At 46.2% G+C, this 68,643-nt stretch overlaps 4 protein-coding genes and 5 non-coding genes across 12 annotated transcripts in view; 1 reads left to right on the top strand and 8 right to left on the bottom strand.

Moving 5' to 3' along the window:
- The window catches only part of LOC115401569 (serine/threonine-protein kinase D3), a 31,472-nt gene extending 1,927 nt beyond the window's left edge, over positions 1–29,545 (bottom strand). For 2 of the 3 annotated variants that reach the window (XR_003932962.1, XM_030109837.1), the window contains exons 1-17: positions 29,243–29,545; positions 27,902–28,340; positions 13,725–13,863; positions 10,966–11,097; positions 10,674–10,831; positions 8,664–8,853; positions 8,340–8,417; positions 7,299–7,494; positions 6,918–7,041; positions 6,703–6,780; positions 4,531–4,795; positions 2,116–2,168; positions 1,897–1,969; positions 1,697–1,803; positions 1,428–1,589; positions 1,249–1,347; positions 903–1,170 (exon numbers count right to left, since the gene is read on the bottom strand). Coding sequence is in view for 2 of the 3 variants with exons in the window: in XM_030109837.1 (XP_029965697.1) it covers positions 903–1,170; positions 1,249–1,347; positions 1,428–1,589; positions 1,697–1,803; positions 1,897–1,969; positions 2,116–2,168; positions 4,531–4,795; positions 6,703–6,780; positions 6,918–7,041; positions 7,299–7,494; positions 8,340–8,417; positions 8,664–8,853; positions 10,674–10,831; positions 10,966–11,097; positions 13,725–13,863; positions 27,902–28,156 (2,377 nt within the window). In the remaining variant the exon portion in view is untranslated. The remainder of the gene's footprint in view (positions 1–902; positions 1,171–1,248; positions 1,348–1,427; positions 1,590–1,696; positions 1,804–1,896; positions 1,970–2,115; positions 2,169–4,530; positions 4,796–6,702; positions 6,781–6,917; positions 7,042–7,298; positions 7,495–8,339; positions 8,418–8,663; positions 8,854–10,673; positions 10,832–10,965; positions 11,098–13,724; positions 13,864–27,901; positions 28,341–29,242) is intronic. The other variant, XM_030109838.1, reaches the window with a different exon arrangement.
- A 3,869-nt stretch (positions 29,546–33,414) lies between these two features.
- LOC115401572 (connector enhancer of kinase suppressor of ras 3-like) lies at positions 33,415–55,343 on the bottom strand. Of its 2 annotated transcripts, none has more exons than XM_030109840.1 (13): positions 55,151–55,343; positions 45,711–45,874; positions 42,800–43,002; positions 42,464–42,551; positions 40,481–40,522; positions 39,299–39,418; positions 39,147–39,206; positions 38,943–39,011; positions 38,629–38,778; positions 36,880–37,010; positions 36,589–36,770; positions 35,666–35,752; positions 33,415–35,221 (listed from the first exon to the last, which is right to left on the bottom strand). In XM_030109840.1, the coding sequence occupies exons 1-13, from the start codon at positions 55,200–55,202 to the stop codon at positions 34,893–34,895; spliced, it is 1,677 nt and encodes a 558-aa protein (XP_029965700.1). In that variant the 5' UTR covers positions 55,203–55,343; the 3' UTR covers positions 33,415–34,892. The 2 variants fall into 2 exon arrangements, with proteins under 2 accessions (XP_029965700.1, XP_029965701.1); XM_030109841.1 differs by having other exon boundaries at positions 33,415–35,218.
- Positions 55,344–56,417: 1,074 nt separating this feature from the next.
- Positions 56,418–61,797, bottom strand: rps7 (ribosomal protein S7). The gene is made up of 7 exons (XM_030109850.1): positions 61,749–61,797; positions 61,040–61,125; positions 60,446–60,517; positions 59,919–60,062; positions 59,031–59,095; positions 56,916–57,066; positions 56,418–56,530 (listed from the first exon to the last, which is right to left on the bottom strand). Exons 1-7 carry the CDS (start codon positions 61,783–61,785, stop codon positions 56,453–56,455), a joined length of 633 nt encoding a protein of 210 aa, XP_029965710.1. The 5' UTR covers positions 61,786–61,797; the 3' UTR covers positions 56,418–56,452.
- LOC115402545 (small nucleolar RNA SNORA73 family) lies at positions 56,661–56,875 on the bottom strand. Its single transcript, XR_003933141.1, has one exon. It is a non-coding gene; the product is annotated as a small nucleolar RNA SNORA73 family (small nucleolar RNA).
- Positions 58,161–58,375, bottom strand: LOC115402544 (small nucleolar RNA SNORA73 family). The gene has a single exon (XR_003933140.1). It is a non-coding gene; the product is annotated as a small nucleolar RNA SNORA73 family (small nucleolar RNA).
- LOC115402546 (small nucleolar RNA SNORA73 family) lies at positions 59,253–59,467 on the bottom strand. Its single transcript, XR_003933142.1, has one exon. It is a non-coding gene; the product is annotated as a small nucleolar RNA SNORA73 family (small nucleolar RNA).
- LOC115402555 (small nucleolar RNA SNORA73 family) lies at positions 60,132–60,346 on the bottom strand. The gene has a single exon (XR_003933150.1). It is a non-coding gene; the product is annotated as a small nucleolar RNA SNORA73 family (small nucleolar RNA).
- A 302-nt stretch (positions 61,798–62,099) lies between the features above and the next one.
- Positions 62,100–64,947, top strand: rnaseh1 (ribonuclease H1). The gene is made up of 9 exons (XM_030109848.1): positions 62,100–62,242; positions 62,368–62,593; positions 62,973–63,094; positions 63,186–63,368; positions 63,476–63,575; positions 63,654–63,708; positions 64,039–64,123; positions 64,422–64,546; positions 64,670–64,947. Exons 2-9 carry the CDS (start codon positions 62,400–62,402, stop codon positions 64,790–64,792), a joined length of 987 nt encoding a protein of 328 aa, XP_029965708.1. The 5' UTR covers positions 62,100–62,242; positions 62,368–62,399; the 3' UTR covers positions 64,793–64,947.
- A 2,112-nt stretch (positions 64,948–67,059) lies between these two features.
- LOC115402554 (U1 spliceosomal RNA) lies at positions 67,060–67,222 on the bottom strand. The gene has a single exon (XR_003933149.1). It is a non-coding gene; the product is annotated as a U1 spliceosomal RNA (small nuclear RNA).
- Positions 67,223–68,643: the final 1,421 nt, after the last annotated feature.

The raw sequence follows: 68,643 nt of genomic DNA, 5'->3' as shown, positions 1-68,643 counted from the left end.
TAAAATGCAAAGATTCAACATCATCTGATGGACATCTCTATTTTTATGTTGACGATCTGCAACCTTCATGACCAAAAGAGCCATTTCTGTGACTTCCCACCAAGTCAAGCTTGTTCTGGAGCCGTAAAGCACATTTAACTTTTGAAATGAGGCGAATGCAGCTTGTGAGGTTTCATATATGGTTGTGATGCACAAAGAAAAACTATATCTTAAGACACATTCATGAAGTTTTCTGAATAGTGAACAGAATAGTGAACATTGTAACATATTCAAACTATTTTTGCACCTGATTTTAACAGTTTTGCTCCTCTGTTCGAGCTTTTTTGGTGACAATTTTGATATTTTCACTGTTCTATCCATTTTACCTCTTCTTAAACAGTTTTTCATGCTTTTCACCAACCATGTTTAATTTTTTTCTTTTAGAAATTCTAGATATTTTAGGTTTTTTTAAGCCATTCTATCTTCTTTTTCCCCCATTTCTTGTGGTTTTAGCTATTATTCCCTATTTTACTTCAACCTTTTTTGAACCAGAAGTGAGGAATCATTCTGAACAGTACTGTGGTGTCACTGGAATAAAATAACTTGAATCTTTATTCACGTTTCATGTTGTGAAGGTTTCATGGAGCCACTACAGTGGGACTAAAGGGCCACATCTGGCTCCAGAGCCACAGGTTGAACACCCCTGGTGTAGAATACCGAAATATATCGTGATATATCGTGATACGCATCGTATCGTGAGGTTCTTACCAACACTTAGCCCTATTCTGCTTATTGTGCTACGTCACAACAGATGCTTTTTAAAAGTACAACCATATATTTTAGAAATCCTCACAGTGAAGAAACCAATTGGCTCGTCAATGAACGTTCTCTCAGCGGGACGGCGGGGGCGGCGGCGGCCTCACCATCCTCTGAGATCTCCTTCCAGGGGTTGGGCGGGTACATGAAGGCGGCGTTCTGGATCTGGTCGTTGATGTCCTCGTCCTCGTTGAAGGGGAAGGTCCCGCTCAGGCTGACGTAGACGATGACGCCCACCGACCACATGTCCAGCGAGCGGTTGTAGCCCTTGCTGCGCAGCACCTCGGGCGCCAGGTAGGCCGGCGTGCCCACCACCGAGCGGCGGAACGACTTCTCGCCGATGATTCGGGCGAAGCCGAAGTCGCAGAGCTTCACCTGCCGGGCGGAGGCGGGGTTGGGGTCAGAGCGGGCGGGAGCGGGGGAGGGGAGGGTTCACCGGGAGGCGACGGGTACCTGAGGGAACGGCTCGGCCGACGCCAGCAGGACGTTCTCCGGCTTCAGGTCGCAGTGGACGATGTCTTTGAAGTGGAGGTGTTTGAGCGCCACCAGGATCTGCAGACGCAGCGTGGTCAGGGCTTTACAACACACACACACACACACACACACACACTCTCTCACACTCACACACGGACCTGCGTGACCAGGAACTTGGTGAGGCGCTCCGGCAGCCGGCTCTTCTCGCTGGACAGGATCATCTCCAGCATGTCGCCGTGAAGCTTCTCCATGACCACGAAGACCTGCTCGGGGGTCTCGAACATGCACTCCAGGTTGACGATGCCCGGGTGGTGCAGGTTCTGCCGGGAACCAGGCAGAGGAGAGTCACAAGCGGAACGTTTTCGGACCGACTCCTCGGCCGCAGGTCGGTCCGGAGCGCTGGGTTTGTTCATCCGGCTCTGGGTACCTGCAGGATGGCCACCTCGTTCCTCAGCTGGCTCTCCTGCTTGGTGGGAAACCGCATCTTGTCGATGATTTTAATCGCCACGTCTCTGCCTGTTTTTCTGTGTTTGCCTGCAAAAAGAAAGAAAAAAAAAAAACATCTTCTGACGGATTGTTCTGGAGGGCTCAGCTGGTGGAGGTCGGAGGTGACGAGGCGCCGCTCACCTCCGTAAACGATCCCGAACTGCCCCGAGCCAAGGACCTCGTCCGCGAAGATCTGATAGACGGAGCTGATGTCCTGGAGGAGGAGGAGGAGGAGGAGGAGGAGGAGGAGGAGGAGGAGGAGGAGGAGGAGCGGTGCGTTACAGTCTGCTACCAGCACGGTGAAGGTCAGCGCTAAGGTCACAGAGCGGTGGCGGCGGCGGCAGCAGCGGCGGCACTCACCACGTTCTCCTGGATCTGGGAGTTGGACACTGATATGCTGATGCTGAGTTCTTCTGAGGAGAGACGGAAACACATGAAAGAGCTGCAGAGAATCCTCAAATATTAGAATTACACTAACTTTTCCTTGAGTCCACAAGTCTTAACTTCTTTTATAAAACATTACAGATCTGTAAAAGCAGATAAAAGTCTTCTTTACTCAGGTCAGAGGAATAAAACTGGCTCGGTCTGCCTGTCCTGCTGCTGCCCGGAGCCGATTCCTCAGATCAACAGCTGTATTCCTCTTCGGAGCTGGTACTGATAGTTTCAGATCACAGAAAGTGTGTTTCTCACTACACATCGCCTCCGTCCATCTATTCCCTCCTCCTGCGAGCGTCTCATGTGTTCATCCGTCTCATGTGTTCATCCAGTCCGACCCCGCAGAGCCGAGGCCGTGCAGCCAGCAAACTGATGAGCTGCCATCGATTTCAGATCACAGGCCGGGATTTCATCTGGTCGCCCCCCCTCTGTGATCAATACCTGCAGTCTGATGTGGGGAGGCGGCCCGCCGATATTCAGGTCAGCAGTCAGCTCGTCAATCACGCAGTTTACGTAACCTCGGGGACGTCGGGACGTCCAGAAACGCCACCGATGCCGTGATTCTCAAATATCTGCGTCTGATCGGCGGACGCCGGCTTCTCTAACCGCTCAGGATCTCAGAATCAGGATGTCTAAACACACCTGCTGCCCAGAGAAACAACATGGAGCCACTTCACCGACATAAAGCACAAAACAGCCAGTCGGCAGCTCATTCAACTGAGCAGATTTAGTCATTCTAAAATGTGCATTTTCTGGTTTTCTTTCACAAATCAAATTTTTGACCTCTGAACCTCAGGTACAATAATTATTACTAAATTCTATGGCAAATAACAGGATTAATAATGAACTTTTCCTGGATCCGTATTCCTAAAATCTTCCTGCAGGATGATAACATGAGTTCACCGTTGCAATAAAAGACTTTAAAATGACAGACGGCCTCTTGTCAGGATCTGATTCTCCATCAAATACAGGTTTCTACTTGACCTCGTACCGACAAAACGAGTTAAACTTAAGACTGATTACTGTTGATCTCTCTGAATTTGATCCCTGTCAGCTGGAGCGTTCGCACGTCTGCAGCTCCAGTTTTATATAACGACTCCATCCTTCATCATCATCATCATCATTTAGCGGTCTGATTCTGCCTCCTTGGTGATGTTTCGTGGGAGCCGCGCCGTTTCCGTTTGTCACAGAGACGGTCAGAATAAGTCCCGTTACGTCAGCCGTGCATTAACTTATTGATGCTGGAATTTGATTGCAGAGCAAAGCGTGCGGGTTTTGTTTTTTTTTTGTTTTTTTTGGGAAGTGGAGCATTAATTACTCAGCCGGTGGGAAACGTGGACGACGGCGTTCTGTCAGGAGACGCCTCGTCTCCATTAACGGCTGATGAGGGACTTAGCGCTTTAATACCTGGAGGCGCGTTCAGGTGTTCAGATCAGCCCGAAAAGTCATCACAGACACACACACACACACACACACACACACACACACACACACACACACACACACACACACACACACACACACACACACACACACACACACACACACACACACACACACACACACACACACACACACACACACACACACACACACACACACACACACACACACACACACACACACACACACTTTTAACCCAAAATGAACCGCAGCGGAAAATCCTTTGAAATCCCTTCAATCAAGTTAAAATGTCAGCGTGTGTGTGTGTGTGTGTGTGTGTGTGTGTGTGTGTGTGTGTGTGTGTGTGTGTGTGTGTGTGTGGCGTACTTCAGAGTGTGTGCATATTTTTCTGTTTTCTCTGTTTGTGGGAGTGCATTCTATGTGAGTGTTTGTTCTTGTGTGTACTTGGAGGGTCTGTGTGTGTGTCCATGGTGGTGTGTGTGTGTGTGTGTGTGTGTGTGTGTGTGTGTGTCCTTGGTGGTGTGTCTGTGTGCTTTCATACGTGTGTGTTGTGTAACAGTTGTTTCCTAAAGCAATGTTCAGGAGCTCTTCAAAGACAAAACCTCGGAGCTTTCTGAACCGAGTCCAAGGGCAAGGGAGAGAGAGAGTGTGTGTGGTGCGTGTGTGTGTGTGTGTGTGTGTGTGTTTGCCCTCCAAATACACGCTTTTGAGGTTAACTGCTGACTCTAAACTGCCTTTAGATGTGAAATGTGTGTGTGCGCAGACGTGTGTGTGTGTGTGTGTGTATGTGTGTGTGTGTGTGTGTGTGTGTGTGTGTGTGTGTGTGTGTGTGTGAGAGAGTCCTGGCGGAGCGGTGACCTGTGCAGGATGTGCTCTGCCGCCGGCCCCGCTGTGTTTCCTGCAGCCGGACCGGCGCTGCCGCCGCTGTTCACTCACTGTGGTCCTTGCCGTGTGCCGGGCCGACGCCCACGCTGGCCTTGGGCGTGACGGGCATCAGCGCCTGGCGGATGGCCTTCTCCCAGCCCCGGCCCGCGTCGCGGCCCGCGCCGGGGGCCCCCGGCGCCCCGGGGCCGTGGTCCTCGCCCACGTAGTAGACCACGCTGGCCGTCACCACCTCGAAGCAGTGCGGGCTGCTGCCCGGAGGCAGGCGGCCCAAGTCCTGCGCCGGCTCCACCTGCAGGATCTCCGACAGCGGGATCTCCTGAGACCAGAGACGGGGTTCAGCGCACTCACAGCCGCAGGCTGACACGCCGCTGGGTTTCCACTGTTTAAACCCAAGCTCCACAGCCTGCCACTGCACCTCCACAGCCTGCCACTGCACCTCCTCACCCTGTGATTAAAAGGCAGGACGTGCCGGGGAAGCTCGGGTCGCTCGGCATCGTGGGCCGTGAGCCAGAGGGGCCCCCACCATCACCCCCACCCGTGACCCCTCCACCCACCCTCCACGCTCTTTCCTCTTCAAAGGATGGTGTGTTGCACTTTCAGACAAAGGTCAACCACATGAAAGGACGTGGAGGGTGTGTGTGTGTGTGTGTGTGTGTGTGTGTGCGCGCGCACATGCCCATCAGGCAGTTCAACAACACCAAATTCTCAAAACTGATCAAACAAAAATGGGAAAATCTGAGAGAATTTGGCTGATTATCGAAGAAAAAAGCAAAAATTCTAATAATAAATCAAGAGATGATGGTAGTGAGTAGGATTCCGACACTTTTCACAAACAAAAGAAACACTCAAATATCTGTTGAACTTCCATAATAAGATTGTGAGGGTAAAAAGTTTGATTTCCAGTATTTATCAGAATAATCATTTGATTTCTATCTGACTGAATCCTCACTGCGGGGGTGAAATGATGCTTCAAGTGACTATTTGAAGTATTTTAAGTTGATTTTACTAAAAATCAGCTAGAATGAGATTGCAAAAATTGGAGTGTTTGCAGTATTTTGAATGAAAACCCTTCATTGATGGGATCCCTGTAAACAGGAAGAGCATCCAGCCTTAAAGCGATACTTCAACATTTTGGCAAATTGGTCCATTTAGCGCAATTCCTTAGTCATTTCGAACAGCATACTTACTTTTTTGTGAGGGCGAGCTGTTGTTTATTCAGAGGCGAGTCGGGGAAGGTTTTCGGGACGGACACAATGGAAGTGGGCGGTATTTTTGTTCCCCCTCGTCAAACTCATCAAATACACAATCCAACTACCCCAAAACACTTTGGTGGACACGTTATAATCCGCACATTCACTACGCTGTGAAATATTAATGCAAAATTACCAGATTGAGTTGTTTATGCGAAGATTGCTAAGACGGAACTACTTACTAAACATGGCGTCTGGGCGTAGTGATTTTAAAAGAAAAAGTAGTTCCCAGTATTTGCTTCAGTGTCGTAACACTACAATGTTATTTGTTGGTGTTCCACAGCGTAGTGAATGTGCGGATTATAACGTGTCCACCAAAGTGTTTTGGGGTTGTTGGATTGTGTATTTGATGAGTTTGACGAGGGGGAACAAAAATACCGCCCACTTCCATTGTGTCCGTCCCGAAAACCTTCCCCGACTCACCTCTGGATAAACAACAGCTCGCCCTCACAAAAAAAGTAAGTATGCTGTTCGAAATGACTAAGGAATTGCGCTAAATGGGCCAATTTGCCAAAATGTTGAAGTATCCCTTTAAAGCCTGACGTTCTGCTGGTGAAATGATCCAAATCAGAAGAAGATGAGATGCTCTTTGAAACAGACAGAGATCTTCTAGTTGATTAAGAAATCGTACAGAATGTTGATGTTTCCACATTTGAATCAGATCATCAGGATCTCTTTCAGCAACATGATTTTCATATTTGCACCTAAAACCTGCTAACTTTGTTTACTGTGTGTATATTTTGTGTTTGTGCGTGTAAAGGCGTGCACTCCAGACTGTAATCACTCTATTCTCTGTGAGGCTGACAGTTTTTAATCAGTTTAGTGACAGACGGTGATGTGCGAGCGCCTCATAAGCCGTGCATTGTGTTTGTGTACAGACCCCCCACCTCCACCCCCCCCCCCCAACCACCACCACCGCCGCTTTGTTGGTCCGAGTGTCTGAAACCAGATCCGCCCAGACCGGGCCTCCTACCTTGTAATACTTGGCTCCACTTTCATTCTGAAACAGAGTCAGACTCTTACAGTCCAGCCTCCAGTAATGCCGCTTCCTCTGCCAAACATGAGAGAGAGAAAAAAAAAGAAGCACGAAATCCATCTTTTAATCACATTAACAGACTCTACGGATGTGAGCTTTGGGTCTCCGCTCGGGGAACGGCGCTCGGGGCCCAGAAACAGAGGAAACCTCACCAGGTTGTCCCGGCTGGTGTAGTGCACCATCCAGCCCTCCTTCACCACCGTGGAGCTTTTCCTCTTGGTGTGCTTGATGGACTGAACCACCCTCATCAGGGGGATGTTGCTGCTGGTCGACGGGCTGCAGCGGGGAACAACGGCTGAATATATGACTAATGAGTCATTTTCGAGATGAATAAAACTGTTAAAACGCTTTGATAAGGACAATTTGTTGTGTAGCTGCAGGAAAAACTAAGATTTCTCCTGCATTCTGGGTGTTTTCACAACCTTTTGAAGAAGTGGTGGTAAAAACCTTCTTCATTCAAAGACTTGACTGCTTCACGTCTTCTCCATAAACTCCAGTGTCGTCTGCAAACAGGTGAATTATAAGAAGTTCACCTGATGGCCCGGACCGTCTCGTCGTCTCGCTCGCTGTCTCGCTCGCCGTCCGTCCCGGGGCCCTCGGCGAAGAAGAGCTTGTCGTCGGCGGCCGACGACTCGTCCTGCTCGTCCATGCTTTGGCCTCCGTCGCTGTTCACGTCGCAGTTGTCCACCTCCATGGTGGCATCAGATTCCAGGCTGGGACTGGCCGGCTCTGCAGGGACAACAGGAAAACAGGTCGGACCATTTTTACTTCTTCATGTTACGACGCTGCAGTTCATCTGATGGCCACCAGGGGCTGACTCGAGAAAATAAATAGAATATTGAAATGAATAGTAAAACACTTGTATTGTGTCTCAATGACACCGACTCTAAATCACATTCAAAGCTGTTTTATAGCACAGGTTTGGTTTCTCTCTGAAAGAAAAACACCTTTTCAGGAGAGGCTTTTCAAGTTAATCTTACACAGTTTAAAAAAAACAAGAAAAAATTATTTTAAAAAATGGGGAAAAAAAGTGAAATTAAGTAAAAAAAATAAATCAGAAAGTGAACCAGTCCATCATGGTATACATTAAAACATCAAAAACTTAAATAAACTACAACAAAATGAAAACTTCACAAAAACTAAGCTCATTGCTTTTACAATCAAAGTGTACTTTTCTGGCAAGTGAAAATAAAAATCTTTGTTATAAAGATTTTGTAAATTGAGCACAAAAGACTAAATTTTTGAATCATTCTAAAATGTTTTGGAAAGATGGATGATTGACAACTGAAATAAAACTTATTTTTTTAATAAAAATATATTTTTTTATGAAATAATAAAATAAAAATGGAATATTCTTGATATTCTTGGTTTCATTTTAAAATCTTTTCCAACTAAAATCATTTTTATATTTTATTTGTATCCTGTTTAATTGTATTCTATTCCACAATCATTTTCTGTTCACTGTCTTGTTTGATTTTCAGAACGATATCCTCAAACTCTATTTGCTTTAACATTCTGGAAACAGTTTTGAAACAATCTTAGTAAAACATAAATGATCATGGTGATCGACTCACCTCCGTTGAAGTCGACCTCTCCGAGGCAGTCTCGCGGTACTTTGGCTGCGCACCGCTTATGGCAGTTAAATTTACAATCTGAAGGAGAAACAGAAAATTCAGAAAGTTTAATGTTTCATGTCGCAATTAAAGCTGTAAAATAATTTTTTTTATGAAACAAAAACACAAAAATGATGCATTTTCACTAATAGAGTTGTGTAATCGGTGCCTAAAACAGCCACTTCCAGGAAAATAAACCCACATCTTGACCCAAAACAAGAAACCCAAACATGCGTCTGACCCGGTCCCCTCGGTTTATTTTCGGACGCCGCCCGGCGCCGTCACCTTTGCACTGCAGCCCCTGGCGGAAGAGGCCCTTCAGCAGGCGCTTGCAGTACTGGCAGATGGTGGGTCGAGTGTACGTGTGCACGGAGAAGGTGTGCGGGACTTTGACCCGGCCCAGGACCATCTTCTCCATCCAGATGGGCCGGCCGCTCAGCAGGGAGTTACGTTTACCGGCGCCCAGGAGGGGGCGCTGCACAGGACAGAAAGACAGAAAGGTCCACTTAAAGCTCTTTTATCATCACTTTTTAATTTCACGATTGAACAAAGTTTGCCCTCGTGGCACAATAAGGATTCAAATGGACGCTGAGGACTCATTGACAATAAAAGGTATCGTTTTTGGATTTTCATTCGGAAAATTTATGCGACAACATTTTGAAAACGATGTACGCTGACGAGGAAAAAATAATGATAAAGAAAAGCATGTTGGATGCTGTTGGTTGTTTTGATAATGAAGGCGAATGCACGCACACACACACGCACACACAAGCCCGTCTTCTAGACTGGATTTAAACCCGTTTAGGACCCCGTCAAATGCGCACATATAGAAAAATACACAAATTAACAAAGGGAGCACAAAAAAGTTTCATTTTCCCCGTTTCCATTGAGACGAATTTGGACCGTCGGACTGTGGAATAAGCGGCGACCTTTTGAATACACCATCGTCCTGTAAACACACACCTAAAACACAACATAAGCTCTGCGTTTTCACCTGAGAACATCGTGTAAACGATGGCTTTAGAGTGAAGCTTTAACCCGACAACCCATCCCAGTTTGCTCTCTTTCATTGTGAAATCTAATGTTTGAACCCGATGGTGATTCAAAGCGAGTTTGAAATCAGCTGTAACTGTACTTCTTCACAGCACATCTTGAAACAAAAAGCTAATTTATGAAGTTTGAATGAGAAAAGCAGCAATTAAAAGCATTTGAAAATGAAAGGAAGCTAATTTTTTATTAAGACTGCTAATGCTAAATACAGCTACCATTCATACAGGCTAATGCTAATGCTAGTTGTTCCTCCTCCAGTACACAGGAGGTTAGTGAAGCTAACAATAAAACTAAATAGTTATCATTTACATTGAAAACATGACCTAAAACCAGGGCCGATATTACGGGATTTATCACTACATTTCCAACACAGCCTGGCTGGTCTGGATACTTTGGACTGAAAACCTTCCATGCAGGTAGATTATCCAACCGTTGGGAGTTAATTCAGATGGATTATGTCACATTTCCTGCAGCTTTACGGCGTGCCGCACATAAAGCTGCACTCTGCACAAGGACACTTATTGTTCTCATGAAGAGAGCAGATTCCGTCTGTGCCGTTTTCATGACGAGGGAACAAATCTGTGAATTTGACGTCTCAGCTGAACCTCCTGAACCCAGACTGCTCACTTGACCAACTTTAATAAGCCCATGATGTAAAATACAGATTATACTCGTTTATATATAAGGCCATGTAGTTAATCTATTTCCTTAAAGGAGGCGAAATAAATTTCTATTGAAGTTTTTTCTAATCAAATTTCCTTCTTTTCTCGTAAAACAGTGATAATTCCTAATGCACTGGAGGGCGTCGCAACATCCTGGAACTGGAACAAGCTCTGCCCCTCACCACATTTAACCTCATTGTTTGTTAGTTATGTATACAGTACAGCACACACACACACACACACACACACACACACACACACACAGTTTGTGATGATGCAAGCAGAAGTGTGTTTGTCCCAGTTCCAGTGAATCCCACTGTGACTGTACTGTGGTCAGGATGGAAAATCCAGTGGTTTGCCTGAAGCTATCAGAGGGAGTGTGTGTGTGTGTGTGTGTGTGTGTGTGTGTGTGTGTGTGGGGGTGTGTGTGTGTGTGTGTGTGTGTGTGGGTGTGTGTGTGTGTGGCTGGTCTGAAACATTTTTCCTCACTAACGCCGTGTGTGTGTGTGTGTGTTTACATTGACCGGTTAATGTCTAAACCATCAGGTGACCCGGCCTCCTGTGTGTTCAGACGTAACCTCACCTCCTCCTGCGGCGTCGGGACGAACTCCATGGACGGGGGACGGGCGACCGCCATGACGGCGCCGGGCAGCGAGACGTTGGACAGGCGTCTCTTCCTCACCCCGCTGCAGTTGTTGGGGATCTTGAACGCGCAGCGTTTGTGGTAGTTCAGCCCGCATCCTGCAGGGGGAGACACACAGGAAAATTATTTCGTCTGATATAGTTCAATCTACTCTTAGCAAAGAAAGCTAACGTTTATCTGTGTACTGTGGCTACAGGCTAATGCTAACACCTCCTCCATGGCGCCACCTTACCTTCACATTTGAGGCCTTGTCGAACGAGCCCCCACAGCATCTCGCCGCAGTCGTCGCAGAAGGCCGGCGCCTTGTAGGAGTGGACGTACAGAGTGTGAGGTCGGATCTGGAAGTCCTCCTCTGTGGCCAGAGCTGACGGAAACACACATACAGAGGCGTGCTCTGGTTCGTCAACTGGGCTGAAGACGTTTCGCCCGTCTTCCATGATGGATGATCAGCTCATGCTGCTCTCTTGACCAGGCTGGTCGGTCGAGCTGCACGGTGGAGCTCAGCCATGTCAACGGTTTGGCGTTTCACCCAAACTATGCTAATGGTATCAGATGTGTTATACAGCAAACTACAAGGGTCCCAATGACAAACCCTGAGGAACACCCGCCAATATTTGTAACTTTAATAACATAAAAGAGGTTACTCTGCAGTTATGTCTTTAGTTCGTGAAAATAAGTATGTCAACGTTATCTTTTGTTTGTTTTAAATTTGATTTTATTTATCCAATTATATTCTTCTCATAGATTTGTTTTAACTTTCAACGAATTCGGTTATCTTAGTTTCAATAGATTTCACTGACGAAAACCTAAACCTCACTCGGAGTTTGCAGATCCGTGTCATTTTGAAAAAGTCAGCTCATCGTCACACTTGTGTCGATCTGAAGAGCTTCCAAACAGAAAGAGAGAAAGCTGCAGAGCTCTGCAGGGTTCGAGCGGTACAGTCAGACGGAGCAGCGGGAGGAGGAGGAGGAGGAAGTGGTCGTGGGTTCGTACGCGACGCGGTTCGGCTTGTTTTCATATTCCCCTCCTGAGTAATTTAAACCTGTCGCTGCATCTGTTTGAGGCTTCGGTTGGAGTTTTTACAGCCCGGACCTGCAGATGAGATGCAGGAAATGACAATCCCACACAAAATATTATGGTTTCGGGGGGGCAAGTCGGAGGTGACCCGGAGTGAATCCCTCATGGAGGAAACCAGGTCTGAGCCAACGTCTGAGAACTGAGACTCACAAAACCAATCAACACTGATCGGAACAATAAACGAAACTCTGATACGAAGCCTCATGAACTCCTCCATCTGCTTCTCAGTGGTTCGGTCTGTGGATCAGTGGAAGTGTGTCAGCTAAGAGCGATTCACTTCCAACAGGAGATGTGTGTGAAAACTTCACTGTACGCAACTTTTCTACTATTACAAACGATCAAACGTGTGAATACTGGAACCAGCCTAACTCCATGACAGCCTCAGGCCAGTGTGGGCCACTGCCAGACGTGTTTCAGGCTAATTCCAGCCACTTTTAGATGGTTTGTGATTGAATTTAGACACTATTTTGAGACGTTTAAGCTCGTTCTATTTACCTTTTGACAGATTTCAGGCGAATTTCAGCAACTATATGAAGGAGTTTGACTAATATCAAGCCAATTTTAGCTATATTTATTAGCCACTTTTCAAAGTGTCTCTTCTAACTTTTGTGTCATATTTTTGATGGGTTTCAGGCAATTTTAGTTGCTTATGAGTGGGTTTCAGACAAAGTTTAGCTACTCTTAAATAGATTTGAACTAATTTAGGCTACTTTTAGAAGGTTTTGATTAATTTTAGCTACTTGTAGATAACACTTGGTTAAATTTAGCTACTTTTGACAAGTTTAAGCAAGTTTTAGTTACTTTTAGAAAGATTTCAGACCAGTTTTGGCTACTTTTAAGAGTCTAACTAACATCAGCTACTTGTTTTGATGGGTTCCATATTACTTTTATCTAGTTTTTGATGAGTTTCACGTTAGTTTATCTACTTTTAGATGGTTTGTGATTAAGTGTAGCTACCTTTTGACAAGTTTGACAAGGCCATTGTAACTACTTTTAGAAGCAGTGTGACTAACATTAGCTACTTACCAGTGGATTCCATCTTCATTTCATCTTTCATCAAACATTTTTTTTAACCTGTCTTTTATTTTATTGAGTTTTTGATTAGAGATGCGCGGATGGCTCATTTTTCCATCCACAACCGCTTCTTAAAATCTCCACCCGCCCGCTGTCCGCCCACACGAAAGATTTTTTAGCAATTTTCAAAACCGAACCCGCCCGCCATCCGCAGAATAGTGTTTTGACTATTAAAATGTTGCTTTTATTTATTTGAGTGCTTCAACCGCAACCCGCCCAAATGTAATTAAAATCTTAATTTTCCGACACGTCATCCGCCCGATCCGCGGTTATCCGCGGGCTCCGCGGGTGCAACCGCAATCCGCGCATCTCTATTTTTGATGGGTTTCAGGCTAGTTTAGCTACTTCTGAATGGGGTTCAAGCTAATTTTAGCAACTTTTAGATGCGTTTTGACTAATTATATGCATGTTTTGACAGGTTGCAGGCCTATTTTATCTACTTTAAGGGGGATTTTGAAAAATTAAGCAATTTCTTGGTTTCAGGTGAATTTTAACTATCTTTGGACAGGCTTCATGTCAGTTTTAGCTACTTTTCAACAAATTTCAGACCAATTTTAGCAACTTTTTGATGGTTTTCAGGCTAGTTTTACTTCTTCTAATGGGCCCCAGACTAATTCCAGCTACTTTTAGATATATTTTGACCGATTTTAGTCACTTTTAGATATATTTTGGGGTAGTTATAGGCTACCTTTTGACAGGTTTAAGGCCAGTTTTAGGTTAATTTTAGACCACTTTTGGAAATCATTTAGGAACTTTTTATTTTTTTAACGCTGCTTATTATTCTGCACTTTTCTATCATCACACAGAACAAATATATTTAAAATAAAAGTAAAGCCTCACCGGACAGCACCACCTCCACCAGGTCGCCCTCGTGAATCTCCTCCGCCGACGTCAGCCGCTGCAGGATGTTGTCCGAGTTCAGATCGTGACGGAACAGAAGGATCTTTTCGTACATCCCGAAAAATCCACATTCAGGGAACTGAGGAAGAAGAAAATAAGGAGTTTTTAACTAATGTCAAATTAAAGCACATTTACAATCACACAAGAAGGGAGAATAATGCCGAAGTCTATTATTAAAGAAATATAATTTTATTCTGTTGCAAAATTTTTTTTCCTCATCATACAAGTCCACAAGGAAGGCTCTAAATTTACAAGTATCTTCATGTTCATATCTAAAATCCTTTTTCTCTGCAGGTACTTCTTCGTACACGTGCAAAACGTATATGTGAAACTCTCTGTCATTTTTTTTTCAGCTTCATGTATGAAATGTTTGAACTCTTTGTCACTTCTGTGAAATATCTGCAGAAAAAAAAAAGAGAAAAAAGATCTCAAAAACTTCTCAGCAGTGAAAATGTCATTTCTTCTCTGTGAAGACCCCCTACTATCCTGCGGCGGGTCCAAGTCAGGGTCACCGGCGTCGCCTGGAGGTTGTTTCTGTCAGTCTGAGGCGGCTGTGGTCTGATCTGAACCCACAGGGGGGGAAAAGCTCAAACACCAGGTGAAACTGACACAAACAGGCTTTTACTGAAAATCTAACCATCTCTACACAACGTAAAGGGCTGTTTTTATCAGGTTTTTTTGGGACGTAACTGTGAATATTTTGCATGTTTTAGTCGTCAATTTTGCACCGGTTTGTAAGTTTGTGGAAATGTTCATCAGATCTTTATCAGAACAATCATGAAAAAAAAAATCAGGAGAGGAATTCAACAGTATGTGAATACAGTTCATGTACGTTCGTAATTTAATTTTCACATTGACATTTGAGATGTGGTGGCTGTGTTTTTCATGAATCGTGGTCAAACTATGGCTAACAGTTAAATCAACCAAAACGGCCACAGATGAAACATTAAACAGAAGTGAGGGATGTAAAGGAAGGGGAGGATTAAATTAGCCATTACCGGGGGTTACTTTGTATTCCAGTGTGTGTTTCAGCACTTCAACGTGTGTGTGTGTGTGTGTGTGTGTGTGTGTGTGTGTGTGTGTGTGTGTGTGTGTGTGTGTGTGTGTGTGTGTGTGTGTGTGTGTGTATCAGGACATGGGTACATATTAACACATAAACTATGAACTGTGTATTTATAAGGAGAGGCGACGGAGGCCGAGTTCGCAGAGCAGTCCGCCTCTCAGTGAGAGGGTTGCTGGTTCGATACCCCCATATCGTCCACATGTCAGGCCCGACCACGGGTTGGTGTGTGTGTGTGTGTGTGTGTGGCAGACTCGGTGCTTCTGCAGCCTGCTGACATGCAGGTGGAGCTGCTTCCTGTCTCATGCTAGCAGGATGTTAGCAGGATGTTCGCAGCCCCGACGGCAGGAAACCCGCCGACAGGCAGGTGACGGGGCAGGAGCTGCAAGGATCGCACTCGACCCACCACACACACACACACACACACGATGAAGTCATGAATTTTGTTTGAGGTTAGGTCATTGACACCCTGCAGTCATTACCCACATGGTCGCACACACACACACACACACACACACACACACACTGGAGTTGACTTTGCTCAGACTCTGCTTTAAACTGATGCATGATGAGATTCCAGACCTCGGGGCCCCGGACGGAGACCGCCGTGCCCTCGCTCTGCTGGTGCTGGGGGGCTTCAGTCCTGCATGTTCCACAGGATTTAAAATGAACGCATGAACGTCGGACGGCGCTGCCGGTGCTGAAGCAGGAACACGTGTGAAGCCCCCGCTGCAGCAGGAGAGCCTCACCGCCGCCTAACAACCGCACAGCAGAGGCTCGTTCACTTTCTGCAGCCACGCTTTTACCGTCATTTTGAAGTTTTGTATCTCTTCCGTCAGTTTTTCATCTTTTCTCCGGCTGTATTTGTCTCCTTTCAGTGAGTGTTTCCACACCGAACGTCATTCCTGCACATAAAAGCTACAAGAACATATCCTCCACCGCGTGTTCACCGGAACGATTTAGGATAACGGCGGTTTGTCGATCTAACGTCAAACTTCTCACGCTGCTCGTGTCCTTTTCCAGCGGTTTTAATATCGTCCTGAATCTCTGGCTCTGTCTCTTCCGGTTGCCGTGACGACACAGCTGGGCTCTCATCCGCCCGTCATTTTCTGAGGTGAGCGTTAAAACACACTAAGAGCACTGTTAATGGACAAGAGTGTGTGTGTGTGTGTGTGTGTGTGTGTGTGTGTGTGTGTGTGTGTGTGTGTGTGTGTGATACACACTGATCCTCTCTTTGTGGATAATCCTCCATTAACCAGACTAAACGACTGCCACACACACACACACACACACACACACACACACACACACACAAACACAAACACACACTCTGACTCTTCAGCGAGGCCTGCACAAAACAGACTCCTTCGCTGCCTCCTTCTGTTCGTCGAGGTCAGACAGCCTGCAGGGCCTCCTCATGACCTCTGACCCCGACCCTCGACCCTGAGGTGTTTCCACGGCGGCCGGCTGAAGCAGGGGGTGGGGGGTAAATCTCAACAGCGTCTTACTCAGCAAGGCATTCACTACATTATCCGAAGGACTCGGTGCTCATGAACTCAATAATCCCGATTCTAATCCCGAAAACGCAAACACACACCCCGGCGCTCCGACCCGCCGCCACACATCTGCAGCCTGTCCGGAGAATAATTTCGTCAGGGAAACGTCAAGGAGGCCACAGGGTTAAATACACACCGGTGCATCATCAAGCGTCGGCGATAAAACCGAGCTCCGCAGTGAAGCTCTGAATATGGAACCGACTGAAAAGTGAAAATCCGGCGGTAATCTGACGATCCGATGACAGTTATGATGCTCACTGATCACACTCGTCAATGTGAATGGGTAACTGGCAACTCACTGAAAAGCACAGAAGTTAAGATGTCAGTTAAAAAGCAAGTAGTTATCTGAGAAGTAGCTCTTGAACAGCGCCATCATTTCTAATTAGTCCATGTCTATTCGAGAAGAGTCTCGTTTCCACGGCAACGTTTTGAAAACGATGTCCGTTTCCACGGAAATGGCAGAAACGCTGAAAACGAAGGCGAAAACTGCCAAGTCCAGGAGAATGGCCTGCAGCAGTGCTCCAGAAGAGCTGCGTTTCCATGGAGACGGAGACAGAGCGGTTTGAAAATGTCGCGTTTTTACGAACACCGTCGTCGTCTCAATGGATTCAAAACGCAGTGGGAGACGCCGCTGAGACTCTTCACTTTGGAGGCAGGCGCTCGGCAGCTCGTCACGCCGCGCCGTCTTCACGCATCTGGCAGAGCTTTATGAAAACATCTGGACCGGCAGCGGCATGAAGAGCGCAAACAGATAAAGGCCCGTCGTCTTCCGCTCAGAGCCTTTCAGCTCCAATAAAACTCTTCAGGCCTGGAGGGACGGGTGTCAGAGCAGAGGCATGATGGGAAAGGAGCAGGCCGACAGCTGCCGGGGAAGCCTCATCCGCCCTGCGCCTCCGTCACGCCGCGCAGGGAACAACAGGAAGCGGCGCCGAGAGCAGGTCAAGGCTGGCAGAGGGCAGACTCAGTCTTTGTTTTTCTCTCTTATTTTGCTCCACTGTTTGCTGTTTTCATTCTAATAAATGAACTTATCAAGTTCAGCAGGAAGACGTCACTGGTCTCATTTGGGCTGTCAATTTTAATTGTAGTAATCGTGATTAATTAATGTGGAGCTCTCAAAAGATTAATTTTTCAAATTGTGATTAATCACAGAAGTAGGATAAGGGCTCAAAGAAAAGAAATACGGAAAACTCAGAACAGTGGCATTATTGTTGCATTGTCTTTAAATATATTTCTGTTTTGTAAATGTTATTGATGTTTTGGGGTGTAATAGACTGCGCTTCCATTGAGCACCTCAACTTTCAAACGTCGGATGGATCAGATCCCACATTTGAAACTTTCCATGTGAAACTGTTTCCAGTAAAAACAGTCTCTGCTTGAGTTAAAAGATTCAGAAGAAGCCATTTTTAAATTGGTGATTTTATGTGTTGATTACATGTTCATAAATTATGCAGTTAATCGTGATTAATTACAGTCGGGTATGAGATTAATTAGTTAAACATTTTTAATGGATTGACCCCACTGGTTTAAAGGCATTCTGTCCAAACTGAGGTGAAGCACAGTGTGGTTTTTATCGTGGGGTACAGTGTGGTCTGATTTAGTTAAATATGTATAGCATTGTGTATAGTAAGGTATAGTATGGTTCAATTTGAATATTAAGGTATAGTATGATATAGAAAAGTTAAATACGTTTTCATATATAGTATAGCTTAGTATAGTAGAGAACAGTCTGGTACAGTGCAGCTGAATGTGTTTTCGTACAGTAGAGCATCGGCCTTTTATATCATTGCATAGTAGCATATGGTATAGTTTAGTTAACTGTGATTTTATTCTCTATTTATGTCTTTGCAGAATCATTTTGTCAAATCAAATCTTTTTGTTTTTATTCTCGACCCCTCGGGAGAATCTTCAGATCCTCAGTTCAGACTTTGAGGGGAACATGCGACAGTGGCCGCTGACATGTTTTTACACATCTTCACAGAACAGCACAATGACTTGAAAAGACACAAGCAGAACTGTAACCTTCACCCTGACCTGGGAAACACACACACGCACACACACACACACACACGCACACACACACACACATCCTTCCTCCTTAGATGCCTCTGTGAGTGTTAGAGCGTTTCCTCTGGATCTGTTCCACTCAAACTCATTTTACTGACATGCTTCATCATTTCATCCACGCCGATATTCGGCGCGTGGCGGCTCCGCGGCGGCCGACGGCAGCTGAACCGGATCTGGGAAATCGAAGCGAAAACACACCTGCTACACTGAAACCACAGAAGAAGAAGAAGAAGAAAACATGGTTTCTGAGGGAGCGACGACCTGCATCTCTGTTCAACCGTGAGGTTTAGTGAAACAAGATCTGGTTTTGAAGGGGGTTTTGAACTGCTCTCAGTCTGGCCCGTCACCCAGGACCTGTTTGCCATGGGAGACCCTACTAGGGGGCATAAAGCCCCCCGGCAACATAGCTCCTGGGATCATGCGGGCTCTCAAACTCCCCCACCACGTTAAGGTGGCAGTCAAAACCCCCTATGAGAAGAAAAAGAACAAAGGTCGTTACGTCGCCCGGTATGGCGCAGCCGGGGCCCCACCCTGGAGCCAGGCCTGGGGTTGGGGCTCGTAAGCGAGCGCCTGGTGGCCGGGTCTTTGCCCACGGGGCCCGGCCGGGCTCAGCCCGAAGGGACGACGTGGGCCTGACCTCCGGTGGGCTCACCACCCACCGAGGGAACCGTAGGGGCCGGGTGCAGTGTGGATTGGGTGGCAGCCGACGGCAGGGTGCCCGGCGACCCGATCCCCGGACACAGAGACTGGCTCTAGGGACATGGAATGTCACCTCGTTGGCGGGGAAGGAGCCCGAGCTTGTGAGGGAGGTTGAGAGGTACCGGCTAGATATAGTCGGGCTCACCTCCACACATAGCCTGGGCTCTGGAACCCAACCTCTCGAGAAGGGCTGGACTCTCCACTTCTCTGGCGTTGCCCGCAGTGAGAGGCGGCGGGCTGGTGTGGGTTTGCTTGTAGCCCCACAGCTCAGCCGCCATGTGTTGGAGTTCACCCCAGTGAACGAGAGGGTTGCATCCCTGCGCCTTCGGGTCGGGGATAGGTGCCTCACTGTTGTCTCGGCTTACGGGCCGAACAGTAGTGCAGAGTACCCGGCCTTCTTGGAGTCCCTGGGAGGGGTGCTGGACAGTGCTCCGACTGGGGACTCCATTGTTCTACTGGGGGACTTCAACGCCCACGTGGGCAGCGACAGTGAGACCTGGAAGGGGGTGATTGGATCGCACGGCCTCCCCGATCTGAACCCGAGTGGTGTTCTGTTATTGGACTTCTGTGCTAGTCACAGTTTGTCCATAACGAACACCATGTTCGAGCACAGGGGTGTCCATAAGTGCACTTGGCACCAGGACACCCTAGGTCGGAGGTCGATGATCGACTTTGTTGTCGTGTCATCTGACCTCCGGCCGCGTGTTTTGGACACTCGGGTGAAGAGAGGGGCAGAGCTGTCGACCGATCACCACCTGGTGGTGAGTTGGATTCGCTGGCGGAGGAGGAAACCGGACAGACTTGGCAGACCCAAACGTGTTGTGAGGGTCTGCTGGGAACGTCTGGCGGAACCCTCTGTCAGCATGGCTTTCAACTCCCACCTCCGGGAGAGCTTCTCTCATGTCCCGAGGGAGGCTGGGGACATCGAGTCCGAGTGGACCATGTTCTCCACCTCCATTGTCGAAGCAGCTGCTCGGAGCTGTGGTCGTAAGGTCTCCGGTGCCTGTCGTGGCGGCAACCCCCGAACCCGGTGGTGGACACCGGAAGTAAGGGCTGCCGTCAAGCTGAAGAAGGAGTCCTATCGAGCCTTGCTGGCTCATGGGACTCCCGAAGCAGCTGACGGGTACCGGCAGGCCAAGCGAACTGCAGCCCGAGCAGTTGTGGAGGCAAAAACTCGGGTCTGGGAGGAGTTCGGGGAGGCCATGGAGGAGGACTATCGGTCAGCCTCGAAGAAATTCTGGCAAACCGTCCGGCGCCTCAGGAGGGGAAAGCAGGTCTCCGCCAACACTGTTTACAGTGGAGGTGGGGAGCTGCTGACCTCAACTGGGGATATTGTTGGACGGTGGAAGGAATACTTCGAGGACCTCCTCAATCCCGTCGCCACGTCTTCCGTGGAGGAAGCAGAGGCTGAGGTCTCAGAGGTGGACTCGTCCATCACCCAAGCTGAAGTCACTGAGGTGGTTGGCAAGCTCCTCGGTGGCAAGGCACCGGGGGTGGACGAGATTCGGCCTGAGTACCTTAAGTCTCTGGATGTGCAGGGACTGTCTTGGTTGACACGTCTCTGCAACATCGCGTGGCTGTCGGGGACAGTGCCTCTGGATTGGCAGACCGGGGTGGTGGTCCCCCTGTTTAAAAAGGGGGACCGGAGGGTGTGCTCCAACTATAGGGGGATTACACTCCTCAGCCTCCCCGGGAAAGTCTATTCCAGGGTACTGGAGAGGAGGATCCGACCGATAGTCGAACCTCGGATCCAGGAGGAACAATGCGGTTTTCGTCCTGGCCGTGGAACAGTGGACCAGCTCTATACCCTCCATAGGGTGCTCGAGGGTTCGTGGGAGTTTGCCCAACCAGTCCACATGTGTTTTGTGGATTTGGAGAAGGCATTCGACCGTGTCCCTCGTGGTGTCTTGTGGGGGGTGCTCCGGGAATACGGAGTCCGGGGCCCCTTGTTAAGGGCCGTCCGGTCTTTGTATGACCGGAGTAGGAGTCTGGTCCGCATTGCCGGCAGTAAGTCGGACCTGTTCCCGGTGCATGTTGGACTCCGGCAGGGCTGCCCTTTGTCACCGGTTCTGTTCATAATCTTCATGGACAGAATTTCTAGGTGCAGCCAGGGGCCGGAGGGGTTCCGGTTCGGGAACCACAGGATTTCATCTCTGCTTTTTGCAGATGATGTTGTCCTGTTGGCTTCATCGAACCCGGACCTACAGCATGCACTGGGGCGGTTCGCAGCCGAGTGTGAAGCGGCAGGGATGAGGATTAGCACCTCCAAATCCGAGGCCATGGTCCTCGACCGGAGGAAGGTGGCTTGCCCCCTCCAGGTTGGTGGAGAGACCCTAGCCCAAGTGGAGGAGTTCAAGTATCTTGGGGTCTTGTTCACGAGTGGGGGACGGATGGAGCGTGAGATTGACAGGCGGATCGGTGCAGCGGCTGCAGTGATGCGGTCGTTGTATCGGTCCGTCGTGGTGAAGAAGGAGCTGAGCCGAAAGGCGAAGCTCTCGATTTACCGGTCAATCTACGTTCCCACCCTCACCTATGGTCATGAGCTTTGGGTCATGACCGAAAGGACAAGATCCCGGATACAAGCGGCCGAAATGAGCTTCCTCCGTAGGGTGGCTGGGCGCTCCCTTAGAGATAGGGTGAGGAGCTCAGTCACCAGGGAGGAGCTCGGAGTAGAGCCGCTACTCCTCCACATCGAGAGGAACCAGCTGAGGTGGCTCGGACATCTGTTTAGGATGCCTCCTGGACGCCTCCCTAGGGAGGTGTTCCGGGCATGTCCCACTGGGAGGAGACCCCGGGGAAGACCCAGGACACGCTGGAGAGACTATGTCTCTCGGCTGGCCTGGGAACGCCTCGGGATCCTCCCAGAGGAGCTGGAGGAAGTGTCTGGGGACAGGGAAGTCTGGGCATCCCTGCTGAGACTGCTGCCCCCGCGACCCGGCCCCGGATAAGCGGTAGAAAATGGATGGATGGATGGATGGATAGATCTGGTTTGTCGGGCCCGAGTGGAGCCTCTTATGGACCAGTTTTGACCCACGGGCCTTATGTTTGCCCCCCCCCTTGATATACAAGTTCTGATAAGTCAGTCCTGATCTGCTCACACATATTTTAATGACATATTTTAATGAATGAAATGAATGATTTAAAGCAACACTAAGGAACTTTCAGTTTTCGTTGATTTTGGCGGCGCCAGTGGACAAAAGCGGTAGTGTTTTGCCTGAAGGAATACTACAGTTCCCATGAGGACTAGCGCGTGACGTTGTAAAATGCTGCTCCCGGTGGCGTGCTGTCGGACTGAACTCGCCTACATTTGTTTCCAGTGGCTGTGTGAAGGACGGATAGCGACGAGGTAATGAATCTAATGATGGCTAAACAATGTTATATCGTGATGTGACGCATGCCGTAAAGCAGTCCGCACATTTGGAGTTTTTTAGTGTGCAGGGTTCCTACCACCCTCCTCACAGCTGCTTAGTCCAAGTGAAAGCAATACTGACGCCCTCAGGCTGTGACAGAGGGGTCATTCAACTAGTTGTAAGTCGATGTATCATCACAAAAGATATTAAAATGTTTTATTAAGGTTGAAAAGTTCCTTAGTGTCGGTTTAATGACAACTGTAAGAGTGCTCGATAAACCCCCAGTGGCCACATGTGGAACTGCACCATGAAATTTATTTAGTCTGCACTAGTCGACCCTAAAATGTCACCAAAAGCAGGTTTGAGAACTTAAAGAGATGCCGTAACAGGATAAAAAAAAAAAAAAAAAAAGATTCTCTAACACTGCTCAGGTCCAGACGGCAGCTGTGCGTGACTTTCAGGGTCACGGGTTCAGCCGGAAAACGCGGCGCTTTTCCGAGAATTTCCCTCCCTAATGAGACGCCAAATGGAGTTTGAAAAGTTAAGCCGGGCTTTCACAAAAAGTTAGTGAGAGTCGGACGGGAAGAGGCCGCTAATGGGCTTTAAGAGGAGGGAATGACGGGATTACCACTCCTCGCTCAGCAGCAAACCTCTGTGAAAACCCCAAAAGACAATCTGCACCTCTTCGTTAGAAAAAACCCTTGTTTTTCCCTGTAATGATTGTTTCTGGAGGAGAAAACCATAAAACACGCAGGGAGAACATGCAAACTCCACAGAAAAGAACCTGGTATGGACTCAAACCAATGACAAGCGAGAGGGTTAACCGCTACACCAACATGCCTCCAAAACCAGTTTAAAATCTTTTTTTATTGAAAAATTTAAAAAAATTAATAGTGTAAAACACTACAGTCTGTGAAAATGTAGCCACAAAGCTTGACTTCTATTATTCATTTTATTTCTACACTTTTTTATATATGATTTAAAAAAAAGTTAATTAAAATATCTTATACAATCACTGCTCATAAAATATTCAAACACTGTTTACTCTTCAGTCCTGGTTTAGTTAAACCTGCTCTGGTTGATCACTGAATGAAGTAACTGGACTCTGGCGTTGCGTACTTCCTTCATACACACCGTTTCATCAGAGCTCTGTTGATGTGTGTTTTCATTCAGCAGTGGCAAAGAGTTTGAAACCCTGAAGGCAGGCCGAGTGTCCATATAACACACACACACACACACACACACACACACACACACCTGAAACACCACCTGTCCTTGGAAACCGTGGAAACCAGGAGAGCGGAGGACGCTCCTGCCCGGCGTCGCCATGGTGACAGAGAGATGCTGTTTCTCCGCTTCAGACTACAGCAGATCCAGCAGGGAGGATGTGATGCTTCGGGTTTGCCATAATTTGTTTTTATGCTGCTTGAAATCAGCTCTGTTGTGATTTTAAATGACTTTTAATTCATTGAAATAACTTAAAGCAACAAATAAAAGCAGTAATAGCAGCGGTGGAAATAGTTTTAATACCAGTCATTCACCAAACAATGCAGAACTAAACTAATGTTGAAGATGCAGAAGAAACAGTGAAAGGACTGGTAGTTTCAAAAAGGTAAAGGAATGGTAGCTTCATGGATCTCTTTTCTTTGTAAAGCTTTATTTAATTTTTTTAATTTTTTTTTTAACCCTTTAAAGGTGCTGTAGGCAGGATTCCGCATCTCCGCCATCTTGCTTAGGGTTACCTAAGCAAGATGGCGATTTGACCCATCTAAGATGGCCATTTGAAACTCAGCACAGCCAATCCTGTCCTGTTTTCTCTGACATCACGCCCTTATGCAAGTTAAGCCCCTCCCACGAGAACGTGCGACGGATGCCCCTCGACCAATCACGGTCAGAGCCTCATGGGCTCTTCTGATTGGTCAAAGATACCTGGAGCTGTTGAGATTCCTTTTCAGCTCAGAACAGAGACAAATGGAAACTCTGCGCCCTCGCGGTAGTGCAATTATGGTACACTCCTAAAGGATTATCAATGGATACTCTAACTTTTAATCCAAAGAAAACACAGAAAAATTAGCATTGACTAGCAAAATCCTGCCTACAGCACCTTTAATGTTTTGGCTTTGTTTATTTATTTGCAAAGACCGAAGTTCCCAGTGTCTGAATGTTGCTCAATGAATAAATCTGCCTTTCCTTGGTAGTTTGAAAAAGAGTTAAGGACTGGACTGGTAGTTTAAGAACAAGTTAAAGGATTGGTAGTTTAATAACAAATTAAAGGACAGGTATTTGAATAATAAGTTAAAGGGCTGGTAGTTTAAGAACGAGTTAAAGGATTAGTAGTTTAAGAACAAATTAAAGGGCTGGTAGTTTAAAAACAACTTAAAGGACTGGTACTTTAACAACAACTTCAAGGGCTGGTAGTTTAAGAACAAATTAAAGGGATGGGATCTTAGTAAAAAGTTAAAGGAAAATAACCCGTGACGTGTTCAGGAGCTTCATGCAGCAGGAGGAAAACAGTAAATCTAAAGAAATGAATATGAGTGTAACCACAGCTGGAGTCAGACATGACTGGAAACTCTGCTTTGAGCCTGATTACACAAACCAGGACGAGTCTACAAAGTGGGGGGGTTTCAGTGTGTGACGACCTGCAGAGGAGGGGAACTTCGATGTTGCCTCACACACACACACACACACGTACACAGAACTGACATAACTCCATGATGCGGACACAAAAGGAGGAAAAAGAAAATTCCAGGACATCTGAAGGTCGACCCTGGACTTGCCTCACGCCCTGTTGACCCACTGACGGTTCCTGCTGCGACGCCCGCCACACCCACAGCGCTCTGCTCTGCTGCTTTAAACATTTCAGACACGAGTTACTGCAGACGGGCAGCTCTCGCTTGGTGTGCCTTGATAAGGCGCTCATAGTTGTAGCATTAGCATTAGCATTAGCATGAGGTGAACAGTCAGTACAGTGCGGGTCAGGCTGGTGACTTATTCGCCATCAGTCAACCGGACGGTTGACTGATGGCGAATAAGTCACCAGCCTGACCCGCACAACCCGACATTTTAACCTTTACTGCCTGCGTTCCTATGGGCAGCTAGCGAGAGCCATGGCCTATATTGAATTGGCCCGCAGCTCTTATCCACGACGGGCTGATTGATACGGCGAGCGTCACCAGACGACCACGCACCACCTCCTATATGACAGCGATCGGTCCAGCTGTTCTGTGCACAACAATTCCTGAAACAACTGCGTTGTGTTTGACACTACATCTTCACACCACGACGCGTGAGAAACAAACGGACCCGCCCCGATGATCGCCACACACACACACAGCTGTGAAAGAGGAAGGGCACGGCGCTGACTCAGCAACGCCGGCCGGGAAGCAGCAGCGCCGGCGAGGAGGCAACAAACCAACGGCAACAGCAAGCCGATGGCGAGTTTCGAGGTGAGCAGGGGTCAGAGGTAGCTTCAGGTTTGTGAAAGGAAACCAGCATTGGCGAATCTTAGATCCTCTACACAAGAAAGTGAATGTATGTCATTAGAATATCCCCAAAAGGCAGGAAAACGTGTGTATTTATTGTCTTTACACACTCACATTATGGAGACTTGTTGTCTTCGTGAGGACAGAAAGTGAAGTGGTTATAGCGAGTTTTAGACCCCGTTAAAATGCCAATGTTTCAAGCAAATTCTTGCGTTTTCATTTCACTGGGCAGCAATTTGAAAATTATGTCTCTTCACATAGAAAGTTTCAATGTTGGACCACTGCTGTAATAAAACCACACACACACACACACACACACACACACACATCTGCCCTGAGAACAACACTCTAAACATTACCAATGGGAGAACACAGACACATGGACAGACGACCATGTTGGATTGTTATTATTGTGACTGTCAGCTCTGAAGCTACCAGGTCCAGGAGGATCTGGGAGGAAATCACTGCTGTTATTGTCCGTCTGCTCCTACATGTGCAGACGGACTCTTTACGACGGTGGAGAGGGACATGCGCAGTAGCAGCGTTTTAAGCAAAGTTGCAATTTTCTCCGTTTCCATGGAGATGGAGTTGTGGCATTTTCAAAAAGTTGCATTTTCAGTGGCTCCGAGCAGCGTCGTCATGTAAACAGACCCCAAAACTCAACCAAAGTTTTCCATTTTCACTTTAAATCGTCGTCGTCTGAAAAAGGCCTTAGATTTTATGAGACAATGCTATTTCCCTCAGAGAAATAACAACAGAACGTGTGTGTTTTTGTGTGTGTGTGTTTGGCAAATACACGCACACAAATAGTTCAGATAGTTCAGAATTAGTTCTAAAGGGAATGAATGAAAGTCAACATGTCTCCAAAGCTCACATATGCATCAGTGTGTGTGTGTCAGTGTTGTTCTTCTATGCTGGTCAGGACCTTATTGAACACTTATCTAAATTAATAAATGTCTCCAGGAGAGATATCAACCGATTTTTAGGATTTTGAAAATGGGTTTGGAATAAAGCGTGGAATAGTTACAGTTGGGTTTAAGCTCAGTCAGAAGGAAGTGAACGCAAGTCAATGCTGCTGAAAGACATGACAACAAATTGTGTGTGTGTATATGTGTGTGTGTGTGTATTGTGCTGTAAATACAGGTGGTGACTGCAGCGCAAGCAGCAAAACCAGAAAGCCAGTAGATGTTGAGAGATAATCTCGGAGCAGATGCCTGAATTATCACAAAGTTCTTCAAACTGCAGCTCCGCTCCGGCCGTGTGAACGACAACGGCCCCATTTACTCAGGTGTTTCTTTCATTTCCTCATTCGTCGCCTGTTTGGAAAACCCAGACTCAGAATTCCTCCGGCCGGCAGCGGCCACACACTCGTCCTCCCCGCTTTAAACGCAGTACATACGCAGCGAGGGCAGATTGGCAAAGCGCCAGCTCCACTGTCACACATCAGTTTTAATCAGTTGATCTTTGACTCCAAACAAACGCTCTCCTCTCGCACGCGCCTCCATAGCTGCCGTCGTAAACAGCAGCATTTTCTTCTTTGTGTGAATTTATTGTGTAAGAGAGAAAACAGCCTTGACTGCGCTTCTCAACAGAAGCCCGGTTACACAACGAGCTTTTCAAGGGAAAGCAGAAAACTTCAGCAGTGCTTTGGGGGTCTGTTCACATGAGAACGGAGCTCAGAGCCACTGAAAACGGTCAGACTGTAAAAATATGCGCCAACTCTGTCACCATGGGAACGAGAGAAAACGCACTGTTACTGCGCATGAGCGCCACTTCCCGGCGAATCGGGGATCGCGATCGGTAAACTCCGCTGTTTCCTGGAAGCTCACGGATACGAACAGAGCAGTACCACAGGCAGCCACAGGGGGGCGATGGAGAGACCAGAGGAATATGGGGGTTTTACCTTCTGGTCCACGATGGAGCAGACCAGCTCCCGGACCGCAGACAGCGACAGGTCGCCGGGGTCAAGGGTCACCGTCTCCCTGGTGAGTCCGATCTGCAGCAGGAAGGAGACGCCGCCGTGAAGCGACCCCCGCGAGTTGGTGGGGCTGGGCGCCGTCTGGCTGCCGTTGGACAGGCGGCCGCAGACGGCGGCGGGCGGACTGGGCGACGGCGACGGCGTGGGCGGGGCCAGCGGCGGGCTGCCGTCGGCTGACATGGCGCGCTATCCCTGACGACGTCCCGGCGGGAGCAAGGCCTCGTGGGGGGGGGGAACGGCATCCACAGAAGAACCGTCAACCGTCTCGTCTCCCCCGCGGGGACCGGCCGGTCTCACCGCCAGGCATCCCTCAGGTCACGTCCGGAGAGGTTCAGCACGGGCGAATCCTCAGACGCCCTGAGAGCTGAGAGCAGCAGAGGGTCAGTCAGTCACACACTGTGTCTGGGACGCACACACCGTTCTCACACCGCAGCTACATGTTCCTCGGTACCGTCTGCAGGCTTGATGTTGTACTGCTGAGGCCAGTTTCAGGGAACTATGGAGCTTTCAGTGAACTGCTAACACACACACACACACACTGGACTAAATGGTAAAGGCTGTGTGTGTTCAGGTCTGAAACATCTGCTTCGGCCCACTGTGCAGACTGCGTCCTCAGCTGTATGGAGTCCACACATGGGGAACGTTCTGCCATGTAAAACTGAACCCACGCAGTCAAACCATGTGGAACTATTATGGGCTGCCTGATCTGAGCCCATGGTAACGTTTACCAATATTCGCCTAAATAGAACACATAAAGGAAGCACCGCAGTGAGGCTGGACAGGACTGGCTGCTCAGCTTCACAGATACAAGCTGGCTGAATACAAACATGAACCATTAGCTTCGACAGAAAAGAATAAAGTTTTAGAGATGATTTTGTCTTTTTTTTTTTTTTTGCCATAGTTCACAAGCATATTTGATAAAGATGTGAAAACAGAGCAAGTCGTCAAGTCAAGTCAGTTTCAGTAAATGATGGAAGTAAAGCATTATATTAAACAGAAAAATGAGTAAATATGATGCCTCACAAAAATAATTCTTGTATTTTTGCAAATATCAATCCGGATTATTGAGCTAAAAAAAAAAAAGACATTTCTTTCATGAAAACATAATTAAGTTACATTTAGGAGTAAATATTAAACAAAAGCGATCTTGATGATGAGCTACATTAAATGTCAATTTTTCAAATGAATGAGAATGAAAAAAGTATGAAATTAAATCAGAGATTTGTGTTTTTACAGTTTGCGTTATTAAATAGTAAAGTTAAATACCTGCGACAGTAGAAATGAACTGAAGTTCTCCTCTCTGCGTCCCCCGGTTCTCTGCCTCACTGCTCCGCGGTTCTCCTCCGATCTCTCCCCGGCTCTCTCCTCTCTTGTCTCCGGTTCTCCTCTCCGCGGTTCCCCTCTCTCTCCCTCCCCGGTTCTCCTCTCTCTTCTCCCCGGCTCTCTCTCTCAGTCCCCCGGTTCTCCTCTCTCCTCCCCCCGGTTCCTCGCCGCTTTCAGCCGGATGCTCGAGGCGCTCAGAGTCGCTCTGCACGTTGTTCTCCACAAACTTTCAGCAGCTTCCGATGGTCGAAGCTCCAAACGGCAGAGTGCTGGATCAGAGAGGAGGAGGAGGAGGGGGAGGAGGAGGAGGGGGCGGGCTCAAAGCCACGGCTCAATCCGGAAAACATGAATGGAGCAGAAAGTAAACTGGTGCAATTTATTTATTTATTTGACAATTTAAAAAAAAGAAAGTAATCCATTAAATCAGCAGCTGTTTCAGAAAAACTCTGCATATTCATTGTGAAACAAACAAATAAATATTCAAAATCTTCATCAAAACACTTTTAATATCAGGAAGCCAAACATTGAAAACGCCAATGAAAAATAATTTTAGAATTATTATTTGATAATGTTTTCAGTCTCATTAAATTTTGGGGAAAATGAATAATTATACTGAAGTCAACAGAAAATTTCAAACAGAAAAAAAAAAAAATTAATTTTGAATCATCCATCAGAAGTACCGTAATCATTTCCATGTAAAACAATATTCTGCTGTAAAATCAAAAAGGCAGGAAAAATGATAGAACATACAGTGGAAAGAAGAAAAAACATCCTTTGACGGTGTTGGTTTGTACAAAGTTGGATTGAAGATAATTATCCACATTTACTTCTGAAGTCAGTCGAGCACAAACTAGAAACAAATCATCTCAAGAACAAATAAATAAATAAAACTTCTCAAACAAAGTAAAAAACAAACAGGAAATTATGGTTTACTTATTCAACTTGAAAGGTATAAAGCTACATCATCTGTGTACAGTGAGATCTTACACTGAACGTTCAGCTATAGCAAAGGGTTCCTTAGTCAAGGTGAACAGCAGTGGACTCATCAGTGAACGTGGACATTTTCCTACTTTTTTACAATTCATATTAATACACAAAGGGAGCAGCAGCTGCCGATTAAATTCAATTCAATTAAAGTCTCTTTAATCTGCTGCACTGAGACATTAGGCAGGAAGCATTAAGTCATCTGATCTGTAAATTAGTCATATGGCTCTATTTGACACACACACACACACCTGGAGATGTGTGTGAGTGTGTGCAATCTTATATTTGTTACACGTGGGGTCCCACGCAGCACTGATCCTCAACCTGTGACAGGACGACATCGCCCTCTAGTGGAGGAAATTAAAATGACAAATGGAAATCTCTATTATTAAGACATGCAGTAAGGACATGTGAACCCTAAAGTTCTGATTTAAAACCAGAAGAAGACCCTCATACCTCCAGCTGGAGGACCATTACCTCCTTCCAGCTTCTTGATGCTCTTCAGTCTCCATGGATTCGGGTCAGAAGGAAGAGCAGTTCCCTCCATGTGAGGCCCTCCGGTCTCCAGCAGCCGTTCAGGCATGATGATTCCGCCTCCATGCTGCTGCAGCCTCGTGGTCCATGAAGATGAACTGTGTTCTGAGCTGTTCGTGCAGGAGCTCAATGACTGGACAGACAGGGTTCTTAAGGTAGTCCCTAAACCGTTCGGAGTGTAGAGCCGTCCTGTTGATCCCAGACACACCTGCCCACACTGTAACACCTCCATCTCCACCTGCACCTCTGTCAATGGCTGATGGAGAATAACATCCTGGACCTCCTGGTCTCTCTGTTCAACCTGCTGATGACACTGAGCCCAGACTTCACTGTCTGGTCCTGCTGATCAGCTGGTCAGGGTCGTCTTGAGGTCAAGCATGATGAAAGTGTTTAATCACCAACTCTAACTGCAGCAGGACATTTATTGATCCACTCATGGATCAAACAGCAAGTTGTGCACAAAGTCCTGAAACATGGAACAGCTGGACATTCAAAAGTGTAAAGGTCACCCTGAGTTCAGCTGAAAAGAAATTAAAATGACTAGAATCAACATTATGCAGCTGTTGTTGACTGTTTAACAAAGTTGAATAAAACTATTTATGCAATATACTTATCAAACAAATGAAAAAAATTGAACAAGAAATGTTCAAAACTACTAAATCTTAATAAAGTGATCTTTTCCCACAAAAAAATTCTATAGTGAAACATTCTGACAAGAAGAAAATACTTTATTACGAATCTTTTATTTTTTTTTTTACAAGTTTACAAATAAACAAAATCTGATTTACATTTAAACAATGCAGATATTTGTCAAAACAAACAATCATATCTTTTAGCAAATGATCAACAGGAGAGAAAGTTTCATGTAATTTTTTAGGAAAATTCAGAAAGCGAATTCTGTTAAGTTCAAAGTGATCTGAAAGATCTTCGTCTCACAACAGGAACGTTTCTGAGGAAGTATCAGCCCCACGTTTTCCAACATTCCTTCATTGAGACACAGATTTTCCTTCCTGTCGTCTCTTGAAGAGTCACTGTGATCATGAATACTACTTTGCTGTAATAAAGACACTGAATTAGAGCCAGAAATATCAATAATCAATTTATTTTACCAGAAAATTTCAGTGTGTTTTCCTAAGAAAACCTGAGGTGATCTACAGACTTTAAACACCAAGATGGTTCCCTGAAGAACACCATCAGGATGGTTTCCTTCATAAAAACCTCAAGTTTCCTTTCAAGAAAAATGAAAATGATTTTAATTTTTAACTTTTTTCCTCCCCAAATTCTGAAAAGGTTAAAATCACAAAATAAAAACATTTTACTCTGAATTAAGTCAATGGAGCACTTTGAGTTGTTTTAATTAGCGTAATTAATGCAAATATGACAAAAGTTTTCAAAGGAGGATCACTTAATTCTTCAAAATCTGTTTTTAATTTTCACTTGCAGACATTGTTTTCTTTAGTTTAAGTGTTTTTATGAAGAAATGTACTATTCTTTTTCATAGTTTTTACAATAAATCTTTTAAACATTTAATAAGGGAAGATATTAGTGTTTCAAGATTTTATAAGACTCAATTTGTTAAATTAATTAAAAAAGAACTTTATCTTTTCAAGTCAGTGGATCAATGAAGGTTCCCTGAGGAACACCTTCAGAGGTTTTCATACAGGAACCAGCAAAAAAAAGAAAAAAACGGAAAAAAAAAAAAAAAAAAGCATTGAACCAAAATCGAGGTTAGAAAATGCTTGAAATATATCTGAATTGTTGAGCAAATCTATGTATGTCAAGATAATTCTGCGACGGAAGCATGAATTTTGAATTGACCTCCACGTTGCTTCCTGGTTCTTGCTTTCAGTTTGAGTTCTATGTGACAGTTTTTGAGTCATAAATTGTTACAACATATTTTAAGCTCACTTCATCTTGATCAGACTTGAACTGAAACCCCAAAATCTCCAATAAACTCAATAACTGGGAAGACTCTCACAGCAACTGTAAATAAGATAAATTTTATCATTATCATTTTATTACATTCAGTATTTACACTTTACAGGGTACAGGAAAAATAAACTCTTTATTAACAATGTTGTTGGAAATGCAACCTGAAATGAAAGCGTTAAATTGTCAATAAGCATTTAAAACTGTGATATGTGATGAAAAAAAACAAAACACTTAAATCTCTTCCATACTAATATATTATGTTACTGCAAAGCTTCGGAAGAGTCTCGTTACAACAAATTCAGAATAATCTGATAAAACTGCATGAGTTACATGTCGCTTGATAAAAGTCTGAAATCCAGGGATTAAAAAAGAATATTTACAAAGTGAAACATTTACAAATGTGAAGCGCGGACGGCTTCTGAGGTGCTCTGAAGTTCAAAATCAACACTTTTAGGGAAAAAAGAAGCTATCTTAGAGCATTTTCGGTTTTGTTATTTGAATAAGAACAAATCCAAACCTATTGAAAATAAAAACCAGCTTCATCTTCAGCAGATTTACAGTGAAAAAATGATTTAAAGGGAAATTCCAGCTTATTTAAAGGAACAACAACAGTCTGCAGAGGTGTGTGAAACGTTTACAAAGTGTTCAGCAGGTCTGACTTTTCTTTAAAAATGTTGTTTCCAGTCATAAAGTATGTCGGATTTGTTCGGATATTTCCATCCTGAGGTGAAAAATATGAGAAGTTCAGGCTAGACTTACTTTTGTTTTTTTGTAGAGTGTTTGAGGCTGAGAGGAAGTAAAGTTCCATGTTTGAGTTCGAAGGCATCAAGACTAACCACTAGGGGGCGACAGCAGACACACTGTGTTCAACAGCAGCAGATTCTTCGTCAGAATTCATCTGAGAAGGTAGAAACTCTGGATTCTTCATCTGTAGTGAAGGTCAACTCATTTCATAATAATAAAAAAAAAATCCTGGGTATTTTTGTCACTTGTTTCTCTGCCCAGAGTTGGCTGTGCAACAACTTTAAAATACAGGCACTTCTGTGTGACCAGGCACAAACGTGAGGGGAATATTTCAGGCTAATGTGGAAAGTTAGAGTTTCCTGAGAATCATGTTTTGTTGAGATAAAAGCAGCCGACATGATCCAGAAATAATCATCTGCACCACAGTAAATTAAAATTAACTTATTTTAGGATAACATTGAAAGTTTGTCCTTGGTATTTTAACTTTATTTGTATTAATAAATCATCTATATGTAGTTTGATTTTAATGTGGATATAAGTTACCAGCGTGAAACATTTTTAGACAGTTCAAAGGTCAAACACTTATCTGGTCTGCATTCACACATAAAGAAGAGCTAACAGGTATTTAAAAGGCTTTATATTTAAAAAACACACTAATGAGATGTTTATTAATTTCATAATCACTTGTTTCATTGCCACTGGCTCTGATAAAAACCTTAAATATTAATGTTAAAAGCCTTTAACTAACTGCAGTTAATGGAAGAGCTACCGTTTCAAAAAGCTAAAGTTCAATTTGACTGTAAGCAAACAGTTGTAGTTCTGAACATTGTTTACAACTGTTGTTCTTGAGAAGTCTGTGTAGTCTTATCTCTTCTCTGAAGTTAAAAGGATTTATAAAAGTTAAAAGGTCTGGGAGAAAGATTAGGATTCCCTCCAGATTCAAACAAACAGGGGATCCAGGACAGCTCCCTGAGGAACGCCTTCAGGATGTTTTTCATGGATTTGTTCTGCTTATTCCTTCAGATCGAGCAGCTGTTTGAGCTAAAATCAAGTGCAGATTAAATTAAATTACAGTTTGTGATGAAGCCAGTTGAGAGCCGTTAGCCAACGGCTCTGTTCAGACCAGTTAACTCCCTCTGACGCTGGAGTTTCATCCTCATGTAAGGTTTTGTTCATTTGCGTAGATTGTGTTCTGATAGACGCCAGATAGATGTATCGTCCTGAGGGATTCATGTTTTCACAGTCTGGGATCCACGGTTCGATGCTCCCTGCTTCCAGCTGCTGAGGGTGAACCTGAATCTGAACAGACCTCCTGAGAGTCCGGCTGTCAAGATCAAACCTGGAGCCACATGAGAAATAAAACCTAAAAGAGGCTCCGCCCCCTTCCTCCTCCTCCTCCTCAGTGGCTGAGCAGCCGGAGTCGAGCCAGCCAGCCGCTGAACAGCGAGCCCGGCTGTTTGGCGACGGCCGGAGGAGCCGGAGAGATGGCGGCCGATCCGGCGGCGGTGGCGGCGGCGGCAGCGGCGGGCTTCTTGGACGTGGCCTCCTGGTACGGGATGGTGGCGGTGGTGTGCAGGTCGGCGCTGATGAAGCACTGGCTGCCCCGGATGTGGTCGACGCCCCGGACCAGGGCGTGGCCCCGGTAGGGTATCGGGTAGCACGGCTCCTCCTCCGTGATGGCGCTGATCCCCTCGTTGCTCAGATATCTGTGCAGGGCGTTCTGCCCTGCTGCAGAGGGCAGAGGTCAGAGGTCAGCCGACTGACGGACACGTCACCACATACACACAAACACACACAAACACACACACTACACGGGTGGGATCATAATCCAAGAGTTGGTAAATAAATAAACTCCCTCCTGACGGTCGGCTCTTCTTCGCTTGTTAAACTGATTCTCAGAAACTTGTTTGGTGATTTAAAGGTGCAATTAAGACTCATTCAGGCCTCGGTGGAAAACAGTCCTCCTCTTTATGTCCCCACGCTGCTCATTAACTTGTACAAACAGTCCACACACACACACACACACACACACACACACACACACACACACACACAGCTAAAATGAGCTCCACTGATGCCGTGGCAGCTTCCAGAGTTAATAATCGACGAGGTAAAAATTCAGGGCACGCGGCGCGTCCTGCTGATGAAGCAGTCGGGGCAGGCGGGACTCACCTTTCCGTCCCTGCGCTCCATGTCGGGACGGCGCGTCAGAAACGGCGGAAAAGGCCTCGGCGGGCATGGAGACGGGGCGGGGTTTACCTGGGAGTGGAGGGAGGAACGCGGAGCTGGATTATTGAGCGGTTCGCTCTGAGAAACAAGGCTGTCTTTAACTTCAGCTGATCAGGGAGGGGGAGGAAGATGCTCTATGAACTCAGAACTGAACTCATCCTGGAGCTGATCCAGAGTGAGTGTCGAACATGAGGCCCGTGGGCCAAAACTGGGCCACAAAAGGCTCAAATCCGGTCAAACCCTCTATAAGAGTAGCGAAAAAACACAACAGATTCGAGCTGAGATATCAGTGACGCTGTCATTAAAGCTAGCTAACTAGCTTCAGCCTCAAAACGATGCTGTCTGGGGGAGTTTGTAAAAAAACCCATAATGCAACAGTGTGTTTTGAGATTTCATTGTATTTTGCACCAGAAAGTATATTTATATACCTTCATATTATTTGGTTTTGGTGAATATTAAGACTTTTTCATCACATATACTCTGCATCACAACAGAGAAAAACCTTACTGTTTAAAATGTAAAGGGTATTATGTCAATATTTCCCTAGTCTGGTTCCCTCAAGATGAACTTTGGCTGCATGCGGCTCCTGAACCACAGTAACCAGCAACACAGCAGCTCCTGCTAAAGCTACCTGGAGAGCTAATTCTGCTAGCAACTGAGCAGAAATTCACTAAAAGAAAATCCAAGCTAATGTTCTGGTGAGTTGAACTGGATTCCCAATTTCAGTACACTCACCAGTTACTAGAGCACGATGCATTTTTATTAACATTGATCATAATATTAAGAAATAGGAAGCTTTGTAACGATAAAGCTGGTGAGCAGGTGATGTGGATTTCGTCAGGTGCAGGGCTGTGAGCAGAACTCACAGCGAGCGGAGGAGCGCTGCCTGAGGCGGACCGGGACCGGCTGGCTGGGTTCAGGCTGGGGGCCCACCGACAGCCTCTTGTCCTCCGCTGCGGTCGAGCGCCGCCGTGCGTTTGCATCCAGACACGAGTTGGGAGACTTGGGACGCAGTTTCACAACGGGAGGGACGCTAACGTTCCCGTCTCTGGAGAACAACGAGACGAGGGAAGCAAAGCAGGGGAAACACGTCAGTGAATGAGCTAAATATTCAAATATGTGCTTTAAAAAAACAGCAAACACCACGGAGGACTCACTTCGGGGTGTATGGAGCTGCCGGAGGAGGAGGGATGTACAAATCCAAGATGGCCGTCTTCCCTCTCTTAGCCAAGGCATCCGAGGATTCAGCCTGTCGAGATCTGTAGAGACCCGGAGCTGCCTGAGAGGTCTGAAGAACACAACAAGGAATCAGATAAGCCTTTAGTTCTGGGATTATCGACATCAGGGAGGAACTGATCCTGACACCAGGACCGGGTCCGATACCATACGCTGTACTCATGATATAATCCAGCGATGTGGTTAGCACATGGGCCCTGATGGACACGTCACACGTTCTCCCTCCTTTCAGTTTTCAAAGACTTTGACACGTCTGTGATCTTCAACACTAAAATCCCGTCGGCTCCTCGCTGCTCCTCGATAACCTTTGCGGCGACCGACGGAGCGACTCCAGTGTTGTTTTTGAAGGCTGCGATTAGAGCATGAGCTCATCAGCTGAGCATATCTCCCCCAAACACGCACTTCCTGCGCCGCTGTCAACACGCAGCCTCTGAAGGTGGCTCCTTCAATGCACGATTGTCACGTTGTCGGCGAACGCACCAGGCTGACTTTTGGACTGTTTCCTCTGTTTTTTTTTTTTTTTTTTTTTCTTTTTCAGGAAAAGGGAAGAAGAAGCAGAAGAAGAAGGGTTTCATTGTTGGGCCTCCCTCCTCCTCAGAGGAGCAGCAGACCGGGCCGTTTCGGCTCCAATCGCTAACAGAAGAGGCGGAAAGCTCCGGGCTGACGGGGGGATTAAACGCCGCCAGGTGCAGCTCCGTCATGGAAACACAGCAGTGCACTCTGCAGTCTCACTGCCGAGGGCTTCAGGCCTGCAGAGCAATGGTGTCAAACACACTTCACCTTCAGAGGCCTCATACAGCCCAGCTTCACCCTGAGAGGACGGGACCAGAGAAACCTTTACATTTAAACCTTAAAGCTTTTCTTTGTTGTGGTGCAGAGAATACAGGATGAAAATGTCTAAACTTCAGCAAAAACAAAGAATTCTTACTGAAAATGTCTCCAATCTCAACAGAAAGTCAATTTTAATGAAGTTTCTGGAGCAACATAAAGTAAAATACCCAAAAAACTTCAAACAGCTGTTGAATTATGGGTGCTTTTATCAACTCCCCCTGACAGCACAGCTCTCTGAGGCTAATGCTAGTTAGCTAGCTTTCATAGAAACATCACTGAAATCTAAAAGAAATTTGTCAAAAAAATGTTTTCAATAATTAATACAATTTGCTTGATGGGCCAGATTTGGGCTTCATGCAGGCCCGTATTGGTCCATAGGCCTTATGTTTGACACCCCTTATCTAGAACATCAGCATCAGTTTTATCAAGAAGAAAGATAGAAACACTGATTATTAATGTCTTTCTCAGGGAAATTCATAAGGCTCTTCCAAAAAAAGTAAACAGAAAACTTTTCAGAGATGAAAACAACGATGCGCTTCAACTTGAAACATTGTGTAAACAGGGCATTAATGTACAGTTTAAACTGATGTTACTGGCAAACAGAAGAAGCTGGATCATCTGAGTTCATAAACCGATCCTGTTGCTCTCCAGCAGCCTGCTGGGTCAGAGGGATAAAGCTGTTTGTACGAAAGTTTTATTTCTTGAGTTTCCTTCCGCCTGTCGTGAAGAAATATCATGTTTTTGTTTGTGGTTCCTGCTGGAAATCACCATGAAAAACTCCAAACCAAAGAGAGATCTGATGTTAGAACCCTGGGAAAGATGGCGTCTGGGCGGCTCACCTGCACGAGCAGCGGCCTCCAGCGCAGGTTTTTCAGCGGCGCAGGAGCGAAGCCGCCCGCGGGTCCGCTCGGCCTCTTCTTCACCACCAGAGAGACGCTTCCAGACTCCGCCCGCAACGTCTCCACCAGGTGCTTCAGCTGCCAGCCCACCTGGACGGCCAGAGGACATCGAACAGCGTCACGGTCTGTCCTCCTCGCAGAGAAAGGCCCGTTCACACCACAACGTTTCCAGTGAAAACCGTTTCAGGAAGGTTCTGCATAATGCTGTCCGTTTACACTAAGATGCAAACGGACCACAAGCGGCTCTGACTCACCACAGTTTGCTTGTTGACCTGAACCACTTCGTCTCCGGCGTGAATCCTCTGGGTTTTATCTGCAGGAGACTGAACGACAGGCGGAGAATCGGACACAGTGGCGAGAGCACGAACATCATCAGGTCTATCAAGACTCCGACCGAAGATGCCAGAGTCTTCCTGAACACTTTGCTTTAAGATGAAGGGAAAAGCAGAAATGCTCACGTCTTCTGTTGTTCCCGTGATGACGTGAAGCCCGTCGTAAGTGGATTTGATGTAAATTCCCTGTCAGATGAAGCACAGAAGCAGTTTTGCTCACTCTGATCCGTGTCCTGAGCTCAGGTTTGTTCTACTCTTCGGCTGATAAGCCGACTCACCAGTCCCTCTCCGGGCTTGATGTTGGTGATGTGGACCACCTCCAGACGGGACGCCTCGGTCTTCGACGGGTCCGACGTGGCCTGAACCGTCTTCTCACAGATCCCGTTTAAAGCTCGAGACTGAAACACACGGGAGAGGAAAACTAATTTCTCACATGAATCAAACTGTCCCTGAACCCCTGTGACGGTTTGATTCTTTGTTTCCAGCAGAACCAGCGACAAACAGCAAATTAAAATGTCTCAGCATGTTGGTAACGGACTGATATCATGTACTTAATATATCAGCCGCGGCTCCTGAAGTCTTCCTGCCTCAGATTCTGGCTTTGGTTTTCATACCTGCAACTTTTGCAGCATCTTTACATGAACCTTGAATCAGTAAGTTTGAGCCTGTATCACTCATGTCGGTGTTTTTGTTGACACTTCACACAGAGTGACTCTATAAACTTCTCCAGGAAGGATTTCTGAGAAAGAGGAAGGCCGCGGCTGTTTATTCCTCCCGCGATGACTTTAAAACGCTGAGTCACGAAACCTGTGCAGCCCCGACCTCCGACCCCGGGGTGGAAAAGGAAGCGGGAACAATGGAGCCGCCGTGTGACGGGAGGGCGTCGCACCGCCGCCTCTAAATATAGCCGAGGCCGCTGGAGGTGTCGTGGGTCCTGCGGCCGCCCGGGGAAACTTTGGGCTCACAGGAAAACACAAACTGGCAGGAAATTACAAGTAAACCAGGAAAACACGCTCCCCGGAGAGGTTATTAGTCCAGCTCCGGCTCGGCTCTGCAGCTCCGAGCTTCATCTGTCCTGAAACTCCCAGAAAACCTTCGACGCTGGAGGAGTTTTGGGTAGAAAACGTCTCAGGCTCTGTTGGCATTTACACAACAGTTTGAAAGTCTGATTCCAGGTCGGACGGTCCGTGTGAATTTCATACGATCTCCGCTGTGAACTCCGGGAACCACGGCGTTACCAACAGGATGTGTTATCTAAGACAGGAAGTGGATGCTCTCGGGCTGAACAAACAAACCTGCAGCTTCACACACACACAGTGAACATCACGGGGCGCCCCGTGCTGGACAGGAAGTGGAAATGTGTTCCTGTCCATGTGCTTTTGATTATCTCCTCTGGGTGTTCTTGCATGGAGAAGAGAGAGAGAGAGAGAGAGAGAGAGAGAGGTGAGAGAGACACTCACCACCTCCAGGATCTTCTCCTCCATCTCATAAACGGTACAGTCCTGCAATCAGAAGAGACACCCGGACTCAGACAACACACAACACAACCAGCGTCAAAGGTTCCCGTGGTGAAAGAGAGTTCGGACGTTCTCAGAGGGAGGGAAAGACCACGCCTTCTTCACCGAAGCGCAACATCAGACAGTTACAGAACCGTCTCAGATCATCAGGCCTGATGGGAAGAACTGCAGCTCCGAGGTCTGTCTGCATTTCATCGACTGTCCGATCGCACTGTGTTCTAGTCGCCTTTCAATGAGAATATCCCCAGTTTAAGACATTTTGTTTTTTCCCCCTACTATCTTTCAAAATTTTCACTCAACTGAAAACATAAATGGGGTCCTAAAACTGTGGTGCAGAGTATACTTGATGAAAGCGTCGACCAAACAGTTAGCACAGGAATGACTTGAATCTCAACATAAAGCCAATTTTAATGAAACGCTCTGGTGTAAAATACAGTGAAATGTCCTAAAAATGTCTGCTACAGCTGTTGCATTCTGGGTGTTTTACAAACTCCCCTTTACAGCAGGGCTTTGAGGCTAATGCTAGTTAGCTCGCTTTCAGGGCAGTATCTCTGATATCTCAGCAGGAGTTTCAGTGTTTCAGAGTTTCTGTGTCTGTTACTCTTATAAAATTTGTTTATTTTTAAATTTTATTTTCTATTTTATTTTTTACAGTTATCTTGGTTTGGTGGCCCCAATTGGAGCATCTTGCAGGCTGATTTTGGCCCGCGGGCTTTATGTTTGAAGCCTAGACCATTAAACGGTGGTATAAGTGAGAATTTTTCCAAACACTGTAGCTCATAAGATCGATTCAATTAAAAAGTGAAACAGCCCAAACAGGGAATCTAAATGAGCCCAGCTCACGAAAGGACACACCACAAGTTTAAGGAATGCGACATAAAGAACGTAAAAACAGAGAATTAATTGACAAATGACTCTTCTGTCTGACTGAGCCGCTTTCTGTCGTTCAGCTGGTAGAGCCTGAACACACACCGTCTTCTCCCTGATAATCTGTCTTCCATTAGCAGAGAAGTCTCCACTTGATAACTGTGAAACTAGTTTAATGTGTTTGGAAAAACACACACACACACACACACACACACACACTGAACAGAGCTGAAGTGGAGGCTCCTGCTGGCACAGGTCCTGTTCAGGAGTCTGAGCCCTGCCTGTAATAAACACAGGAAGCCCAAAGGAGAGAAAGGAACCGGCGGAGAAAACAAATATTTGAGAAATGACAGCGTGCGGGAGAGTGAAACCAGAGGGAGGGGGGCTGGAGACGACTCCTCCCGCCGTGGGAGGGGAAAAAAAAAAAAAAAAAATACAGCTCGCTGCAAACACGCTGACGGGATGATTGCAGGACGGCGAGGACGGGCGGCGCCTCGGCAACTCTGCAGGGAGGCGGCGTGATGCAGGACGCCAGGACGCACCCCGACCAGCTTCTTTTACAAACTTTCTCCAGTCAAACAAGCAAATGAGTAACTTCTTCGTAAAAAAAAAAAAGAAATAGATGGCATTGTAAAGAAATACTGAATATTTAGCATATTTTCATCCTCAGTCTTTGGAAATAAGAAGCTGAGCAGATCAGAACCTTTAAGTAACAAGATCAATTAAAGTAGATTTCAAAATACTTCTGTGGTCTCAAAAGAATAAAAGCATAAAGCAGCTGGGTTATTATAATATTATATAATAATACAGGACATGAGATCCCCGCTGTCCTCTAACTGATCCAGTCTCCTCTGGCTTTCATCACCCAGAGTTCAAACTGGAAATGCTCTTGTTTGTGTTTCAACTGAAATGTGGCAGAGATTCATCATCAAACGCCGTACGAGCACGTAAACAGAGGCTATCATCTCTGCCTTCATCATCATCATCATCATCATCGTCAAAGCTGGACTATAAACAGGCAGCTCCAGAGGTTGAGGACCGTGAACAGCTGCGCTTCACCTTCTGGACGGTGGAGGTGAGCTCCAGGCACAGCTGGATGATCCTGCTCTTGGTGGAGGTCAGGTCGTTGGCGCCGGTCAGAGGAGTCCTGGGAAACGAGAGGAGACGATCAGGACGTGTTTTCAGCGCCGCGGCGGCGTTTTTGTGGAGCAGCTGCCGAGGAAGAGGAATGCTCTTCAAGCTGATACAGGCTGAGGTATCGAGACGCTCGCCCGACTGACTGACGGACGCTGAACGCCTCCGCCCAATCAAACCCTCCGTTATCTGAGAGGATCCTTCATTCCTTCACTTCTCCACGATCTGGAAAATGCCGCGCGGCGTCCTCCGGCCACGCACCTGTCCAGCCAGGCCAGCAGGCTCTTGGCGGCGCCGATCAGCTCCACCACGGCGGTCAGGAACTCGTTGGTGGGCTGATGGGAGTTCTTGCTGTGGTAGGCGGGGTTCTTCCGGCGCTGCGACACGGCGCCGCTCAGGTTGTGGTGGGCCGCCCGCATCTTCCCCGCCAGCATCTTCAGGTTGTCCGACTCCACGCCGCAGTTCTGCACAGAGGTCGAACACGTGTTAAAGCTCACACTTTTCTTTTTAAAAATCACGTTTGGTCTCGTTTTGGTGGAGAGAAAATAAACAGGAGAAGATGATGGATCAGAAAAGTGTCGGGCAAAAACAAAAAGAAGAAAAAAGAATGTGTTGTGAGGAGGGAAGAAAAAAAAAATCACACTGTGGGATGACAGGAGAGAATTTAAGGATTCCCACGACCCCGACACACACACGCTCGTGCGCATACAACCCACACACATTCCTTCAAACTGGTCACCATGGTGGAAAGGAGGAATATTCCACAGCGTGTGAACGCCACTCAAACTCAACGCGAAGAGATTCAGCTAAAAGACGACTGACACCAACAGGAAGCTAGGAGCTCCTGGAAATCCGGGTCAGAATGGAGGGAAACGGAGAAAGCAGCCGCTGTGTGTGTCTGATCTCCTCACAATAAATACTCAGTCAGTTCAGACGGTGGTTCAATGCATGTCCTGCTCGCCGCCGCAGAACGCGATCAGGAATTTACTGGCGGAGACGCCGCACACATCTGAACCTCCTGAGGCCAAAATCAATGAAACGCAACGTAGCACCTGTCTACGCAGTGAACACACACACACACACACACACACACCTGCGCTTTATGGAAACGTGACACCAGGTGCACGCTGCTTCAGGTCACACTCTCTCAGATCAGGTTGAATTAAACATGAGCTCAGCTCTGGAGAAGCAGCCGAAGCAGAGAAACTGAATGTAACTAATACTTCTGCTGAAAATATGAAGGAATTAGTGACTGATGGAAGTAACTCCTGGATTACTTTAACCACTCTTACTCTTTCTGTGACACATCAGTTACATTAACTAGTGGGAGGAAGATGCTCTATAATCTGATGTTTGAAACTGATAACCACCGCTACAAGCTAATATTCCAACCATCTTTCATGCCTCTGTCAGGCTGAATGAGGAGCGTTTCTCCAGTAAACAGGAGTTCAGTGAAATAGTAACACGGGGTCCTTTCTAAATAGTGATGTGGAGCGAAGTGCAGACTCCAGCAGTTCCCGTCCTACTGGATAGCTGACGGACGTGCCGTGGACGTCTCTTCCTGCGTGCGGTGGATTCTGGTGATTTGTGAAGCAGGAAACAGATGGCGAGTCGTCCTCCTGGTCGGAGAGACCCCACGCCCCTTCCTCCGACACACACTGTCAACAGCAGCTACACCGACTCACACTATTTTCCAACAACTCGTGACTTAAGTTGAGAGCGGCATTATAAACTCCTTTAGCTCTGATCAACTGAAGCTGAACTTTTCCGAGTTTCATTAATTGGATAAAAATCCCTCCAATATCATGTCTTGTGTCAATATTATCTCTGAAATGCTGGAGGAGTTTGACAACACTCAGTCTCTGCTGTCGTCTGGATTTTAATCTTCGACAAACTTATCTTACAATAAACCTTCTGTCAGAGCGAGACTTTTCCTCCGTCAGAGTGGAGCTGATAGAGTTTAATGAGAATAAATGATTTACTTTAAACAGTCGGAGCAGATATAGCGGTTTCTAAGTGGCAGCTGTGGCACTTTTATTCCATTTTGTTAGCGGGGGCACAGGCGAGAGCCAGGCTCCATTCAGAAGGGCTGCCCCGCCGGACGCCTTTTCAGAGGAGCTGCACCATTAAAGCTCAGCGCGGACTGTAAATCCTCCTTTTCAGGGCCACGCAGACAGTCGCAGCTCATAAACAGCTGACTGAGGCGCTCTGTGCTCACTTTAACTGGCCCCAACAGGAACTTCCTCACTTGAAAGGAGTTTGTGTTCATGGGGAGACCGCCGCAAAGTTATGATCTTTAGAAACGTTTTTTTAAATCTGTGTCACTGCTTTTAACAGTGACTGACATTAAGGAAAACTGTTCGTGGACTCTTGCTTCTGGACTTGCGCTGATTATTACATTAAGATCTATATTACTGTAAAAAATTACATTAAATCATTTATACTTAAATGCATGGTGTGATTAGACTTTTTCTATATAATTGTAATGAAATCACACAACTATATTTAATAGTTTACCCCCATTTCTTTGCAGACATTTCTTTGGATTTTCAAAAACTTCAATCTCGGCAGCGATTTTCCAAAAGCTTGCATCTGCAGTAGCTCCAGGCATCGCTGTTGTGCAAACAGACGCCCAAAACGCCACTAAAGTTTTCCGTTTTCGCTTGAAAACATAAGACTTTCAGAAAAAGCGATGGTTCAAGTCTCCGAACGGCAGATGAACACCAGACCTGTGGGCACACGGCCAGTTTAAAGGAAGGTTTTAACAGCCAGCGTTTTCATATCTTCCACATCAGCACATTCTCCCTCCCAGCAGGAACCTCAGCCATCAGACCGTTCTACAAGTCAGTGTCTCCAAAAAGCATCCAGGCACATTCTGCTGTTTCCCACAAGCAAAATATCCCATCTATTGCGGAGTGTGACGAGGGAAGCACAGTTATTTGGAGTGAAGTGTGTTTGGTGTGTAACAGAAAGCAGATGCTCCTGTGTTTGGTGCATAACTTAAAATACCTCCCCGCCTGCAGCTCAGAGGAGCTGACACGAAGGCAGCGCTTTCAAGGGGAAGACAGGGAACTTCTGGCACGTTTAAGGAGTCCGTTTCCACGACGACGCTGATCGGAGTCACCGAAAACGGTAGATGGAGAACACGGGTGACTGATCCGAGCTTACTGACCAGAGCGCAGAGCAGATCCACGGCCTCCAGGACCAGCTCCTGGTGTCCGACCCGCGCCACGCCCAGAGACAGCAGCTCCTGGTGGGACATCCGGAGCAGCTTGTCACCGTCCACCTGCTGCTGCTGGAAGGACGGGACGTACTGCTGCACGCTGTCGTCCAGACCTGAGACACACACACACACACACACACACACACACACACAAAGAGACCATCAGGAGTATGTCTGCATCTGCTTTTGGAGTTATTTCACAGAGGAACATCGCATATAGAAAACTACATAGGGAAAATGAAACGCTGACGGTGATATATACCGTTAAATCAATAAACGATCCCTGCGTGCCACTGTCTCTTTAAGACAGGGATTCTGCAGCAGAGTAAACGATACGCAGAGTTTCTTCTCGCAGTTTCAGTCTCTATTCTTCGGATGCGTTCGAGTTTGACAGCAAACAGCTGCTGAGCAAACACCGACTTATTGGCTTTCACTGCATGGCAGTGACTGAATCTGCCACCTCCAAGGGATGAAACGCGGTTTTCCTGCTTCACACAGGGACTTTAATACTCCCCTGAGAGCGCAGAAAATAAAAACACATTTATATTTCATTTCTAACTATGTGAATCAGTACGATTACAGAATGTTTCCACGTCCATCCTTAAACGATTAGCATTAATGGCACCGCCGCCTCCATCTTTTAACACTTTAATAAATCCGCCCTCCAGAAGCGAGACACGGCTGGCTGCAGAGGCGCCATTCTGCGCCCGACCCTGACCCGTGACCTCCGACCTCTGGTGGGGCCACCAGATAAAAGCCGGCTCAGTGTCGAGCCGGTGGAGCGGCACCGACCGCCGGGGGACGAGACTTTTACTCATCCTGACAAACATCTGCAGCGGCGGAAGTTAAAACGCTTTTTGAAACAAAAATGTAAAAACGATGGGACGTTGTGGAGTAAATATATTATGTATTCAGTTACTATCTGTACACACTGAAAGGTGCAGGCAGCTGAGGGTCGTTTCAACCTCAAAACACAAGTTTCTCTCTCTCTCTCCGGACGGCCAAATGGCAGACGGCGAGAATCCCCGGACCACGGCTCGCATCAACAACTGGTCAAACAAATGCCTGAGCGGGCGTGAGCGGCGGAGAAGAAAACAACTGGCCCTGCATGTGGTCCTCAAAGCGCCCCGTCAGGAGCCCCGACTCCTGTTTGTGTTGGGGGGGCGACAGATGGCCGCCGCTCGCTTCAAACATTCCTGCTGAACTGGGAGCTGATGGGACGCCGCGGGGTTCCCGTCAGAGGACACAAACCTTCACACTCATGGCTGCTGATTTGTTTACTGCTATTCAAAAGCTTTAATTGAATCCATACAGCGTTGAAAATGGGCTTTTCCTTTCTACTTTCATTTTACATTCTTTCCAAGTTTGGTTTCATATCAGAATGCCAGAGAGGGTTGATAAAGGAAGTATCAGTGGCTGCTTATCCATACGACCTCTTCTGTGCTCCCATGTCACAAACTCGTGGTACAAGTCAGAGAAGACGTTCTGGAAACATGCCAGCCTGTAAAAACAAAACAAAAAACCCTATTTCTCAACGTGTCTCGAGATATTCCCAGAGTGCCACTCCCTGCCTGGAAACACGGTGCAGCAGCCCCGTGATGAAAACACCTCAAACAGACGCTGCTGCTGTAGTTTGTGTGGGTGACAGCCTGGATCACGTTTCTGTCACCCGAGCAGGCTGCCGATCTCTCCGCGACACGGCCAACAACGGGCCCATCGCCTGATGAGGCGTTCGTGATGGAGGCCGGTCGAGCAGACGAACCTGCAGATCGTCGGCGTACGGGAGCATCTGGGATCTGAGTTAGCAGGAGAAGATTCCATGTTTCATCCTCATGAGCTTCCCGCTCAGGTTCACACTGTATCTGAGGCAGGGGTCGGCACCGCCGCCTCACAGTAGAGAAACCTTCTGTTCCAGCAGGTTCTTCATCGGTTTTCTAAAGGTAACATGCTCTAAAGGCTAATTCGTGGATCAGTTCAGTTGCTCTCAAACATTTTAAAAGCACTCTGAATCCATCCCCATCTAAACACAGAATAAATGCAACTTTTTGAAAATGCTCCTAATCCACCTCCATTTTAACAGGGAGAGAAAAAAAGCAACTTTTTGAAAACAGCTCAGAATCCATCTCCATCTAAAAGGGAGAGTTAAAATGCTTTCTGTAATGTAAATGTAGGGGAGAGCAATATTTTAAAAATGCTCTGAATCCATCTCAATTTAAACTGAGAAAAAAATTACTTTTTTTTTTGAAAATGCAATCGAGAATTCCAAAATTCCCATTCCAGATTCTCCTGGTCCTATTCCTCTTCTACAGTCTCTTGGATTTGGTAGTTTTAGAATTGACAATAACCGTAAAATCAATTGAAACTGAAAACACTTCACATTTCCCTGTCATTACTTCATCACATGCTGCCAAACATGTCATGACTGTTCCAAGCAGCTTGAGCCGACAGGTTACCTGAAAGAATATGCGATCAGGAGAACCAATGCTTGTTTGTATGGTTTTACATCTGCCACATTCCACTGCAGTTTCAATTGTCATGTAGAAATTTTACATATTGACAATATGGAAGTTCCATTCGCTTAAAACGTGGTTAAAATGGCTCCTGATCCGATGTTCTCACGAGAAGCTGAACGTCGTTAATCTATACAGCTGCTGGGACATTTTTTTCTCATTCCGCCTCTCCAGCGTCGGATCGTTGGGTTTTGGCATTCGGCCCAAACTCGCAGAAAGCTGCTTCAAACTTCTGGTAAACAACAGGACATCATGCTGTAAAACTGCTGCGCGGCTGGAGTTACCGAGATGATAATACGAATCATAAAAAGCGGTGGAACGGCACGCTGTGCTTCGTGTTTGTCTTAAGAATGTAATTTTTGAGCTTCAGTTCAAAAACTGCATGTTCTTCTGTGCTCCGGTGGAGCAGAGAGTCGGTGCTTTCATGTCTCAGCGTTGCGTCCGCTCCTTTTAAGAAATGTGTTTTAAAAAAAATAAACTTTTCTTTGAAATTTTGACCATTAGGTTTGGTGGGATTGGAGCCTCTGTTGGGCCGGTTTTAGGCCACCGGCCTTATGTTTGACAACCCTGATCTAGAAAGTGTTACTGAAGTATTAATTGAAAGAGAACGTTCCCCAGAGGAAAACACTGAAGCACTGAGGTTTGTTATCTATAAGCACACTAATCCCTCCAGTGTAGATCAGATTATTATCACCGTCTGTGCTCTGAGACCTTTGAATCTGGTAGAAAACGTATGAATCTGTCCAAAGTCTGCTTCAGAAACACTCTTTTCTTTTTCAGCACGAATCTTATTGTAATCAGCTGCGAGTTCACACACCGACCCCGTCCCGCTCTTCTAATCCCCGCCTCGGCGCTTTGAAACCTTCCTGTTTGTTGACAGAAGAAATCTGACTTGACATGAAAGCTCGTCGGAGGCCGACCAAAGTGCACGGACGTCCGTAACCCCACACATTTACCGCCGGAATCCCTCTTTTTTTTTTTTTTTGCTCGTTTCCAGATCAATCTAACTGCAGGCGGAGTTATGAACGCGTGGAAACGCGGGGGAAACGACGGGGCTTCTGGTGAACGGGCGGAGCGGGGATATTTCTGCAGCCCAGCTTCAGAGGCCCAGTCTCCCCGTGTTTACTTTACTCATACGAGCAACAGAAGCCAGTACCTCGGTCTCTTAGCAGCCTCGTATTTGCAGACGGGTCCGGGCCTCTGCCCCGCTGTGCGTCAACCGCTGGCGAGGAAAAAGTACGCAGGACGATCATACTGTTTGCACCAAGAGAAGGTTTTCTCGAAGACGAGTTCAAAACTTGCGCTGTTCCATGTAACGTGAAAAACGCCCGTCAGAAGACGAGCGTGGCAGATTCAGGCCATCAGGTCAGTATAACCAGGGTACCGAGGGTCGCTTATCAAGCAGCGTCAGCGTCACCAGCTCGGCCCTGTATCTGGGACGCGCACTAAGAATAGCAGAGGACCTTCATTGTTTGGACGTCCTGCTTTCACAGTCTGATGCAGGGAGAAGATGGACGGACGGACGGAGGGACGTGTTGCACTCGGGATCCTATTCTAAATCCCTGTTTCAACAGTGACTAAACGTATTTATGACGGTGATAAAGATGGTGTGCCTCCCGAGCACGTGAGGAAGTGAGTGAAAATAAAAAGTAGGAGGTGATGAAAACACGAGTCCGGTTAATTATTTAGGGAAGAAGTCAAAACAAACACGGCTTTCAGTCTGGTTTTACTGACGATCCGCCTTCAGCGATGCTGTCAGGCTGAAAGATGATCCTCAAACTCCTGTTGAACTTCAGAAAAGTCAGGATTATCCTGAGTCTCGATCAATTCATCAACAATATCAAGTAACTTTGACATTTAGTCAGATCTTATAGTTGAAATGCAGAAGATTGAACCACAGACGCCGTCCTGTGTGAGTGTTCGATTCCTCGGGCGAGTCGGCCCCGTCGAAACTCAGCGATGTCCGTATGAATGGCAACAAGCGGCACGTGTCGCCTTATCGACGCACAGAGATGGAGTTTGGACCCGACAACGCCCCGGCTGAGGGGCAACAAAAGAAATATTTACCCCGCCTCGGCCACAACAGCACCGGGGTGGAGAGGGAGAGCGGCAGAGGAGCAGCGGGGCTATTCATAGTTTCAGTAGGCCTCTGTCAAACCACACACACACACACACACAAACACACACTAACACACACCCGGGCCGCCATTCATCCCAGTGGTACGAGGCAGCGGGGGGGCTGGCGGTCAAACAAACACCATTCAAACGGGAAAAAGGATTTCCTTGAGCAGATCTGCGCTCAGCAGCGTCTTATTAAACCAAACAAACAGCGGAGGGAGTTCAGCGTGCGGTGGATCGGATCCCACCGCAGGCCGGCTGGCTTCAGCAGAGACTCGCCGCAGCCTCACTTCCCAGTTTCCTCGCCGTTCCGACAGCATGAGTGGAAGTACACCTGTCGGAGAGGCAGAGAAGTATGCGCATGTGTCTGAACACGCCTGCTGTTTACCTGCCAGCTGCAGCCGTCTGATGGGTTCGCTCCAGTCGTCCCATCAGACGCCTCCTGATCCCAGAACGTGACGGGCGCGCTCGTGTGTCACTTCTCGCATTCAGAGCGACACCAATCAGTGACAAACTCTGAAAAACTAAAAAAACGTGTTACACAACTCTGACTGAGCTTCTTATTCCCATGTTAGCGGCCAAGTTCCTGCAAGACTGAGAAGCTTAACTGAAGATTTTAACACCGACTTGGAGAGAAAACAGTTTTCGTAACCGTATTTCAAAATCACGGCGTGATAACTGGACTGGACGCCGGACAGTGATGGGCGGTGAGTTTAAGACTCCCTGTCAAGTCACCGCTCCGCTTCTGAACCCGGCCATTTGTCCGAAGGAGGCCCGGCGTCCATCAAAGACGTCCTGCTTCCCCCTCCCGCAGTGTTATCGGTGAAACTCAGTTCGCCGCGGCAGCAGAGAATCGGAGGAAACGGCCGGACTCTCCCGGCCGAGCGCCTCTTCCTGCCTTTCTTCTGCGTGGCTCGTGAGCGAGAGCCTCTGTAGTCACAGCCGCTGACGTCAAAGAGCTGAAATAAAGTTTATGCAACAACACCACCGGAGAGTTTGACAGTCGGGACCACCGGCGACAGCTGCTGCTGCTGCCAACAGCGAAGCAAATGAAGCGAGGAGCTCTGCACAATTTTGTTGATGAAATCTTTTAAAATATTCGTCAACAAACCTTTTTTAGTTTATAGAAATCTAAAAATGAGTATTTTACACCTTGTTTTTAAATGCAGAGTATTCTGCAGCTTTGATTCCAGATCAGCTTCAACCTTTTCCTACAATAAGCCATGGCGACGGGTTCGACTCCACACACACACACACCCCACACACACCCTGAGCTCCTGCAGCCGGAGGCAGCGTTCTGCTCTGCAGACTAAATTGTAAATACTGCAGCAGGATCTGGGTCAACGACCTTTAGTTTGCGATGCAGAGACCGAAACCGTGTTTATCTTCATGCAGGCCGAACTCTTCTAACCTGCACAAAAACACGCCCAACAACACGACGGCGAGGTCCGCACATCTGCAGGACTCGTCGCAAACGTGACGTGATTTATCCTGAAAGTTAGGAATCCGCAGCAGAAAGCACACCGACGTTGATATGTTGAAACATTTCCAGACCCGTTTGTGAGTCCCTCAACCAGAAACGCCCCGGAGAGCAGCACGTGTGGAGGAGCTGAAACATTCTCTGATAAACAGAGAGGCGTTTATCTGTTTTATCAGTTTGATTTCCTGTGCGGAGTTTGCATGTTCTCCCTGCTCGAGTTTCCTTTTAATTCACTGGATTTATACTCCGTTTACACGACGACGTTTTCAAAGTTTCACGTGAAAACAGAAAACTTCATCATTGCGGAGCCACTGGAAACGCACCTTCTGAATACACCATGACATAATGTTTCAGTTTTGCTCCGTGCGGCACGTTCTGACACGACGCTGGCGAGAGGCGGTGAAACAAAGCGGGAGCTGTCACAGAGCAATCAGCGGTCGGATGGATCGTTTCTGTCTCCAGCTGTAATTCGCGTTCATAAAACTGTCAGCCGCCGACAGCTGCCACCGAGCTCCCGATCAGCCTGCCGGAGACAAACATCCGACACGCGTGGCTTCTTAAGTCCACTGATCTGACTCTGTTCATTCCAATTAAGCAAATGTTGTATGCTGGACTGATAAAACAGAGCACCACCTGGACACACAGACACACACACACACACACACACACACACACACACACTGTGTGTCGTTTCACTGGAATTTTTGGGAACAAAAGGCTGAATGCAGGTTGTGTGTTTGCGGCTCTTTTCATGCGGGACAAAAGCGTGAAGGTCAGATGTGCTTTTAGTGGCACCTTCGCCACAGTGGAGCGGCATCAGGGCGACCTTTTGACCCCCCATACGGCGGGGGGGGGGCCGGCCGACCTCTGTGGAGAGCCGCCATTGTTCGGCTCTTTCGGCTTTGTCCCTGCCGCCAAATGACAAGTGTATTGGTATGCATGAGTGTGTGTGTGTGTGTGTGTTGGGCCCGATGCGCGCTGGCTTTCCTCTCTCAACAGTAAATTGAAGTTGCGGTGAAGCTGGCGAGGCGCACGCTGCCTGTCAGAGCGGCACAAAGAGCCGGACACTTGAATTCACATCATTTTCACCTCAAAGGGAAACAAGAGCAGCTGGTGGAGAAGCGAGAGCCATTAACAAGTTTCAGGATGAGCGGCGAAGCCGAGCGTCTTCACTTCGACCCATTTATTGATCCGGCCAAAGATATCCGCTTTAAAGGGAAAGAACTTCTCCAAAATATTACAAATATTAATTCATATTCATGTCCGTCCATGGAGACGGAGTCAGGAAATTTTCAAAAAGTTGCATTTTTCCCCATTTCCACGTTGACAGAGATGAAGTGTTTTTGAAAAGTTCCGCCTTGGGAGCTGTTTTAAAAATGTCTCCATGGCTCCAAACATCATTGTCGGGCAAACAAAGCCCCAGAGAGCAGCGGGAGTTTAGCGTTTTCACTCGAAAACGTTGTCGTGTAAAACGGAGTTTAAGAAAACTGGAAGTTTTACAGGGACAGAACTTGTAGCTTCAGAGATTTAAGAGTCGATTCAAGTGTGACATTTTAGTACAAGTCCACATAATGAGACTAACTTGTTTTAAATATCCAACAGAAGTGGCTAAAGGGGCTCATACAACAGCATTAATGTGTTTTTTTCTGGAGAAACTCAGCCTGTGGACATCATTTCATTAAAATATAAAACCATAAACTGTCACTCTTCTTTGCATTATTATGGAAACTCTCCATCTAAAGAATGATAATTACCCCGAAAGAGACACACCACAGCAGGAACACTCCGGCAGCTGCCTGTCTAAACCTCCTGTTAATTAAAAACAAGCCCGAATCGAAGCCGACTGTCGAATTTTACAGCTGACCTGGTGGCTGGTGCTGCTCGTTTTATTGCTTTATGGCGCTGTGATGAATATGAACACTTGGCTGAGCGCGGTGTGTCTCTGCAAGAGTGGAAATCCCTCACAGCTGCCACTCAACAGAGCCAGTGTGGCTTTAAAAAAGAAAACCACAACATAACCGGAGTTTCACTCTGTCAGCTGGCAACCTGCAGGCTGCGCCCGAGCCAAACCAAACCAACCGATCCACCTGGATTGTTTGGTAATGTTTTGTTTTGGACACTATATTTTTCAGCTGTCAAACTAAAGAGGACCATTGTTTTAAACTGCTTGTTTTTCTGCCAAACTAAAGCTTATTCCTTCTGTTATCGAGACTTGGAAAGCAAATACAACATGCTAATCTGCTTTGAACTAACAAAACCTTCTTGTTTTCATTCAATTTCTAACCTAAAGCTTATTCAGTTTGGCATCAAAATTGAGAAAAGCAAATGAAACACACTGTAATTGGTCGTCTGAATAATTGACTATGTTAACACTGTTCTCAATGCGTTTGTATGGTTTCATTACAAAAACAACCAACAGCGCCAGCTCATGGCGTGGCATGCTTACGGCATCATTTTCACCGTTTGCTGATGTCCCTGTGTAAACGGGCGCCGTTTTCAAAACTTTGCTGCTAAAGCGAAACTTTTCTGAAACGAAAACAAAAAGCAGGCACACACAAACAGAGCAGAACTAAAACCCATCCAAACTCTTGTCCATCCATTCATGGATCTCTTCAACATTCAGACACAGCTTAGCCTCAAATGTACGTTCTTTGACGGGCTGGGATGAAAATCCAGGAAAAGATAAAAAGAAAACCCAAATATGCAGAGGAAGAACATGCAAACCCTGCATAAAAACGAAACAGAAAACTTGCCAATCCGGACTGGAACAGGGAATATCTTATAGTGACGCAACATAGCTAACCACTTCACATAAAATCTGATTACAAATGTAAACTGCATAAAGTTTTAGATCAGATTTACCTTTAGACACCTGTAAACACCTTAATGCACCTTTTTCCAAATCATTTTGACTGGAATAGTGAAGATGAAGAGTCAAGTTAGCAGTACCTGATATTAATTTTACACAGTTGATTTTAAAACTTTTATTGATGTTAAATTAACTGTTATCGACAATTTGCCTTTTAATCAACAGCAAAAAAAAAAAAAACTTTAAAATTTGATTAACGTTAGCTGTGGTGGTTTTTGGTCATTTTCTCAATTTAAGACAAAATAAAAACAATTGAAAAATATTTCGGCATCACTGTATTGATATTCAAATTAGACTGAAATTGTGTAAATTAAAGAAGAAAACAGGAATAATCACTAAACGGAACTTCTGGAGCGTCCAGAAAGTGAGCCATGCATCAGCATGAGGTCTCAGTATTTGGCAGCAGCCGTACCTCTCATCCAGTCCACCACTTGTTGCGGGCTCCACTTTCTGACGGACTCCATGTCGACGCTCCGCTCCCGGCGTCCCCCGCGTCCTCCACGGCTTCCAGCGAGCGGATGAAACCCGCGACGAGCGGCCGCCGGCTCTGACCGGAGCTCCGTTATTCAGCAGAGGGCTGCTCGGTTTGAACCGACCGACCGACCAACCAGCCGCCGACTAGCCGACACGGAGAGAGGAGAGCCCCGAGCGGGGAGGCGTGTGGGCGGAGCCACGCTCAGCTTCGACCAATCACAGGGCAGTATGCAAATTACCTGTCAAGCCGTGGGTGTGAAAATAAATTTAATTCAACTAAAAAATTAAACTACCCTATTTTTGTTGTAAATTCTGTATCTAATTCAGCAATAAAACCTTTATATCTTCATTACATATCTTCAGCCACTTTTTTTGAACATAGGTGAAATTTACTGTTGCAATATTTTTCTCAACTATAACAAAGATTTTTTATATATACCTATACAAAGAGCGTCAAGCTAGTTTATTCAATGTGAGCTAGACTTTTTTTGCTTCCTCACTTGAGTATATGAATTTGCATGTCGATTTATTTTTAAGGGGATAAATAATTTAATTACTTCCCTCTTTGTTCCTTTTTAAGTGTAAATTATTTTAGTATCTCCTGTCCAAAAAGCATCCCCACTGATGCGCACATTTTAGTTTTTATTAACTCCTGTTTGTTTACTATGTGTATTAATCCTTGACTTTCATGATGACAATAGGTAGAACATGGCTTCTTTTCTCTCCTCCACTCATTTTTTCCATTTCTTGTGATTCTGATGAAGCAGCATGGGACATGGATGAGCAGTAGATCATCATTTTACTGGATTATAAATCAGAATACACTATTAAGTGTGTTCAGTTTTTCTGGAATTGACCAGAAAAGGTTTGATTCAACACTATAGATGGTTTAGGACAAGTATGCAGCCTAAACTCACAGCTCCACCCTGTGGATGTTCCCAGTAATACATCCATTTGACACTACGTTTAGTAAATGGACAACAGTGACAAAAAAGTTCACATTTAAGCAAAATCTGCCAAACGTTTATCCTCTTATCGCCAACAGTCCTCATCACTTCGCTAGATGCTGTTAGTGCGTTTCCAAAACAAGAAAATATTCATGAATGACTGAAACCAAGACGTGAGGCAGTTTGAGATTACAGAATTACATTCCCTTGGTGTTTCGCCACAGATTTGAATGTAAGACAACCAGAGAGAGAGAGAGAAGTGACAGTAAACAAATTTATTTTGTCGTCTGCATTTACAGTTGGAATTCTGGGAATTCGAACACGACGTCTTTGCCTGTGAGCTTCTTGTAGACGCCAGAGAAGGTTTCCACCTGCGAGAGAAACACACCGGGAGTCTGATCAGACGAGGCAAGACATCACATAGGACAAGTGGAGACGGCATCTTCCACAGGTCAGTAAAATCAAACATCTGCTCATTCAGAAATACGATCTGTGTGTAAACGATGTGCACTGCATGGTTTGGCTCCCCAGTCACGGCCCCACAGGGACTCTGGGAAGTTGTAGGAATATGCAGGACGCTCGTCCTCGCCGGCGAGACGCCGGGGACGGAGCTCAGTGTCCGACGTCGTGGAACGGGACTGTACGTCTCGGCCTTGCGGCTACGCTCCCATACGCCACCAGGACAGAGCCAGGAACTTTCTGGATGTCCACGTCGGACCGAGCGACCCAGACCCCCCCCAGACCCCGTCTGCTTACTTTGTGTTCGACGTTGTTCTGCTGCGCCTTGTCCAGGTGCACCTTGATGAGTCTGCTGCTGTCCAGCTTCACTTTGATCCTCTTTCCCACGATCTCGCTGGGGAACACCAGGTCTTCCAAGATGGCGTCGTGGACCGAGGTCAGGGTGCGGCTGAGGGGGGGAAGGAGGAGGTCACGGAGAGGTCAACAACCAAACCTCCACAGAAACACTCATAGATAAACCAGTGTCCCTCTGTTTACAACAGACATACAGTGTTTTCAAAAAGTTGCTTTTCCTTCCCACAAAGAGTAAAAGTTGCGTTTCTCAATGTTCTCAACCAGCTGAATTTTCTGCGACTCGGCGCCATCGTCCTGAACTCCCAGAACACAACTGAAATATCCCCGTTTCACATGGAAACATAAACAAGGCCTAACTTCAGACTAATTTCTAAACACTTTGGAGTCAAAGCAACACCGTGCAAGCTACCAGAAAGAAGCTCTTGTATTTGGGGTCAAAGGTCATAGCACAGGCAGTAACAGCAGGAAAGAAAGATTCAATTAAACGTTCAGTTTGTTTCTTTAACCTTCAATCCACCACTGATCATTACTTTCTGATTTGTACATACGTCAGAAATTTAAACTATTAAAACCAACAGTCTTCAGTAGGAGGCTGCAGTTCCTTATTATTGGTGACAAATAAATTTGACAATTTACAAACATGAAATGTTCATTTTTATCGCTGCGTTAGATCATTCTTGGAGAGGCGAATGTTAAATCTGCTGCTTCACTCAACACTCCCCTGACCAGTGAGTTGGCTTCAGTGACTGCAGTTTCCCCTCCATCTGCTGCTTTTAACCAGAACTTTCCCCGTGAGCGCCGCTCATTAGAACCCGTTCCTGCTCGGATCTGAACGCCATCAGTCCTCACTGAACGTCAATGCGCCGTAAAAACTAAAAAACATGCACTTAGTTCAGTCTCAAGAATGGATCTTCTCACAATCACCTCACTGGTGCAACTGAACACCTGAACCGCTACAGCAAGAAGAAAAGCCTCATGTAATGATCCTCCATCAATACTGCGACTCTTCACTGTAGCAACCCCCAGCACATCTGCTCATGTTGTATCAGCTGGCTGTCGACTGATCTGCTCATAAATAATCAATAACAGATTATAGAAAGAAGCGAATACAATCCCAAAATATAAACCTGACAGTAAGAGCTCGCAGCAGGAAGCAGTCACCCCGTAATGACAATACGTGACAGTAAACGATGTGCACTGCATGGTTTGGCTCCCCAGTCACGGCCCCACAGGGACTCTGGGAAGTTGTAGGAATATGCAGGACGCTCGTCCTCACCGGCGAGACGCCGGGGACGGAGCTCAGTGTCCGACGTCGTGGAACGGGACTGTACGTCTCGGCCTTGCGGCTACGCTCCCATACGCCACCAGGACAGAGCCAGGAACTTTCTGGATGTCCACGTCGGAGTTCACACACATTATTGATCATCCACAAGGGATTAAATACATCTAATACATCGCAACGCTCACAAGACATTTCACCGATACAGTAAATAAATCTGAATTTCTCAGACTGAACCCGACGTTGGACAATTAAAAAAAGAAGCAGATAATCTAAACCAGGGGTGACAAACACATTTCTGTGGTAACAAACAGCCCAGTGTCATCTGGAGTGGTACAGCAGGGCTATAATAAACTCTAAATTCAAGCTAATGTTTTTCTTTTGAGGTGCTGCAGAGTGTATCTGGTGAAAACATCTTCATTCCACCCAGAAAAACACGGATTACAGAAAATTACTCCAATCTCCACAGAGAGAATTTTAGTGAAACCTTCTGGTGCAAAATACAGTGAAATGTCTAAAAAACTTCTCCTAGAGCTGTTGCATTGTGGGTATTTTTACAAACTCCCCCTGACAGCATGGCCTTGAGGCCAAAGCTAGTTAGCGAGACTGTTGGCAGCATCACTGATGCCTCAGCTCAGGCCTCAGTGTTCGCTGTTCTTAAGAAATGTTTAAAATCCAAATCATCTTCGGAAGTTTTTGCAGTTTCTTGGTTCTTGGCTGGATTGGAGCTTTTGGGCCTTATGTTTGACACCCTCGGTTCAATCTGAAGGAGCACTCACCTTCTGGGACGCTTCTGCTTATTCTTTGTGCGGCTTTTCCTGGTGGGCTTGGGCAGAATCCTCCTCTGGAAACCAGCAAAACGATGTGATCAATCAACAGCAAGGAGTCAAAAACAACTATATGAACAGTAAATCTGAATCTGAAGAGGCCGACTGGCTCCATCAGCTCCAGTCAGGAGGAAGCAGAAACCCCGACTACGCCTCTAAACAGTAAAGGTGAATGGATGTGCACTGCATGGTTTGGCTCCCCAGTCACGGCCCCACAGGGACTCTGGGAAGTTGTAGGAATATGCAGGACGCTCGTCCTCGCCGGCGAGACGCCGGGGACGGAGCTCAGTGTCCGACATCGTGGAACGGGACTGTACGTCTCGGCCTTGCGGCTACGCTCCCATACGCCACCAGGACAGAGCCAGGAACTTTCTGGATGTCCACGTCGGAGTTACACACATTTAGAACTGAATATCAGCGAGAAAAACAAGAACACTTATTTGCTGGATATCTGGATTACAAATTGTAGCTGCAGGTTTTTTTTAAATATAAGATTAAACTAAAAGCAGCTGTTAGAAAACACTGGCAAAACCCAAGTTTCTCCAACCAACATCCATTCATGGTATAGCTCATTGTTACATTTTGATCAAATAGCATCATTTGCCTGTTTATGGCCGCCCTTCCCTGCCTCTGATTGGCTCGTCAGCTCTCATGTTGCAGTCAACACTGGTACATGATGCTGACTAGATGCTGCGTGGGTTTGACTGCGTAAACCCAGGAATAAACCAGTTAGTAGACCAGAGTGATGGAATGAGACACCATCCAGCCTCTCATATCGACTTTAAAAGGAAGAGTCTCCGGCTCAGAACATGTGATCCACGGTTTCCCTCTTTCACTCACCTGTGCGATGAACACCACGTGCTTTCCGCTGAACTTCTTCTCCAGCTCCCTCACCAAACGCACCTGGATCTTCTGGAAGGACTTCAGCTGAGGAACGGGGACGAAGATGATGATGGCTTTTCTGCTGCCACCAACTTCGATTTCCTGAAATGAAGCGAATAGAATCAACAAAACCTCCGATGGAAACACCACAGGAGCTATTAACTGTCAAAACGATGTGCACTGCATGGTTTGGCTCCCCAGTCACGGCCCCACAGGGACTCTGGGAAGTTGTAGGAATATGCAGGACGCTCGTCCTCGCCGGCGAGACGCCGGGGACAGAGCTTAGTCTCCGACATCGTGGAACGGGACTGTACGTCTCGGCCTTGCGGCTACGCTCCCATACGCCACCAGGACAGAGCCAGGAACTTTCTGGATGTCCACGTCGGAGTTACACACATTGATTATCCATACAGGATTAAATAAACCAAGAAGATCCAATATTAAACGGCAACATGAAACATCACGGCTCACAGTGACAAACCCACCTTTGCTGCAGTGATGTTCAGCTCTCTCAGCTGAGCCTTCAGATCAGAGTTCATCTCCAGCTCGAGAAGAGCCTGCATCAAACAACACCATCAGTTCAGACTTTCTAAGAACGGAGAAATTCGGGAGTTAATGAGCTATGTTAGCAATTCTCTAGTAGTCTTTTGATTCCAAGAAGCTCATCTTAAATTACTTTTTAAAAAGAAATGAAAATCATTGTTAGTGACTCAATCGTGCAGGAAAAAAAAGGTCCATGAATTTAGATTTGAATCATAATCTTAGATTTTCTCTTATTGTGTGGATTTAATCTGAAGAGCTACACTGATGGAGAGTAAATCAGGTACACCAGCCTCAGCAGTGATCCTAACAACTTATTTTGATGCTTACTCTAGATGTTAATATGAAATAAAAACGCAAATTAGTACGCTTATTTGAGGGAAACTAGTACATCATGGACAGCAACTCTGCTTATTTGACTAGTCCAATAGATACTGTGTTCAGATGAACTTATACATTTACAGTCCACTTGTTTGGGTTGTTGCTCTTTCACTTCAATTCACTCTCAGATCAGATGGTTCAACACCTGGACATCTTACCTGGGAGATCCCAGACTCGAACTCGTCTGGCTTTTCGCCATTAGGCTTCACTATTTTGGCGCTTGTACTGAACATGGCCTTTGTCTCTGTGGAAGGAATGAAATCAAGCAGTTCAGACTCAAGAATCATGTCACTCCGCCATCCTGCCTCATGCTACATGTACAGTACATCAACCGGTAAAACGCCGAATCAACAAAACACCAGTCTAGAGTTTCACGCATAACACCCAAGTGAAAACTAAGATTAATGACCTTTAGAAATCGAAATTGAGAGTGGACAACTTAGAACAACCAACAACGAGGCACAGCTAGCAGGCAGACATCACATCACAGCTACTTAACTTAGCGTTACATGGGCACAGTTGCCACTCAACATTTACACTTACTTTTATATTTTAACACCGACAAAGCGAATAATGTCTAAAATCGAAGAATCAGAGCTGAATAGATTCAGTATCCAGGTTCTCCGATCACTGCTACAGCCGCTAACCAAACACATGCACGGCCTGCTAAGCGCCAGTACCCATTCACCGGAGCCACTTTACTACGCTCTAGTTTTCATTACATAAATGCCATCCACGACTCTAAACTGCTCAATCTAAGCCATCAGAGTGTTGGATGGCCCTATGCACACGAACGTTTCGATTTGGTCAAGTTAAAGTACATTTTAAAGCAAAAATGCCAGTACTGCTAAAAAGTGCACGACTAACCTCTATTAACGACGGCCAAGGAAGAGGCCGGAAGCATCGCGAGAGTTGCATTCATCCAATCGGGAGCTGACGTTTAGTTATCGCGAGAGTTGGACTAACCCTATCCGGAGCGCCTGTTAAGTCATCGCGAGAATTAATGATATGACAGTAATGGCTTTTTTTATTTGTAGTGCATTTTACATATTTTTATTTAGAAGTACGACATAATAATAATAATAGTAATAATAATAATTTGACTAATCTAACTAAACTCCCGTTTAGTTATCGCGAGATTTTAATCGTCCAATAAGGAGCTCCTGTTTAGTCATCGCGAGAGTTTGGGGAATTTCATGTACGACCGGGAGATATCGCGAGAGTTTTTGATGACATGAGAATTTGTGTATTATCTTGACTTTCCCCTTTCTTCTTCGTTTAATTTGTAGTCGTCGGGGATAAATTCAATACAAACGAACAGCCATGGACTAAGGAAACTATTCCAGACGGACGTAATCTTTGTATGGACAGTGTTTGTTACTTTTGTGGTTCTTGACTGCCAAAAAGTCGCTGATAATTAGCCACTTCCTTGCTTCCAGCTGTCTGTTGTGGATCCTGTCGTTCACTCTCCTCCTGCTCTCCAAAGGTTTTCAGGTGTTAGCGGCCTCGACACATTTGATGCGCTTTCTCGTTCGCCATGTCTTCCACCTGGGGTTTTCAGCAGTTTGCGGGCAGACGGTGATGTTCAGACTGCCTGGCGTTTTCAGAGCAGTACGCAGGAGCCTCTGCAGCCTCGCGGACCAGGACATGGCCAAGGGGAAGTTTTACTACGCAGTCAGGAAGGGATTCAAACCGGGCGTCTACAAGTCGTGGTGAGAAATTCACGCTACCGCAATGCCAGTGTTTGTCTGTCTGAAATATGAGCTCCAAGCCTGGTCCAGGAGATGTCTGGTCCTGCTTGTTTTAAGCTTTTTCCCTGTTTCAACACACCCGAATCTAATGGGTTTTTTTATTTGTGTTAATGGCTTCTACTAATAAGCCAGTAATGATTGAAATCAGGACAGTCTCTCTCCAGGATCAGGGTGAGAGACCACTGCTACAGGTCATCTACCTTCACACTGATCCAAGCTATCTCCACTCTCTCTGGTGTTCCTCAGGGCTCTGTCCTAGTCCCCATCCTACTCATTATCTATGTCCTGTTTTGATTTCAGTTTTCACCTGAAGGGTTTAACAGAGGTTTTTCTGATTTAGGGACGAATGTAAGAGCCAAGTGGACAAATTCCCGGCAGCCGTCTTTAAGAAGTTTGCAACAGAGCGAGATGCCTGGGCGTTCGTCAGAGGAGTCACGCTGCCTCCTCTTCCAGAAAAGAAAGGTGAGCTGAGAAGTTTAATTCTTCCACACAGAAATGAATTGAGTTCAAATGGGAAAAAAACTAAAAACACAGTTCCTTTTCTTGTTTGCAGTGACAGAAAGCGTGGAGCAGGACGTCAACCTGCTCCCTAAACGGGGTCCGGAGCCGCTGTACTACATCCCTCTTGGTAAGAAGAGGAGTCTCTCAGAGACGGAGGAGGCTGCTGAGCCTCCCAAACGGGTCAAAACCTCAGACGGCTCCTCATCACAGAGCTCCGATGGTTTCACGTACATGGGTGAGGAGCTGTTTGTTCATGGAATGTTCTGATTGCAGTAATTGTTGGGTCAGTCATGGAGATAAACAGGTGGCTGCGTGGCTCAGAGCTGCTCTCCCTCTGCTCAGGTGACGCCGTGGTGGTCTACACCGACGGCTGCTGCTCGTCCAACGGGCGGAAACGAGCCCGAGCCGGCATCGGCGTGTACTGGGGCCGCAACCACCCGCTGTGAGGGCAACGCCACCCGGCCGCACGTTCACAGTATCGGAGGAAAACTGACTCTGACAGCTGCGGTTTGTCTTTCAGTAACGTCGCAGAGCGACTCATGGGGCGGCAGACCAACCAGCGCGCTGAGATCCAGGTGAGGGAACGCTTCACGTCTCGGCATGGAGGAGTCTTTATGTAGGGAGGGAACAACAGGAGTTTAATGGAAAGGAAAAACGAGCTCCTGGAAGTGTAACTTATCAGAAGTTTAAAAAGCAAAATTAACTGGGAGATCTTTCTTTGCCTAATCTGAGTGGTGAAGCAGTGAAATCGGCGATAAAGTGAACTCAGCTGAATGTTTTCCTGGTAATTTATCAATGTGAGGATTGAAATGTAACCTGAAATAATGCTCCTGATACTCCAGTAAAGAGGCATTGAATGGAAAAAGTAACCAATGTTTGTTTTTTAACTGTTTTCTTTGGATCAGGCTGCATCCAAAGCGCTGCAACAAGCTCAGGAGAACAACATCAAGAAGCTGGTCGTCTACACAGACAGCATGTTCACCATCAACGGTCAGCAAGCAGACATCCCGGCAGCTCAGACTGGGGCTCAGGGACTTGTATTAAAATAAAATTTAGTAGAAACAAGCTAACATTCATCTGCTTGTCCTGTCATAACTGTTAGGTAAAAACGTGATGTTAAAATAAGACTGATTAGAATTCTCCCTGCAGTCTAAACCTACAGCAGCTTCAGTAGAAAATGGTTCAGAGATGAGTGTGCTCTTACTGGCCACATGCTGCTGTTTGACCTTTAAGCTGACGATCTTTACAGAAGCAGTGAGAATCATTAAATGTGAGGAGTTTCCTGCAGGTGTGACCAAGTGGGTGAAGAACTGGAAGCAGAACGGCTGGAGGCTGCAGGGCGGAGGGTCGGTCGTCAACAAGGACGACTTCGTGAAGCTGGACCGACTCAATTCGGAGCTGGAGGTCGTCTGGGTAAACGTCCAGAGCCGCTTCGTCGCAGACTGAACCTTCTTTTCTTCAGCTTCATGATGATAAACCAAAAATCTTTCAGTTATTGACTGTTAATTCAGAGCGGATCTCATCTTCCTCCTGCAGCTGCACATCCCCGGACACGCCGGATACAAAGGCAACGAGGAGGCCGACCGGCTGTCACGAGAGGGAGCGGCGAAGCCGTACATCAAAGAGGACGAGGACCAAGACGAGGACGAGGACTTCTAGAATCCTGCAGGATCAGGGCTTTTTTCTTTTATCCTTTTCTTTTTTGTGTGTGAACAAACTCAGACCCAAGACGGTGTGTTGTTCAGTGTTTCTGTTGAGTTGGTTTAATTCTGAATTAAGTTTTACTTGTTGGAATAAAGTTTCATCAAAGGAGATCCACATTGCAGTTTTGTCTTTATGCATTTGGAAGAAACCGAATCTACTTTTATCAGACTTTGTTTGAGAATTTCTTGGATGTTGATGGATATTTTTTATCACTTGAAATACTAAAGTTGTCAGGATCAACATGACTGTGGTTTTAAGAAGTGGCCACAAGGGGGCACCAGAGGATCTCAAAATTAAGACTTCATTCATCCACGTCAACAAGGATAGTAAAAGATTGGTGTCATGAATATTTGAAAAGAAAATACATTTACAATAAAAAAAAAAAAAATCAGAATAAGCAAGAAACTGACTAAAGGAAAGAGACAAAAGAAAATTAAATTCCACATTGGTCAGAGGGATGACACTGCAATATTACAGCCTGTAAAAAGTACACTAAATGTAACTTATTTACATTAAAACAGAGGAAAAATGTCCCTTTTGAATCATCATGCTACTCCTTTACTAACACCAATTCAAATGTGTAAAGGCTGCATGTGACAGTTGGACATTTTTAGAATAAAATGGAGTAGAAAAGAATTTCTGGAATAGCAGTAGAAAAGAAAACTATCAGTTTCTTCTCCAAACACCAGTGAGCTGAACTGAAAGGCAAAAGATTGAGCTACATGCAAAACAGTATTGATATTTTAGCAGAAATAATTATATTTTAACCTAAATTGAGTCATCTCAAGCAACAAGTAGGCAGTTTTCACCAATGTTTTCAGAGATATGTACGGGTTTATTTGGATATTTATAGGTTAATGTGCTGTAATTTCATAATCCGGCCCAGTTGAGAGCAACATATATTTAATAGCTGAAGTAGAGGAAATGACTTTATGAGATTATTCTCGAAAAAGTTTATAAGATAATGTTTAAACTGAATTTAATATAAATGGCTTATATCAAACTGCAAATAAGTGATTTCCCTGAATTTTCACACAGAAATAAACGGAAATATTTGAACATTTACGAATTAATATGCTGTAATTGTTGCACGCCTGGAATGAATCCAGTATTTCTTTTCTCCTGTGTTCTGTTGTGATGAGTGTTGAGTTGTAATACCAGCGGCTGTCCAGCAGGGAGCGCTGCAGTTCACCTCTCCACGCCAGACAAAGACTCACTGAGGAGGGATTTTCAGGGTTTATTTCAGGATCTCCTCAAACACCAGCTGACACATGACAAGTTATCCCAATTTATTTAAATGACATGTCAGAGATGTCTGACAGGGAGACAGAGGGATCCGGAAAATCCTCCGGCGGAAATTAAAGATGGAGTCTTTCTGCTCCCAGTCTGACAAACACAGCCAGCCAGCGATCACATGATGGGATGGAACCTGGAGAGCTGCTCACTTACTCTGTGCTGGGATGAAGACAACAAGGATTGGAAACGTCTATTTAAATACGGAAAAGATAGGAGATGGAGAATATTTCAAGGTCCACCAGTATGTGCAACACTTCTTAATGTTTATGGAGAAATGGAAAAGAACAGCAAGCGCAATCCAACTTCGTCTTCTGTGCAGCTTTTTGAAAAGGCCGTGATTCTGTCTCTGTGGGACCAAGGTAGTTTCAGACCCATGTCCATGGAAGTGGAAAGTACAACTTTTTGAAAGCTCTTGGTCTCTGTCCTGTGGAAAAAAACAACTTTATGAAAACTCTTTTTTTCTGTACTGTGGGAAAAGCAACTTTTTCGAGTTGCTGCTACTGGTCATGTGAACCACAGCCAGAGTAATTAGGTCCATCTCGGGTTGTCAACCGTTCCGTATTAGCCGGGACGTCACGTATTTGAGCCAAAAGAGGCGCGTCCCGTACGAGACGTTGTTTGTCCCGGCTGCATGGGTAAAGGTAAGACTTTTTTTTTTTGTTGTTCTTGTTCCGAAGGCTGTATGGCACGGCATGTAATTCGGGGCCCAGCCACTAGGGGCGCTAGAACCAGAGCAGCAGCGGACTAAGCACAGTGAAGGATAAAGTCACTACTGAGCTCAATGACGTATAGAATTACTTACTACTTACTATAACTTAATTCTATACGTCATTGACTGAGCTATTCTGTTTGGGTGAGAAAAAGAATAATGCTGACGTAGTGTGGCTTTACCATGAGTATGGCCCAGTTTTTCATTGACATTTTAACAGGGGAGAGCGCGAACGCAGTCCCCCACTACCATAAATTATGCAGTCGAGACTCTCGCATTTGGAGAGTTCGCAGAGGTCAGTATGCCGAAGTGCAATGACAATACCTCACTCTGAGCAAACCACCTACGTGATCGTGGTATCGCTCCTGCCAGGTAAGTATAACTGTAAATGTTGATGCCCACCCGCCCCATTCTCACGCACACACATCTCACTCGCGGTGCGACCACTTACACCAAATTCCACAACACCACCAGCTACATCAGACTGTTTCCTTTGAAATACACCCCGGACATTAAGTGGCTCAGTGGACATTAAGAACAGATGATTAAAGTTTGAATTAAAACGCCGAGCTCGCGTCTCCCATCATGCATTGCAGTGTGAGGGTGTCCGCTACTTCTTTCAAAAGCCTGCTTTCACTTTTCAGTCACGTGGGAAAGAACAGAATGAACAGAATGAAAACACTGTCACGAAAGCTTTTTGGACCCACATTACTTGTATTTTAAGAAAATATCTTAAAACTCTTTCCAGCTCTTTGCTTTCCGCCCCCTGCAGCTCATGTGTGTAGTCTTCTTCTTCTATGATGTTATACGGCAGCTTGCGTCCTGTTGGTCACACTACCGCCATCTTCTGGTCGTTATACTTCTATCTTATAATATTCTTTTTTAATGGGAAATCCTCTGTGAGACTGCGCCGTTTACCCATGCAATCATGTCAGATCGTTACTTTAACGACACTGTTAAAGTTCCAGTTACAGTTCAAATAAGGTGCAAAAGTCTTTGTGCAAACAAACATCACTGCAACTATATAAAGTACGATTAGACTGCTTAAACAAATAGCACTGCAAATAAAACGAAGGAAAACAATGTGCACCTTGTAGTCCACCACAATGTTCACATACTAGTTATTGGTTTACAGCGTTTGTATGGTTTTAATTTGAAAACAACCAACAGCTCCCAACAGAGGTCCAACATGCTAGCTACACTGTTTTCAGCATTTATAAACGGACATCGTTTCCGTTTTGAATTGTTGTCATGTACACGGGAATTACGTTTGAAAATCAGACGGAAGATACCTGAATAACAACAGAAAAACGCACCGTATTCACATATTGTGACACTTTAAGGGCACTTTACCGCACTTTACCACACTTTACGGCACAGCCCCGACGCCGGAGATCTATACAGAACAGAGGCGGCATCGGCCGCCATGTTGGAGCAGCCTCCCGCTCTGCTGTTGTAGGTCTAACAGTGAACGAAACAACCCGCGTTTCCATGGATTTTACCACCTGCTGCTGGAGTCATGGCTGCTCCCAGGGAGAGAAACTCTTTCTCTGGCTGGAAACTTAGACATTATTTTGTATTTAATTCATAGGAGGCCCATAGCTTCTCTGTACGATGTAAATTCTGCCTCCCAGCTGTGAAAGTTCTCTCAACATCCAAGGACTCGACCCGAAGACATCTGGAGGTATGATACACACCTGAACTCACAGTGAAGCTAAAGTTTTATTAACTTGCTAACCTGTTGAGAACCGCATCCTCACCACAACCTAACTCTGATGGAGGCAATAATATCTTCAGCCTG

Source organism: Salarias fasciatus, chromosome 15 (genome assembly GCF_902148845.1).
Source record: "Salarias fasciatus chromosome 15, fSalaFa1.1, whole genome shotgun sequence".
Lineage (NCBI taxonomy): Eukaryota > Metazoa > Chordata > Actinopteri > Blenniiformes > Blenniidae > Salarias > Salarias fasciatus.
Note: the sequence above shows the minus strand (reverse complement) of the source record. Positions and strands in the feature narration are given on the sequence as shown.

Excerpts from the sequence above, each read along its gene's own strand:
- LOC115401572 (XM_030109840.1), bottom strand. The coding sequence starts at position 55,202 with ATGGAGTCCGTCAGAAAGTGGAGCCCGCAACAAGTGGTGGACTGGATG. Across the intron at positions 42,552-42,799 it reads CTGCTGGCCTGGCTGGACAG|GACTCCTCTGACCGGCGCCA; the intron begins GTGCGTGGCCGG and ends CTCGTTTCCCAG. Across the intron at positions 39,207-39,298 it reads TCAAGCCCGGAGAGGGACTG|GGAATTTACATCAAATCCAC; the intron begins GTGAGTCGGCTT and ends TTCATCTGACAG.
- rps7 (XM_030109850.1), bottom strand. The coding sequence starts at position 61,785 with ATGCTTCCGGCCTCTTCCTTGGCCGTCGTTAATAGAG. Across the intron at positions 61,126-61,748 it reads CTTGGCCGTCGTTAATAGAG|AGACAAAGGCCATGTTCAGT; the intron begins GTTAGTCGTGCA and ends TTCCTTCCACAG. Across the intron at positions 56,531-56,915 it reads AGAACAACGTCGAACACAAA|GTGGAAACCTTCTCTGGCGT; the intron begins GTAAGCAGACGG and ends TTTCTCTCGCAG.
- rnaseh1 (XM_030109848.1), top strand. The coding sequence starts at position 62,400 with ATGCGCTTTCTCGTTCGCCATGTCTTCCACCTGGGGTTTTCAGCAGTT. Across the intron at positions 62,594-62,972 it reads CCGGGCGTCTACAAGTCGTG|GGACGAATGTAAGAGCCAAG; the intron begins GTGAGAAATTCA and ends TTTCTGATTTAG. Across the intron at positions 63,095-63,185 it reads TCCTCTTCCAGAAAAGAAAG|TGACAGAAAGCGTGGAGCAG; the intron begins GTGAGCTGAGAA and ends TCTTGTTTGCAG.